This window comes from Phyllobates terribilis, unplaced genomic scaffold, assembly GCF_046119375.1.
Source record: "Phyllobates terribilis strain yellow unplaced genomic scaffold, ASM4611937v1 Scaffold_1__5_contigs__length_1240528914, whole genome shotgun sequence".
Lineage (NCBI taxonomy): Eukaryota > Metazoa > Chordata > Amphibia > Anura > Dendrobatidae > Phyllobates > Phyllobates terribilis.
The window spans coordinates 295,999,395-296,071,483 of NW_027362761.1; the positions used below are offsets into that span (position 1 = coordinate 295,999,395).

Below are 72,089 nucleotides of genomic sequence, written 5' to 3' on the forward strand. Positions count from 1 at the left end.
CAGTATCCAAACAAGGTTTGCTGAGTCTGGCGTACAAGGGCGGTCAGCTTTTTGGTTCAGACCTCACGGAGCTGATTGCCAAGGCAAAGGCCAAGGATTCGGCTTTGCCGCAGGGGAAGGTAGCGGCTTCTACGTCTGGCAAGTCAATTGCAGGTAGTGGTCGCCGGTCCTTTCGGCCCAGGGGGCGGTTCCGTCAGCCCTCTTGGAGATCGGGTCGTCCCTCGTCTTCCGGGAAAAAGACCACCCAGAAATCCCGTACTCCCTGGAAACAACACTTCCGTCAGGACAAACGGGAGGTTGACAAAAAGACCGATAAGGCGGACTGACGCCAGGAACCCACCCGAGGGCTCTCGGGTGGGAGGTCGTCTGCTACAATTCGGGTCGTTTTGGGCGTCCCACGTATCGGACGCCTGGGTGACGCGGGTTATGTCGGCAGGCTATTTCATAGAGTTTCATTCTCGACTCCCGGACAGGTTTCGCCAGTCACGCATCCCGTCCGAGCCTAAGCTGGCTGCCGCACTGCTGCGGGAGATCGACACTCTTCTGCAGCAGGGTGTGGTGGTTCCGGTTCCTCCGGAGGACCGGGAAAGGGGGTTTTACTCCAACCTTTTTGTGGTCCCCAAAAAGGAGGAAAAGTTTCGCCCCATTCTGGACCTCAAGTATTTGAATTTTTATGTCCGGACCCGGAAATTCCGTAGGGAGTCTCTTCGCTCTGTCGTGGCGGCCCTGTCGCAGTACGATGTCTTGGTGTCGATCGACATCTGCGATGCCTATTTGCATGTCCCTATCGGCAGGGCTCACCAGCGTTTCCTGCGTTTCGCCATAGGTCAGGCCCATTACCAGTTTGTGGCCCTACCATTCGGGTTGGCCTCGGCACCCAGGGTTTTTACAAAGATTCTGGCGCCGCTTTTGGCGCTCCTTCGAAGGCAAGGAGTTGCAATTCTCCCCTACCTGGTCGACCTGTTAATTGTGTCGCCCACAGCGGAGGAGGCGGTGACAGCCCCCGATCTCTCCCTTCAGCACCTGGAGGACTTCGGCTGGCTGGTCAATTGGAAGAAGTCATCTTTGGAGCCTTCGCAGTCAATCCTGTTCTTGGGGATGCATTTCGACACGGTACGGGCAGCGGTGTCCCTACCTCCGGACAAACAAGCGAACCTTCGTCACCATGTCCAGGCTATGAGGTCGGCGATGACGATGTCCCTTCGGGAGTGTATGCGCCTTATGGGTCAGATGGTGGCGGCAATGGAAGCAGTACCGTTTGCACAATTTTATTCCCGGGGTCTCCAAGTTCTTATTCAGACCCGTTGGGATCGATCGCCAGCTTCGCTGGATCGCTGTGTCGGTATCTCCCGCAGGGTGCGAGAGTCTCTTGGATGGTGGTTACGTTCGGAGGCCTTATCCCTGGGGAAATCCTTCCTCCTCCCACGGTGGTCGGTCTTTACCACCGATGCCAGCCTGTCTGGCTGGGGGGGGGGGGGGGGGTTGGAACGATCTCTGGGTTCATGGGGTCTGGTCGTCAGAGGAGTCGTCTCTGCCGATCAACATCCTGGAGTTGAGAGAATTTTTTCTCTGTCTCCGACATTGGACGGTCCCTTTGAGCGGTCTGCCGGTCCGGATTCAGACGGACAATGCGACAGCTGTTGCGTATATCAACCATCAGGGCGGGACGAGGAGTTCCAGACTCATGATGGAGGTCTCTCGGATCCTGGTTTGGGCCGAGTCCAGGGTTCCAGCCATATCTGCGATTCACATCCCAGGAGCGCTGAATATCACGGCGGACTTCCTCAGTCGGGAGCAGGTGGATTCCGAAGAATGGAGCCTTCATCCGGAAGTTTTTGCACTGCTGTGCTCCCGTTGGCGGACTCCCCAAGTGGACTTTATGGCATCCAGGTTGAACGCCAGGATCCCGACCTTCATGTCCAGGTACAGGGACACGGAAGCTGTGGCGGTAGATGCTCTAGTGGCCCCATGGGACCAGTTCGAGCTGATCTACGTGTTTCTGCCGGTATGCTTACTCCCTCTAGTGCTCCGGCGGATCAAACTCGAACAGATCTCGGCAATTTTGGTGGCGCCGGATTGGCCGAGGAGAGCGTGGTATTCAACGCTGGTGTCTCTTCTGGCGGCGCCTCCGTTTCCACTGCCTCTTCGTCCGGACCTGTTAACCCAGGGGCCCTTTCGCCATCCGGACTTGAAGTCTCTTCGTTTGGCTCTTGAGACCGAGATCTTGACCCGTCGTGGGTTTTCAGCCGATGTCATTGCCACCTTGCTGGCGGCCAGAGGTCCAGCTACGGCTAGGATTTATCACAGAACTGGGGAGGCCTTCAATTCATGGTGTTCTGGTTCATCAAGAAACCCGAGAGTTTTTTCCATTCCCAACTTCTTAAGCCTTTCTGCAATGTGGTTTGGTCAAGGGGTCTGGCAGTTAGTACCTTGCGGGGTCAGGTATCTGCACTGTCTGTGCTTTTTCGGAAGGCTATTGCCTCGCGCAGAGATGTGCGTTCGTTTTTTCGTGGGATTGCACATCAGTTTCCGCCTCGGAGGGCGTTTGTGGCTCCTTGGCGGCTCAATCTAGTCTTGGAGGCTCTTCAACATGGGCCGTTTGAGCCTTTGGATTCAGCTGCGCTTTACTTGCCTTCTTGGAAGGTGGCCTTGCTGGTGGCGGTCACCTCCTTGAGAAGGGTTTCTGAGTTGGCGGCACTGTCTTGCTCGCCCCCTTTCCTGGAATTCCACTCTCATCGTGTGGTGCTTCGCACCCGATTTTTTGCCTAAGTTGGTATCGAGGTTCCACGTCAATCAGGATATCGTGTTGCCCTCCCTCTGTCCGAAACCGAAGAGTCCAAAGGAGCGGGACTTGCACTCGTTGGATTTGGTGTGAGCATTGAAGTTCTATCTTTCAATCACCCAAGGGTTTCGGAAGTCGGACTCTCTTTTTGTGATTCCTGCTGGTTGTCGGCGTGGTCAGCGGGCTTCCAAGGACACTATAGCTCGGTGGTTACGTTCGTCTATCCTGGAGGCGTACCGGCTCAAGGGCGAGCCTTGTCCGGTTAAGGTTCGAGCTCATTCCACGAGAGCTGTTGGTTCGTCGTGGGCTTTTCGTCAGGGGGCCTCGGCAGCGCAGCTCTGCCGGGCGGCTACCTGGCCCTCCGTCCACACTTTTACTAAATTTTATAAAGTGGACGTGAGTGCTTCCGCTGATGCGGCCTTGGGACGCAGGGTCCTGCAGGCGGCGGTGGTTTAGGTTATCTCTATCTCCTTTTCGGCGCTTGTTGCGCACTTGACTAAGTTGTTGGGGTGTTGGCGATTCTGCCACTGTTTCCCACCCTTGAGTTCTGGACTGCTTTGGGACGTCCCACTAGTAATGGATCTGTGTCTCCCTTCTTTCCCTTCTGCTGCTGAAAGACGGATTTTGGTAAGACCTTACCTGTAAAATCCTTTTCAGCGAAGGAAGGAAGGGAGACAGCACCCTCCCAGGGCAGAAGTGTATTATTGTTTTCCAGATGCGGCGCGACTCCTCTCTGATGGCAGTCATCGGGACTGGGGTCGGCGCGCTAGGGCTCTGTTCCAGCATTGCCAGCTCATTGCAGTTGTCAGCTCCAGTGAGTAGTGCCTGGTACTGTGTGTTCTTTCTGTTATATGCATAACCTGTTCTCTTGCATTTCTGATTTTTCAGAAGGGGTTGCGTTGTTCTGCTGGTGTTGTCTGCTCTTCCTTAGCTTGTGTACGGACTGAGGAACATGGGAGTAGGAGGAGCCTAAACTGGAGGGGCCGGTCGTCACTTTTTCTAATCTGAGGTGAACTATCCTGTGGGGCTCCGCCTACCCACTAGTAATGGATCTGTGTCTCCCCCTTCCTTCCTTCGCTGAAAAGGATTTTACAGGTAAGGTCTTACCAAAATCCGTCTTTTTCCCTGCTGCAAATCTGCTAACTTTTCTCTGGCAGGTAAACAGCTGCATTAAAAACGCAGGTTTTGGTGCGTTTTTTTGACCACCCATTAATTCCTAAGGGTGAAAAAAACGCTACAAAAACTGTGAAAGAAGTGACGTGCTCTATTTTCCAAATACGCAAGCAAGGCAGAAAATACGCAAACAAAAAGCAACATGTGTGAACAGATAATTCTGGTTTCTCATAGGCTTTGCTGGTACTGCTAGACTCCGCTGAAAATTTGCATAAAAATCTGCTGCAAAATACGCAGCAAAACACAACGTGTGTGAACATAGCCTTAGGGTAGGTTCACAAGAGAGTATAAAGAAAAAAAAAAAGAAAAGAAGCAAGGTCAGTGTTTTATCCAGCAGAAAGTGGGCCAATTTTTTTTTTTTTCACTTGTCCTTCGTGTGTGGTCCATATACATTCCGTTTATTACAGCCGCAGCTATTAATCTTTACAAGACCAGTTAAAGTTTCCTGTCTTACAGAACTGCAATGTATCCGTAAAAGTCAGATGCTGTACTGTGTCTCTATAATGGCATCCGATTTTTTTTACTCACCTATAGACTTGAATGGGTGAGTCTCATCCGATTTATGGAACAAACTAGTGCAAACTGTGATATTTTTCACATGTTCAGTGAAAAAATTGTTTATCAGCACTGCCCTATTGAATAATATTGGTCTGAGTGCTATTTCAAGGACAGCACTCGGAATGAAAATACGGTTGTGTGAATAAGCCCTTAGGGTTGATTTATAGGGGAGACCCCTATATAGGGGCTCTTACTGATAGCTATAAGGCTTTCTGTGTCTACAGCTGTATGCATAATCTATGTTCTATAAACCACTATACAAGTATCTGCAATTTATATGCCACAGTGCTTTTTCCTTGCAAAATATGTCAAAAATGATACACAGACATTTAGAGAAATGATATATGAATTATTAATTTGACTCTTCTGCAGAAATTTCAATAGAAGGTATTTTAATGTTTTATATCCAGTCTAAAGTGTTCTAGATATATGTTAACAGAACAAAAAAAAGTCATTAGGAATACAATATTTGCAGCGTTACAAATTCATAGAATTTATATGAAACACAGAAGATGATGATCTGTGACAGCACGTGGCAAAAAAAAAAAAAAGTATAAAACTTGCACATTAAGAATACTGAAAAATACATCATGTAATACAAGTTTCTGACTACAGCCAACAGAAAAGAGAAAAACTGAGGGAACTTGGGCAAAGAAAAACAGTACACTCAAGTTTATGCCTAAATTTATGAACCATTATAATCTTGAGTGTTGTGAAATGAAGATTTACATCAGTTTTGTAAGGTAGGATTTTCAGACATTGTCACCCCCCCCTCTTCTGTCATCTGTGACCCAATGAAAGAATATGGTCTAATTCATGCAGGAAATTAGGACTATGTTTTGCTTGTCGATGACTCCTTCTGCTGTAATTTGCGAATCAGTTCCAGTAAATTCATCTGTATCGTTATCTCCTAGAAGGAAACAAGAACAAGTTATTCACATTTGTAAGGTGCATTTTTATATAATTTCATCAGCTTTATTATTAGTTCGCTAATACTTCGTTCTGTAAACGACTAATCTTAATGTACGACTGTGTCCAGCTCCGTACCCGGGTCATGAGATCATATGAACTTCTGATGTCCGCCCAGTATAAGTGGATTATGGCCAGGAGGCCGGTTATTACTTGCACGAACAAGTCACAGAGTACACAACTGACAACAATGAGTAACTTTCATGAAATATACATAAGCGGCACATAAAACCCTGGGCAACAGCAAAATCAGAATCATTAGTATGAGAGTCAGAAAATAAGGAAACGTCATGGCGTAAAAGCATTTCCCTGATCTTTGATTAACATTCTGAATTGGATCTCTGATCATACAGTGGAGAAAATAATTATTTGATACATTGCCAATTTTGTACGTTTTCCCACCTAAAAAGAATGGAGAGGTCTGTAATTTTTATCGTAGGTACCTGTGAGAGACAGAATCTAAAAAAAAAAAAATCCAGAAAATCACAATGTATGATTTTTAACCCCTTTCTAGCCCATGACTTAAGAGCCAGATACGTATTAGTACGTCATGGCAATTTTGCCCGCACAGAGGCTGTGCGGGCGAGATTGCCACCGGAAGTCAGCTGACAACCGGTACTATGTGCAAGGAGCGGTCCCGCACTGCTCCCTGCACATTAACCCCTGAAATGCTGCGATCGATGTCTGAGGCCGGGTCCCATAGTTGTCATGGTGACCCGGATGTCATCATCACAACATCCAGGTCACCAGACAGATACCTTGATCATTCGCAGTGCACGATCAAAGTAGCTTTTGCTTGCAGCGCTGACAGGCTGCATATAGCATACGGATGCTGCTGCATGCCTATGCTATACAGCCAATCACACTGTAAAAAGTGAAAGTCCCATAGTGGGACAAAGTGTAAAAGTAGTAAAACTGTCAAAAAGTGAAATTTAAAAAAAAAAAAAATAAATAATAATAATCCCCAAAAAATAAAATATAATTTACCCATCAATAAATATTATGGAAAAATAACACATATTTGGTATCACCGCTTCTGTAAAAACCTATAAAAGTATCCCACTAGTTAACCCATTTAGTGAACACGGTAAAACAAATAAAAAACGAAGCAAAAAACAATGCTTTATCATCATACTGGCAAGCAAAAAATGGAGTAAAACGCGATCAAAAAGACGAATGTAAATAAAAATGGTACCGCTGAAAACGTCATCTTGTCCCGCATAAAAGTTTTTATTGTATAAAAGCACCAAAACATAAAAAAACTATATAAATGTGGTAGCGCTGTAAACGTACTGACCTGAAGAATAAAGCTACCTTATCAATTTTACCACATGCGGAACGGCATAAAAAAAAAAAAAAAAAAAATTCCAGAATGTTGGTTTGTTTATTCTGCCTCCCAAAAATCGTAATAGAAGGCAATCAAAAAATGTCACGTGCCTGAAAATGGTACCAATAAAAACGTCAACTCGTCCCACAAAAAACAAGCCGTCACATGACTCCGTCGGCCGAAATATGGAAAAATTATAGTTCTCAAAATATGGTGATGCAAAAAACTAGTTTTTGCAAAAAAAAAAAAAAAAAAAAAAAAGAGTCTTTTATTGTGTGACAGCTGTCAATCATAAAAACCTGATATGATTCTGGTATCTCTGTAATCACAACGACCCGAAGAATAAAGTCGTCTAATCACTTATATCACACGAGGAAAGGAGTAAAAAATAAACTCTAGGGTTAGGGTTGTGGTTGGGATTTTTTCAAAAGTAAAGAAAAAAAAAAAATGATGACATACGATGACTAGTGTTGAGCGCAAGTGCTCGCTACTTGAGTTTGCATCGAGAGCTTGGATATGCACCATGTATCACGGGTGCTCGAGTGATATGCTCGAGTCTCCGCCCCATATGCTTTGCGGCCAAAAAACCTTGCGGGGATTGCCTGCCATGCATGAGTGATCCCCCGCATGTTTTATTTTGGGTGTCTAACAACAGTAAAATATGCGGGGCGGGGACTCGAGTACCCGCGATACATGGTGCATATCCGAGTACCTGATACAAATTCAAGTAGTAAGCACTTGCGCTCAAGACTAATGACAACTTATTCAATATGATGACCTAATGTTATCAATTCTGTGTCGTACCTCTGGGTTCAAAATGTTCACTATACCCCTTGATAAAATCCCTGAGGGGTGTAGTTTCCAAAATGGGGTCACTTGTGGGTGGGTTTCACTATTTAGGTGCATCAGGAGCTCTCAAAAAGCGACATGGCGTCCGCTCTCAATTCCAGCCAATTTTGCGTTCAAAAAGTCACACAGTGCTCCTTCCCTTCTGAACCCTGCCGTGTGCCCAAACAGTGTATTTTCCCTACATATAGGGTATCGGCGTACTCAGAAGAAATTGCACAAAAGTTTTTGGGGTCCATTTTCTCATCTTACTGTTGTGAAAATAAAAAAATTGGGGCGAAAACATAATTTTTATGGAAAAAGTTTGATTTTTTTTTTATTTTCACGCTCCATGTTATAAACGTCTGTGAAGCACCTGGGGGTGCAAGGTGCTCACCACACATCTAGATAAGTTACCTGAGAGGTCTAGTTTCCAAAATGGTGTCACTTGTGGGAGGTTTCCACTGTTTAGGCACATCAGGGGCTCTCCAAACGTGGCATGGCGTCCGCTAATTATTCAAGCAAATTTTGCATTCAAAAAGTCAAAAGGCACTCCTTCCCTTCAGAGCCCTGCTGTGCGCCCAAATAGTGGTTTTCCCCCACATATGGGATATTGGCATCGTTAGGAGAATTTACACAACACATTTTTAGGTCCATTGTTTCCTGTTACCCTTGTGAAAATAAAAAAAATTGGGGTCTAAAGTAACATTTTTGTGAAAAAAGTTAAATGTTCATTTTTTTTCCACATTCCAAAAATTCCTGTGAAGCACCTGAAGGGTTAATAACCTTCTTAAATGTGGTTTTGAGCACCTTGAGGGGATGCAGTTTTTAGAATGGTGTCACTTTTGGGTATTTTCAGTCATAAAGGCCCCTCAAAAAATGTTTTTGTAAATTTTGTTGGAAAAATGAGAAATCGCTGGTCAACTTTTAACCCTTAACAAAAAAAAATTTTGGTTCCAAAATTGTGCTGATGTAAAGTAGACATGTGGGAAATGTTATTTATTAACTATTTTGTGTGACATATTTCTCTGATTTAAGGGCATGGAAATGCAAAGTTTGGAAATTGCAAAATGTTAAAATTTTTTGCCAAATTTCCGTTTTTTTCATAAATAAACGCAAGCGATATTGAACAAATTTTACCACTATACAGTACAATATGTCAGGAAAAAACCGCTCTCAGAATCAGGGGGATCCGTTGAAGCGTTCCAGAGTAATTACCTCATAAGGTGACAGTGGTCAGAATTGTAAAAATTGGCCTGGTCATTAACGTGCAAACCACCCTCAGGGGTAAATACTGTATTTTTCGGACTATAAGACGCACATAGGTTTTAGAGGAGGATAATAGAAAAAAAAATTGAAGCAAAAAATGTGGTCATGATGCACTGTTATGGAGGAGGGGTTCTGCTGGCGACATTGTAAAAGGGGTAATGTCCCCCAATTCTGTACTAATATCCCCCATCCTGGTATATATGGCCCCCCATCCTGATATACGTGGCCCCTATCCCCATCCTGGTATACATGGCCCCCCATTCTGGAATATATGGCCCCCTCATCCCCTCCCTTCCAGGTATGCATGGCCCCCTCATCCCCTCCCTTCAAGGTATGCATGGCCCTCTCATCCCCTCCCTTCAAGGCATGCATGGCCCCTCATCCCTTCCCTTCAAGGTATGCATGGCCCCGTCATCCCTTCCCTTCAAGGCATGCATGGCCCCCTCATCCCCTCCCATCAAGGCACGCATGGCCCCCTCATCCCCTCCCATCAAGGTACGCATGGCCCCCTCATCCCCATCATGGTATGCAAGCCCCCCCATCCCCATCATGGTATGCACGGCCCCCTCATCCCCTCCCTTCAAGGCATGCATGGCCCCCTCATCCCCTCCCTTCAAGGCATGCATGGCCCCCTCATCCCCTCCCTTCAAGGCATGCATGGCCCCCTCATCCCCTCCCTTCAAGGCATGCATGGCCCCCTCATCCCCTCCCTTCAAGGCATGCATGGCCTCCTCATCCCCATCACGGTATGCAAGGCCCCCTCATCCCCATCATGGTATGCACGGCCCCCTCATCCCCTCCCTTCAAGGCATGCATGGCCCCCTCATCCCCTCCCTTCAAGGCATGCATGGCCCCCTCATCCCCTCCCTTCAAGGCATGCATGGCCCCCTCATCCCCTCCCTTCAAGGCATGCATGGCCCCCTCATCCCCTCCCTTCAAGGCATGCATGGCCCCCTCATCCCCTCCCTTCAAGGCATGCATGGCCTCCTCATCCCCATCATGGTATGCAAGGCCCCCTCATCCCCATCATGGTATGCAAGGCCCCCCATCCTGGTATTCATGGCCCCCCCATCCTGATATGCATTGCCTCCGCCATCCCCATCCTGGTATGCATGGCTTCCCCATCCCAGTATGCATGGCCCCCCATCCTGATATGCATTGCCTCCGCCATCCCCATCCTGGTATGCATGGCCCTCCCACCCTGATATGCATGCCACCCCCATCCCCATCCTGCTGCACACATAAATTTAAAAAAAAAAAAAAAAAAAAAAAAAAAAAAGATTCTACTCATCTTCCTTCCCTCTTCTCCAAGGCTCTGATGGTCTCCAAGGTTCTGCTCTGATGCCAACAGCTGATCACAGTGTGTGAGTAGCGCATGACGTCACTGCCATGAATATTCATTTTCCTTAATAGCACGCACAGTGTTAGCTGGCTCCTGCAGTGGCTGGGCGATCACGTGTGCTCGTTATTAAAGAGAATGAATATCCCATGGGTGTGGGGAGCAGTGAATATTCATTCTGTTTAATAGGGGGCACAAGTGATTGCGCAGGAAGCCGGCGGCTGCGGCTAACACTGTGCGCTCTATTAAGGAAAATTAATATTCACTGTCTCTCACAGTTGAAGTGTACCTACGATAAAAGTTACAGACCTCTCCATTCTTTGTAGGTGGGAAAACTTGCAAAATCGGCAGTGTATCAAATACTTATTTTCCCCACAGCAATATATTAGATCAAAGGCATGATCACACTTGGCTCTCTGGATGGTTCTCAAAAAGAGAAGAAAAGCAGCCACATACACACAATATTAAGTGAACTATTCCCCATGGTAGACTTGTGTGTGCCAAGCATGTAACATGCAAGGTTGGAACATTTTGGCCGTAGTTTAAAATACGTGTATGACATGACTGCCTAAATTTCGACCATCATTTGCCATTTTAAAAACAAAAAAAACAAGGGTTTCATCTGTCAGATGGGTCTAGAATTCGGGCAGATCAAAAAATATCCAAGGTAGATTTTAACATACCCAATTCTTTGCTCTAACAGAATATGAACCAATGTAATGCACATTTATGGGGGAGGTGAAAAAGGTAACCGATAGGCCCCTGCTACCTAATATTTAGAGCCACCGTTACCTATATGGTATATTTTATCCTGGCAGGCAGTTTTCTAGTAGATTGTGGATAAATGATTGAAACAAGTATGGCGAGTTTCTCCGCTGTCTGGTAAGTGATTTTGATGGATTACTGACCATGTGTATGATGAGGGTAGAATGCGAAAATCAGAAGAATATCCTAGCATTCTACCTCACTGATTTCAATGGGCAACATGCAATGCATCTTTTCTCCTGTGGTGGCAGTGTAGGGAAATTAGAGACTTACTGCTAAGTTATACCAAAGATTACTGGAGAATGGCATAACTTGTGAGCAGATGATTTTCAAAGGGACCATTTAACAAAAAATAATTGTCTCATGAATGTCTGTGATACAAACAAACCACAAGAAGGTCAAAGCAGAAAAGTTACCTTACTAGGTTTAAGTAGTTCAAAGAAAAACATTATAGCTAAAATGTGAAAGGGAAGGCATTGCAAAGTTACTTAACCCATTAACTGCAACCGATATTCATTAAAACGTCGGCCTTATTCCCTCATTGCCGTTTTAAAAATGGCGATCGGGAAAAAGGCTGTAGTGCCCCTCCATGTCAGAGAAGACAAAACCAATGCCCCCCCCCCCCCCCCCGAGCCCAACCGAAATCTCAGTCGTACCTCAGATCTCCTGATCCGTCCTGCCGTCATATATATATATATATATATATACACACATACACATACATACATACATACATACATATATACACACATACATACATACACATACATACATACATACATACACTACCGTTCAAAAGTTTGGGGTCATTTAGAAATTTCATTATTTTTTAAAGAAAAGCACATTTTTTTTTCAATGAAACTAACATTAAATGAATCAGAAATACACTCTATACATTGTTAATGTGGTAAATTACTATTCTAGCTGCAAACATCATGTTTCTAGTGCAATATCTACATAGGTGTATAGAGGCCCATTTCCAACAACCACCACTCCAGTGTTTTAATGGCACATTGTGTTTGCTAACTGTGTAAGAAGGCTAATGGATGTTTAGAAAACCCTAGAAAACCCTTGCACAAGTATGTTAGCCCAGCTGAAAACGGTTTGGCTGATTTGAGAAGCTATAAAATTGACCTTCCTTTGAGCTAGTTGAGAATCTGGAGCATTACATTTGTTTGTTCTATGAAACTCTCAAAATGGTCAGAAAAAGAGAACTTTTATGTGAAACTCGACAGTCTATTCTTATTCTTAGAAATGAAGGCTATTCCATGCGAGAAATTGCCAAGAAACTGAAGTTTTCGTACAACTGTGTCTACTACTCCCTTCAGAGCAGAGCACAAACAGGCTCTAACCAGAGTAGAAAGAGAAGTGGGAGGCCCCGCTGCACAACTGAGCAACAAGACAAGTACATTAGAGTCTCTAGTTTGAGAAATCGACACAGCTCCTCAACTAGCAGCTTAGCTTCATTAAATAGTACACGCAAAATGCCAGTGTCAACGTCTACAGTGAAGAGGCGATTCCGGGATGCTGGCCTTCAGGGCAAAGTGGCAAAGGAAAAGCCATATCTGAGACTGGCTAATAAAAGGAAAAGATTAATATGGGCAAAAGAACACAGACATTGGATAGAGGAAGACAGGAAAAAAGTTTTTTGGACAGACGAATCAAAGTTTGAGGTGTTTGGATCACAAAGAAGAACATTTGTGAGATGCAGAACTGAAAATATGCTGGAAGAGTGCCTGACGCCATCTGTCAAGCATGGTGGAGGTAATGAGATGGTCTGGGGTTGCTTTGGTGCTGGTAAAGTGGGATTTTTGTACAAGGTAAATGGGATTTTGAATAAGGAAGGCTATCACTCCATTTTGCAACGGCATGCCATACCCTGTGGACAGCACTTGATTGGAGCCAATTTCATCCTGCAACAGGACAATGACCCTAAGCACACCTCCAAATTATGCATGAACTATTTAGGGAAGAAGCAGGCAGCTGGAATTCTATCGGTAATGGAGTGGCCAGTGCAGTCACCAGATCTCAACCCCGTTGAGAGGGAACAGCTTGACCGTCTGGTACGCAAAAAGTGCCCATCAAGCCAATCCAAGTTGTGGAAGGGGCTTCAGAAAGCATGAGGTGAAATTTCTCAAGATTACCTCAGCAAATTAACAGCTAGAATCCCAAAGGTCTGCAATGCTGTAATTGCTGCAAAGGGAGCATTCTTTGACGACAGCAAAGTTTGAAGGAGAAAATTATTCTTTCTAATAAAAATCATTATTTCTACCCTTGTCAATGTCTGGACTATTTTTTCTAATCATTTTGCAACTGATTTGATAAATAAAAGTATGAGTTTTCATGGAAAACACAAAAATTGTCTGGGTGACCCCAAACTTTTGAACGGTAGTGTATATCTATATTATAATATAAATATATATATATATATATATATATATATATATATATATATATATATATATATATATATACATACAGTACAGACCAAAAGTTTGGACACACCTTCTCATTTAAAGATTTTTCTGTATTTTCATGACTATGAAAATTGTACATTCACACTGAAGGCATCAAAACTATGAATTAATACATGTGGAATTATATACTTAACAAAAAAGTGTGAAACAACTGAAAATATGTCTTATATTCTAGGTTCTTCAGAGTAGCCACCTTTTGCTTTGATGACTGCTTTGCACACTCTTGGCATTCTCTTGATGAGCTTCAGGAGGTAGTCACCGGAAATGGTCTTCCAACAATCTTGAAGGAGTTCCCAGAGATGCTTAGCACTTGTTGGCCCTTTTGCCTTCACTCTACGGTCCAGCTCACCCCAAACCATCTCGATTGGGGTCAGGTCTGGTGACTGTGGAGGCCAGGTCATCTGGCGTAGCCCCCCATCACTCTCCTCCTTGGTCAAATAGCCCTTACACAGCCTGGAGGTTGTTTGGGGTCATTTCCCTGTTGAAAAATAAATGATGGTCCAACTAAACGCAAACCGGATGGAATAGCATGCCGCTGCAAGATGCTGTGGTAGCCATGCTGGTTCAGTATGCCTTCAATTTAGAATAAATCCCCAACAGTGTCACCAGCAAAGCACCCCCACACCATCACACCTCCTCCTCCATGCTTCACGGTGGGAACCAGGCATGTAGAAGCCATCCGTTCACCTTTCCTGCGTCGCACAAAGACACGGTGGTTGGAACCAAAGATCTCAAATTTGGACTCATCAGACCAAAGCACAGATTTCCATTGGTCTAATGTCCGTTCATTGTGTTCTTTAGCCCAAACAAGTCTCTTCTGCTTGTTGCCTGTCCTTAGCAGTGGTTTCCTAGCAGCTATTTTACCATGAAGGCCTGCTGCACAAAGTCTCCACTTAACAGTTGTTGTAGAGATGTGTCTGCTGCTAGAACTCTGTGTGGCATTGACCTGGTCTCTAATCTGAGCTGCTGTTAACCTGCGATTTCTGAGGCTGGTGACTCGGATAAACTTATCCTCAGAAGCAGAGGTGACTCTTGGTCTTCCTTTCCTGGGGCGGTCCTCATGTGAGCCAGTTTCTTTGTAGCGATTTTTGGTTTTTGCAACTGCACTTGGGGACACTTTTAAAGTTTGCCCAATTTTTCGCACTGACTGACCTTCATTTCTTAAAGTAATGATGGCCACTCGTTTTTCTTTACTTAGCTGCTATTTTCTTGCCATAATACAAATTCTAACAGTCTATTCAGTACGACTATCAGCTGTGTATCCACCAGACTTCTGCACAACACAACTGATGGTCCCAACCCCATTTATAAGGCAAGAAATCCCACTTATTAAACCTGACAGGGCACACCTGTGAAGTGAAGACCATTTCCGGTGACTATCTCTAGAAGCTCATCAAGAGAATGCCAAGAGTGTGCAAAGCAGCCATCAAAGCAAAAGGTGGCTACTGTGAAGAACCTAGAATATAAGACATATTTTCAGTTGTTTCACACTTTTTTGTTAAGTATATAATTCCACATGTGGTAATTCATAGTTTTGATGCCTTCAGTGTGAATGTACAATATTCATAGTCATGAAAATACAGAAAAATCTTTAAATGAGAAGGTGTGTCCAAACTTTTGGTCTGTACTGTATATATATATCTATATATATCTCTATCTACTATATAATCGGCTTATCCCGTCTGTCTGTCCGTCCAGGAAATCCCGCGTCGCTGATTGGTCCAGCTGCGGCCAATCAGCGACGCGGGATTTCAGAACAAGATGGCGGCCGTTAGCGGCTCATCTGCCGCACGGAGGTCAGCAGCGATGCAGCCGGGAGATGACCGGCGCCGGCCGCGACCAATCAGCGATATTGGCGCGAAATTTAACACACCGCTGTCCTGATTGGTCGCGGTCGGCACCAATCAGCGATATTGGCGCGAAATTTAAAACACCGCTGTCCTGATTGGTCGCGGTCGGCACCAATCAGCAACGAGCGCAGTTTGGCCGCGAATTGGCGCCGGATTTGAAACACGCAGGCCACCATCGGGAGATCAGCGGCGACGCAGCCGGGAGATGCTGCTCGCAGCAGAAGTACCCCTACCGGCGGCCTCGCTCCCCGGTCCTCCCTTCACACTTGCCGCGTGGTCAGCGATGTTGTCACGAGCAGTATTGACAACATGACGTAATTACAAAATTCATTAGGGGCCCCGGGGGGATACATTGGGGGGTTAATTTAAAGTAGTGCACAACCTATTTAAACTCTGCTTCGCTGATTAGTCGCGCCCGGTCGGCCGCATACATATTCTAGAATACCCGATTACCCGATGCGTTAGAATCGGACCACCATCTAATATACATATATATATATATACGCGCACACACACACACACACACACACACACACACACACACACAGTACAGACCAAAAGTTTGGACACACCTTCTCATTTAAAGATTTTTCTGTATTTTCATGACTATGAAAATTGTACATTCACACTGAAGGCATCAAAACTATGAATTAACACATGTGGAATTATATACTTAACAAAAAAGTGTGAAACAACTGAAAATATGTCTTATATTCTAGGTTCTTCAAAGTAGCCACCTTTTGCTTTGATGACTGCTTTGCACACTCTTGGCATTCTCTTGATGAGCTTCAAGAGGTAGTCACCGGAAATGGTTTTCACTTCACAGGTGTGCCCTGTCAGGTTTAATAAGTGGGATTTCTTGCCTTGTAAATGGGGTTGGGACCATCAGTTGTGTTGTGCAGAAGTCAGGTGGATATACAGCTGATAGTCCTACTGAATAGACTGTTAGAATTTGTATTATGGCAAGAAAAAAACAGCTAAGTAAAGAAAAATGAGTGGCCATCATTACTTTAAGAAATGAAGGTCAGTCAGTCCAAAAAATTGGGAAAACTTTGAAAGTGTCCCCAAGTGCAGTTGCAAAAACCATCAAGCGCTACAAAGAAACTGGCTCACATGAGGACCGCCCCAGGAAAGGAAGACCAAGAGTCACCTCGGCTTCTGAGGATAAGTTTATCACCAGCCTCAGAAATCGTAGGTTAACAGCAGCTCAGATTAGAGATCAGGTCAGTGCCACACTGAGTTCTAGCATCAGACACATCTCTCAACAACTGTTAAAAGGAGACTTTGTGCAGCAGGCCTTCATGGTAAAATAGCTGCTAGGAAACCACTGCTAAGGACAGGCAACAAGCAGAAGAGACTTGTTTGGGCTAAAGAACACAAGGAATGGACATTAGACCAGTGGAAATCTGTGCTTTGGTCTGATGAGTCCAACCACCGTGTCTTTGTGCGATGCAGAAAAGGTGAACGGATGGACTCTACATGCCTGGTTCCCACTGTGAAGCATGGAGGAGGAGGTGTGATGGTGTGGGGGTGCTTTGCTGGTGACACTGTTGGGGATTTATTCAAAATTGAAGGCATACTGAACCAGCATGGCTACCACAGCATCTTGCAGCGGAATGCTATTCCATCCGGTTTGCGTTTAGTTGGACCATCATTTATTTTTCAACAGGACAATGACCCCAAACACACCTCCAGGCTGTGTAAGGGCTATTTGACCAAGAAGGAGAGTGATGGGGTGCTACGCCAGATGACCTGGCCTCCACAGTCACCAGACCTGAACCCAATCGAGATGGTTTGGGGTGAGCTGGACCGCAGAGTGAAGGCAAAAGGGCCAACAAGTGCTAAGCATCTCTGGGAACTCCTTCAAGATTGTTGGGAGACCATTTCCGGTGACTACCTCTGGAAGCTCATCAAGAGAATGCCAAGAGAGTGCAAAGCACTCATCAAAGCAAAAGGTGGCTACTTTGAAGAACCTAGAATGTAAGACATATTTTCAGTTGTTTCACACTTTTTTGTTAAGTATATAATTCCACATGTGTTAATTCATAGTTTTGATGCCTTCAGTGTGAATGTACAATTTTCATAGTCATGAAAATACAGAAAAATCTTTAAATGAGAAGGTGTGTCCAAACAACTCCTATTGGTTCCTTTTGATCACTGTGAAAGTAAATCAATTCCCCCTTTGTCAGACCCTTACTTAGATAAAAAATTATAAAATAAAAAACTAATATTTTTTTCCATTCTTTGCCGTTAGGGTTGGGGTTAGGATTTGGGTTGTGCTGGGGTTGGGATTTTTTCAAAAGTAAAGAAAAAAAAAATGACGACGATACGATGACTAGTGTTGAGCGCAAGTGCTCGCTACTTGAGTTTGCATCGGGTGCTCGGGTATATACAGAGTGTCGCGGCTGCTCGAGTAAAATGCTTAAGTCCCCACATCACACATTTTGCGGCTGTTATACATCCAAAATAACACGCGAGGATTGCCTGCCATGCACTGGCAATTCCAGCATGTTTTTTTTGAGTGTCTAACAGTCGCAAAACATGTGAGGCGGGGACTCGAGTATGTCACTTGAGCACTCGCAATACTCAGTGCATACCCAAGCAACAAATTCAAACTCAAGTAGTGAGCACTTGCGCTCAACACTAATGACAACATATTCAATATGACGACCTAATGTTATCAAATTCTGTGTTGTGCCTCTGGGTTCAAAAGGCTCACTATACCCTTTAATAAAATCCATGAGGGTAGTAGTTTCCAAAATAGGGTCACATATGGGGGGGTGGTTTCTACTGTTTAGGCACATCAGGGGCTCTCCAAACGAGACATGGCGTCCGATTTCAATTCCAGCCAATTTTGCGTTCAAAAAGTTACACGGTGCTCCTTCCCTTCTGAGCCCTGCCGTGCGCCCAAACAGTGTTTTTTTTCCCCACATATGGGGTATCGGCGTACTCCGAAGAAATTGCACAATAATTTTTGGTGTCCATTTTCTCCTATTACCCTTGTGAAAATAAAAACTTTGGGGCTAAAATATCATTTTGTGGAAAAAGTTTGATTTTTTATTTTCACGGGTCTACGTTATAAACTTCTGTGAAGCACCTGGGGGATCAAGGTGCTCACTACACATCTAGATAAGTTCCTTGAGAGGTCTAGTTTCCAAATGGGGTCACTTGTGGGGGGTTTCCACTGTTTAGGCAAATCAGAGGCTCTCCAAAAGAGACATGGCGCCCGCTCTAGATTCTAGACAATTTTGCGTTCAAAAAGTCAATTGGTGCTCCTTCCCTTCCGAGCCCTACAGTGTGCCCAAACAGTGGTTTTCCCCCACAGATGGCGTTTCGACAAACTCAGAAATTGCACAACACATTGGGTGGTCCATTTTCTCTCATTACTCTTGTGAAAATAAAACAATTGGGTCTGAAGTAAAATTTTTGTGAAATAAAAAAAAGTTAAATGTTCATTTTTTTCCTTCCACATTGCTTCAGTTCCTGTGAAACACATTAAGAGTTAATAAACTTGAGCACCTTGATGGGTGCAGTTTTTAGAATGGTGTCACTTTTGCGTATTTTCTGTCATATAGACCCCTCAAAGTCACTTAAAATGTGATGTGATCCCTAAAAAAAATGGTTACATTTTGTTGGAAAAATGAGAAGTCGCTGGTCAACTTTTAACCCTTATAACTTCCTAACCCCAAAAAATTTTTGTTGCAAAAATTGTGCTGATGTAAAGTAGACAAGAATTCAAAGTTTGAAAATTGCAAAATTTCCGCCAAGTTTCAGTTTTTTTTCACAAATAAACTTAGTCATATCGAAAAATTTGTGTATGTGAAAATCAATAATTATCAGCTTTGTTAACGGTTCCTGAAAATATATCACACATACTAAGAAGTGAGGTGATGCCAGTGTAAAGAGCTTTAGAATCATCATTCTCATCTTAGTATGCACTGCAACTGAGAAGAAAAGCTGTACATCTCAAGAGTCTCTTTCCTTTCGTACATATCAATTATTTAAACCCAGACAGCCATCAGATGAACAACCGCCCTGGCATGACGTTCCCATTATTGTGCGCTCATCAGCATTTACTTGTAAGCTGGAGAAAGTCTGGCAGCAAATCTTTGATGTTATCTCATGAGTTCCTAATAAATGGTCTTTTTTGTGTTCTTTACAGGTCAAAGAGTGGGTTTCTTAAAGGAGCCAGAACACACAACTGGGGTTTCCCCATCATTACAAAAGATGGAAGACCACTAGGACATCCCATAACTTCCTAATCCCAATAGACACGACATTCATCATTTCTCATAATACCACAGCTCTTTCATAGTTTGCTCTGCACAGTGATGCCCATATCCACCCAGTGAACAGAGAAACACAGCCCTTTTCTAAAGAAACTGAGCTATGTTTGAAGGTGCACCGGAGCATCACTGCAAAAGGAAGGTAAAATATGAGATGTTGGACTTCACTGATCAGGAGGATATGGCGTAACCTACCAATATGCCTGATATTTTAAAACTGGAATACCCCTTTAAATATTTTCAGTTCCAGTACGTATCCAGTGTGAACATAATTTTATTTCGCCTGGTATTAGTGCCTAGTCCCATTCAGTTGACAAATCTGTAATAAATGAACTAGTGCATGTGCCCCCAAGTTCTTGGCGGCGGTAGTTTAGGCTGGTCCCAACAGAAAGCTCACTGGTGCAAAATTGACCAGATGTATTACTAATAAAATCTGAAGCATTGCTTTCTATGTGACCGAAAAACAAAATACATAAATAAAAATTCAAATCTACACCAGCCAAAGGCTCAAGTAGATTGGCATTATGATGATGCAGCTTTGTGGCATAAATCATAATAAATGTGTAGCACCCTGCATGGACCCTCCTCTTCAGCAAAGGTTTGCCCACTTTTTATGCAAATGATGGCATACATATGACATGCGCCATAATTCAGGCTTTTTTTTTTTTTAAAGGCAAAAAGTGTTGTAAATACAATAATAAATATACCCACTGTATCATTCACCGTTCATAAAACTGAATCAGATGTGCAGATTCCTGTTTACATCTGTGAAATCAAATTTGTGGTTTACATTAGTTACTGTCTACCTTCACAATAATCTGCTTTCCACGACAGCATTTGCACCGCTTTCCGAATGCTAACACTTTGTAAAATACACAGTTAGAATTTTGCTATGCTAGTCAGTTTGAGTTGTCATTACATGAACGCAAGTATGATATTTGCATACTAGCAGTCACATATCGACTAGTTTCTCATCTGCTTCTCTGACTAGAACATTAGAGAGGCGGATGAAAATATAGTCAGCAAGTCACCCCTAGTATGCACTTTTAGAATTCGGCAAGCTGCACTGCTTACCGTGTCAGCCTTTGGGTGGAAAAACCCTTTAAGGTCTTTAAAAAAGGTTCTTAAGAAAATATCAGGTTAGTAGTGGGTTAGCGAATGTAGATGGTGACACTGCTCAGGAATCTAAATAACGCCCCCATCCCCACCAGTTTCATTTTTGGAACCATGTTGTTCAACCTTACCATCTCTATGATCAACTAGCATATTGATTCTCTTTCGTTATCCCCAAACGCCAGCACTCTCCAAAACAAATAATTATTTAGCCTTCCTGCTTACCCCCCCCCCACCTAACCTCATCTGCTCACATGCTCCTAAACCTCATATACCTCCTACTAAAACACAAAACAAGTGGGCACTATCCTCCAACTTGTTTGCGCTCTCGTTATTTTTCCTTAGGCTGTGTGCCCACGATGCGTTTTTAATGCGTTTCTGAAACGCTGTGGAAACGCATTAAAAACGCATGGTAGAAGGCCTGCCATGTTCCCCAATGATAATCTGCATGTGCTATGCACATGCTGCGGAAATTTCCGCTGCGGATTATCGTTGCAGAAAAAAACGCAGCACTACCAATTATTTTGCGGAAATGCTGCGTTTTCGCCGCCATTGACTTGCATTAGAACGCGCCAATTCCGCAAGACTGCATCTGCACTTGCGTAATTGGCGCGTTCTAATGTGCGGACGGTACCCGGGTGTAGAGGAGAGGAGAGTCTCATCCACACCCAGGTACCATTAAAAAATCTGTAAAAAAAGAATAAAATAAAAAATAAATGTATATTTACCTTCCGGCGGCCCGCGCACCGCTCCTACTTGCTTCCTGGCACTTTGCAGTGGATTGAAAGAACTGCGCTGACGTCAGAGTCATGTGACGGGTCACGCGACGCTGATGTCGGCAGGTCTTTCAATCCATCGCTGCCGGCACCGAGCGAAGCAAGACAGCGCGGGCCATCGGAGGGTAAGTATATATTTATTTTTTTATTTTTAACCACTCTCTCGGGTCACACTATATAAATCCATGCAGTTTGCATGGATTTATATAGTGTGACCTAGTTGTCACAAGCACTTTCCAAGTGATGCTAATCGCTTGGAAAGCGCTTGTCAATCCGCATGCGGAAATGTCAGTGAATAACGCTCCATTTCTGCATGTCCCTGGCAGGAAAACGCATGTACAATCCGCATGTACAATCCGCATGCGTTTTTTTCTGCCAGGGAGATGCAGAAACGCTCAGGAAAAAATCCTGAGCATTTCTGCATCGTGGGCACATAGCCTTACTGCTGGTGATATATCTCCCAATCCTGGACCTCCACAGCTGATAACCCCCCATTATTTCACCCTCCTATCCATCCCACCTACTAGAAACTACCACAATCTCTGCAACATAAAACCCATTCCCTTGACCCCCACTCCCTTGCTCTGAAGAGCTTGGGAACACCTGTTTCCTCTGCAATAAGCTCCACATCTTTCACGACCTCTTTACTTCTTACACTCGATCCTACCTGGGCCTCACCGAACCATGGCTCAGTATGTAACGGTGGAGGAGAGGGTCTTTATTTTTTTTTTTATTTTTTTTTTTAAACAACTGCACCTTCAACCTAATCCAACCTCTACTCTCTTCTTTTGAAGTGCACACTCTCCATATCTGCTATCCCTCCAACCTCCAAGTGGCCATTGTATCCTATACAGACCCCTGGGCCCTGCAACTGTCTTTATGGACTACTTCTCTACCTGGGTTCTACACTTTCTCTCTGCTCACATTCCCACCATCATCATGGGCGACTTCCAGTAGCGTAGCTACCGGGGGGCAGTCGCCCCAAGCTCAGGGGGGCCCACCGCGGGGAGCCCACCCGGAGCTACGCTACACCAATATACTGAAGGAAAGGGGGGATTGTTCCTCTGTGAAGCAGAGAAACAAAAAGATGGCCACACAAGTTCAAAATTGTAAAGAAGTAAGAAAATTCCTTTATTAACACATGTAGTAAACACAAATTACAAAGATAAATGCGGACGACAGAGTAGACACAGAGTGCTGGATCCACATGAATAAAACAATGTTAAAAACTGTGACACAGCGCCCGAAAGGTCAGCCTATATAGCTCCCATCTTTACATACTGTTCCCCCACTTCTCCTTACTGTACCCTCACTTCTCCATATTGTCCCCCACGTTCTCACCTCTCTATACTGTCCTCTCATGCTCCCATCTCTACATACGGTTTCCCTTTTTTCCATACAATCCCCTCACACTCCCACTTCTCCATATAGCCCCCACTCGCTCCAAATTCTGCATCCTGTTCCCCCATTTCTCAATATTGTCCACTACGCTCCCACCTCACCATACTGTCCCCCTACTTCTTCATATTGTACACCCACTTCTCCATACAGTCTACTCGTGCTCCCATTTCGCCATACGATCCCCCCACTTCTCCATATTGTCCCCCACTTCTCCATACAATTCCCTCACAGTCCCACTTCAACATATGGTCATCAGACGCTCCCAATTCTCCATCCTGTTCCCCCATATTGTGCCCTACGCTCCCACCTCTCCACTGTCCCCCCACTTCTTCATATTGAACACCCATTTCTCCATAATGTCCCTTACTTCTCCAAATGCCCCCCCCCCCCCACTCCTCCATATTGTCCCCCATGCTCTCTCCTCTCCATGGTGTCCCAACACTTCTCCATCTAGTCCTCCCATCCCCACGCTGCTCTCTATCACAATTTTCCACACTGCCCCATATGCAGGCAGGCATATCCCACTCAGGGATCACAGCAGCAGACAGTGTGCGACCTCTTCACTCCACTGCATGTCGGGGAGGGGAGATTTAAAAAGAGAAAACACAGTAGTTTGACAATAAATGGCTTCACCCAACCAATAACCATGAGTGGAGAAAGTTTTTTTGTTATTATTCATATTCTCTGAAACAAGGCCAAGAAAGGAATGTAAACTTTTGAGCACAACTGTATAAGATTATCTCAGCACAAGAACATTTTTTTAACACATCCATTGTGAAACTTATTTTTATCCATAAAAATATGTATTAATTAAAATGTACTTTGTTTCTGGGAAAACCCCTTTAAAGGCGTTTTCCGGTTTCAATACACTATTTTCCCTAAGGACGAGCTAAGTGATTGGCTGCAGCGCTGTTTTACGTAACATCACTGCTGCAGTGAAACAACACAGGTTGGAGCAGCGGCAGAGACTCAGCAATGGACCAGAGGAGAGTAAGTAAATCAAAGTTAGTTTTTTCACACTGAACTGCACCTGGTGGCAATAATTACTGAAGCCAGAAAACCCTTTAACACTAGAACTACTGATGGAGTCATTTTGACTCCTTTCGTTTTTTATTTCTCTTCTGTGACTACATTTTTCAGAATTCCGGCTTGAAACTCTGTGACTTTTCCTCAAATATGATGTGAAAAAAGATTTTGTGAGAATAAATAATTTTGGTGAAAAATTTGCGCGTTTTTTTCAAAATTTACCAAGAACTACTGAAGTATATTTTGAGGTCCTTTTGTCACTAAATGTTGCTATAAAGTTTTGTGCATAATTTTTTCACTCTGTCTTATTTACCCTGATGTTCATATAGATGTAGTTCAATTTACATGTCAACTTTTCACATTTTCCTTGTGTTTTACCTGCTTGTATTACTGTGTAATGCTGAACAAAATAGCTTGTTTACTCTAGGCTCTTATCTTATGCTAATGAAGGGTGGTGTTTTTCTAAGGTCCTAGCAGGAGACAGTATTCTGGATAGTAACTTTACTTTCAGTTCAGCTGAAGAGACAAAGAGAACAGACGCAGACATACGAGCTCTGAAGACTCATACAGGTATGAATTGTTATGAAATAGTTTAGCTGTCTGTCAACTGATTCAGCCCACCTACTTTTGAAGGTGGCAGAACAGTTATTATTTCTTTTAGTTTTCATTTCATTTCTATTTTTCAGCAGGGAACTATATAGAATTATGGAATTTATGAGGAATATGGAGAGAAGACGTTTGATAAAGCCTCAGGATATTCTGGCTACTTTGCAATCCATACCGGAGGATGAATCGGAATCCGAATTGCAGGAACATGTATTTGATTCTGACAGTGATGAAGATTTCATTCCTCAGAACATATCAAGTGAATCTGAAGACTCAGAAGGAACAAATCCAGAAGGTAAGTAGTTATGTGTATTTATTTGTTCTTCCACACACTGAGTTAGGGCCTGTGCACACTAGCAGAATTCTGGCTGAATAGCCATCTGGATATTCTTGCCGCAATACAGGCCGTACCTGCCTGCTCATGCCTGAAGCTCCGCTCCGAACCCCGGGCTGGAGCCGCTGTCAGGGACAGAGCAGCGCTTGCTTATGCGCGAGCACGGCTCCGTCCCAGACAGCGGCTCCAGCCCGGGGTTCGGAGCGGAGCTTCAGGTATGAAACTCCGCTCTGTACCTGAGCGGGCAGGTACGGGCCGGATTGTGGTGAGAATATCCGGTCGGATATTCCGCCGCTAATCCAGCCAGTGTGCACGGACCCTTACAAAACAAAAATTCTAAATATTCATCAACTTTTTTACAGATATTCCAAGCACATCAACTGGGTATCGGGCTCATGCAGTTATGTTGCCTCGTGACCATCCTCCTGGTCGTGGACAGAAAAAATCAGCAAAACGTCCCAGAAATGAAAGAACAACAGATAACGATGGCGGCGAAGGTAATGCAACAACAAACACCAGAGAAGGCGAATCTGAAGGAATACTAGTTTCAGCGGATGGTATTCAATGGAAACCTGTTGAAATTGGAGAACACTTGCCTGGTAGGCGTGACAGCCAAAATATTCTTCGAGAAGCACCTGGCCCTACAGGATACGCCAGAAGAAATATCATTATCGATAGTCCTTTGAGCGCATGGCGTTTATTTTTTGATTCATATATATTGACACATATAAAGAACTGTACGCTTGCAGAAGCATGCAGGAACAATAATTTACAGTTTACTCTATCTGATGAGGAGCTAGATGCATTCATTGCGATATTCTATGCTCGTGGAATATCTGGCACGAACCGTCACTCGATTAGCAGTATTTGGTGTAATGACTGGGGAATACCGTTTTGCAAAGCGACAATGTCTAGGGACCGCTTTGTTGAAATTATGAGGTTTCTCAGATTTGATGAGAAATCTACTCGATCGGAGAGACTGCAAACGGACAAGTTTGCTCTATTTTCTACTGTGTGGGACAGGTTTATTGAAAATTGTATTGCGTGTTACAAACCTGGCCCATACATAATGGTGGATGAGCAACTTTTCAAAAGCAAAACTAGGTGTCCATTCACGCAGTACATGCCTTCCAAACCAGATAAATATGGCCACAAATATTGGCTAGCTGTTGATAAGAGGAGCAAATATCTGGCAAATGGCTTCCCTTATCTAGGCAAAGATGACACACGCCGTGCTGAGGACCGTTTAGCTGACCATGTGGTAATGAAGTTATTGGACCCGTTTTTGAAAAAAGGTCGCAATGTTACAACCGATAATTATTTTACTTCAGTAAAATTAGCTAAACAGCTAAAAAGCAAAGGAACAACCATCGTGGGAACACTGAACAAGATAAGGCGAGAAGTGCCTAAAGAAATAAAATCCATGAAAGAGGAATTGTACAACACTAAAGTGTTTAGAAATGAAGACAATTTTACACTTACAGTATATCAAGGAAAGCCCAACAAAAATGTTGTCATTTTGAGTTCCGTCCATCCAGATGTTGTTGTTGCGTCTGATTCCGCTAAAAAAACTCCAGAAACGGTAAAGTTTTACAATGAAACAAAATATGGAGTAGATGTAGTGGATCAGATGGCACGAAAATATACCACACGAACATGCACAAGGAGATGGCCTGTTCATGCATTTGAAAATGCCTTAGACTTTGCGGGTATAAATGCATGGATAATATTCAAGGAGATTACCCACCAAAAAATGTCACGCAAGGCATTTTTGCAAACGCTTGTGAGAGAGTTGAGTGGTCCTTATGTCACAGATAGGGAAAAGGGTTCCACGTCCCAAGTTTCTACATGCTCAGAAGTGATGGTTCAAACAAAATTTTGCCAGATCAAAGAAAAGTGCAAGAAAAATAGATCTGTCGGAAATTGTAAGACTTGTGGTAAGTCTTTGTGTGGGCAATGTACTGCCATAAATCAAAGGCAATGCCTAAAATGCGAAACACCAAATGTTTAGAAGGTGAATTCTGCGCCATATTTTCATTTTTATGCTCCTCCACCTACATTTTCTCTGCTTTTTGTTCTTCAGTTGTTGTTTATATGTGTGCACTTGAATAAAAAAAAATGTTTGAAAAACGTCTATTATAATTATTGTTATTTTCTGTAGAAAAATAAGAAAAGCAGAAAAAAAACAATCAAAAGCATTACTGTTGGATCTCACAATAATAATACATTACAAAAAATATAATTATTAATAAATAACCACAAATGAAACTCTAAAAATAAACGAAAACAAGCAAGGAGTCAAAATGACTCCTTTCAGTAGTTCTAGGCGGGGTCACGAGTCCAGTAGTCCTAGTGTTAAGGAATACTTAGAAATATACGCCAAATCTGACCTCCATAGCAATATTTTTAAACATATCTATACCATTAGACATGCACTTCAACACAGCTATGTAGACCATGTCTTTCACAATATTTTTCCAACCACACTTGTACTAGTGGTATTTAAGTGTTTATGACCCCCTTTAACTTCTATCTCATCTGATGAATATTTTCTTCTAAATGGGAATCAGAGTTAAATCGTTTCTTCAAGACTCTATGTTGGCATAAGGCCATTCAATTTACTAAATCTGTTTCCAAAAGGTGTCAGGCACTGGGAAGTGTCTCACAAGATTCTCCTTTTCTGGTATTTAACCCCTGTGCACTAGGCAAAAATCATCAGTAATTACGCTGATATATGCTGGAGATGATGTGTGGCAGAGGCAATTATTGTATTTTGCGGACTAAGACGTACCCGATATTTTGGGGCGAATATAGGATTTTTTTTTTTTTTTTTATAAAATGGTGGTACGTCTTAGAGTCTGATTTTACAGTAGCTTATTGAGGGAGAGGGTGTGGGGGTTGGCTGCAGTGGAGCGGGGTCACAGGAGGCAGGGTCGCTGCTGCAGGAAGCTGGAGGGATTTCCCTACAGTGGGCTTCGGGAAAATGGCCACCAGAGGCGGCACATGCGCAGATTGAGATCTCGGCTCATAAGCTACATTTGGATTATAAGAGACACCCACATTTTCCTTACAAATTTTTGGGAAAAAAGTGCATCTTATAATTCGAAAAATATGGTATATTCAGGAAACACATTGTTCCTGCAGCTCACCTTTGTATCATCATATAATTAAAATTACCTTCCTCTCCTTCCAACAAGAAAACCAACAATGTATTTGATATTTTTCAAAAATTAGTATGTGCTTACACCAAGGAATCATTGAAAGGTCCTCTAGCAGACGCAAAGTGGATCCCCTGGAAGCTCTTCCCTAAGGCCACGGCCCCGCTATCAGTAGTTCGTCAGTATTTTTTCTCAGGAGTTGGGACCGAAACCAGGAGTGGGTGATAAATGCAGAATTGGTGACTTGTTTCTATTATACCTTTTCTCTGATTGTTTCTCAATTAGTTTTGGCTCCCACTCCTGAAAAAAAATACTGACCGAATACTGACCAAATACTGATAGTGGGGCCATGGACTAAGTTTTTGAGGAATTATTCGGAGTGGGTGCACCTAACAATTTGCCTCAAAACGCTTAAAAGGCGCTTCCTTTTAATTTCTATTGTAAGGCTGTGTGCCCACGATGAGTTTTTTTAAGCGTTTCCGCAGCGGCAAAAAACGCTGCAGAAACTCTTAAACGCTTGGTAGAAGGCCTGCCATGTTCCCCAATGATAATCCGCATGTGCTGTGCACATGCTGCGGAAATTTCCGCTGCGGATTATCATTGCGGGAAAAAACAAAGCACTACCAATTATTTTGCGGAAGTGCTGCGTTTTCGCTGCCATTGACTTGCATTGAAACGCATGGATTACGCATCACTGTATATGCAGATGCGCATTCCACGCGTTTCAATGTACGGATGGTACCCGGGTCTAGAGGACAGGAGACTCCTCCGGACCCGGGTACCATAGAACCTGTGAAAAAAAGAATAAAATAAAAAATAAATGTTATATTTACCTTCTGATGGCCCCCCTTGCGATCGTCCTCCCTTGCCGGCAGATCGCGGTGGACTGAAAGACCTGTGCTGACGTCATAGTCATGTGACTGCAGGTCCTTCAGTGCAGTGTAAAGCGTTCTGCCAGCAAGCCAGGACGGAGCGAAGCAAGACTGCGGGGGCCATCAGAAGGCAAGTATATATTCATTTTTTTATTTTTTTGACGTTCTTTAAGGTCACAGTATATAAATCCATGCCGTTTGCATGGATTTATATAGTGTGACCAAGTTGTCAAGCACTTTCCAAGTGATACTAAAATCGCTTGGAAAGCGCTTGTGGAAATGCATGTGAAGAACGCTTCACATCCGCATGTCCCTGGCGGGGAGATGTAGAAACGCTCAGGAAAAATCCAGAGCATTTCTGCATCGTGGGCACATAGCCTAAAACCACTTTCTTGTCCATATGTTCAGTGTTTTGAGTAGTTTTCTTCTGGTTCATGTGTAGAAAAATGTCTGGTGGGGAAAAAAAGAGTGCATATCACTTCTTTGAAGCGGCTCCTGATGGAATACGCTCCAATCTGGTATTGTACTTTCGGAAGCCTGCAAAAAAAAAACCTTCAGGAAAGTAAAAACTAAAAAGAAGCGTTTTTTCTAGTGAAGTGGTTGACACTAGAAAACGTGTTTAGGGCCACTTAAAAAAAAAAAATCCCTCATGTGCCCTTAAACTCACTGGGTAACTTCTCTGCCTAGGCCCTTGCACCACATACAGATCCTAACTTGGACATCCAGATGCCATTTAGTTCATAGTAAACCCTTCCTATTTATGCTTCTTGTTCCTGATCCCTTGTCTTTTAGGTTTCTCCCCCTGACACTCAAGTTGGAAATCTACTTTATTAGATTAATTGATCGCCTATGCTTGGCAGATTCATCTTTAAGGGAACTTGTCACCTTCAGAAACGTTATTTACCTCTAGATACAGTGACAATCTAAAAAGAAATACCGATAAATGATCTTTAGCAAGCTTAGTGGAGCAACAGCTACACACTGCAAAGTTTTTGCTTGAAGATTGTGGACGTGAAGGGACATTATATACTGTACATTTAGAAATAAAAGTAGATTGCCATTTTACTTTTCAACCTCTTAAAAACATTGAAAATGTTAGAACTTGCCCCCTGAGGAGGACAATTAATGCGAAACACAAATTGGGTTATGTAATTTGGTGGGTATTATAGGAGTTTTACAACATGTGTATGACAACTGTACTTTCTTTGGTTACACTTTGTACTACCCAAATGGGAGTATAATGTGGGTAGATATATCTGCACTTGCACTTTAGTTATAGATTATACCGCTCTACAGTTGTGAGCTCACAACTGACCTCTGACTTCTTTTGTGTATGTGGCAAAGTGATCCGGTTTCAACTATACATAATTAATAAAGTGTTACTTTTATCCCATATTTAGGGCAGATATGGCTTTTGTGTAATGGTGAGTAAATATTTTTTTGAGTTATGGGTAATACTCCACTAGTGATAGGAAAGGCACTACATGATATATTTGCATTAAAAAGTGTCCAGCTCCTTTGTTCTAAGGGGTAACATTTCTCCTTATGGAGAGTGACACACCAGCTCTGGCACGTCAAGGTGAGGAGGCTTATTCGCCATGCAATGCTCCTCTGTGAAATTTAATATGCAAATTGCCTCTTCAGAGAAAAAGAGGACTTGTACTCTATAGTGCCACCTATTGGAAGCAGCAATCCTACAAGTCACAATCAACCCATTAACGAGTCATGCAATATGACTTAGGATAAAAGCCAAATCAGAATCTCAATTTGCACTGACGAGGGCCAACAGCCCGAAACACCGTGTCTGCAAATTGAGATTCTGATTTGGCTTTTATCCTAAGTCATATTGCATGACTCGTTAACGGGCTGATTGTGACTTATAGGATTGCTGCTTCCAATAGGTGGCGCTATAGAGTACAAGTCCTCTTTTTCTCTGAAGAGGCAGCTCCTTTCTGAAACATGCTATCCTACCATGCTAGAACCTTTGCATTTACTCTTCTTTTTACCATACACATTGTAGATGGAGGATCACTCAGAATTGTGTGGAACTAAACACTTACCTGGGGGTTAGTTGTAACATAAAAACCAGACACACCGGCTTTCTCTAAGGTATTTTGCTGGTCTATAACTTTTTGGTCTAATTCTAGAACTATCTTTTCATCCATCATTCGTTGTTCCTCTCGGATTCTCTGTTCAAGAGCCTAAGGGCATAACATAAATAGTAATAATCATGAAATACAGATAAAAAGGCATCTTAATAAAGACGTTTTCCAAGCTTCTCTTAATTAAGTGCACAGGCATACATTATGTAAGAAAGTCAGTCTGGCATTCCAGTGTTGACTCTCCGCCACAGCTCACAGTCTTTGTACCATTTGACTATTGCAGCCATTCACTGGGCTCTCAGGTCTTGTATCATCTACATCAGCATGACAAGTCCTCAGACTGGGCCATTACTACTGCAGTCATGTCAGTAAAGACCACAGACAGCAATGGCATGCCGGGGAGGGTAAGGCTGACTAAGATGCTTGTATAGTGAAAAGTGAAACCTGGAAAACCCCTTTAACTCAGATTAAATGAGTCATGGTGGTAGAAATGACATTTTTGGCATTAAATTAATAACTTTCTTTTTTTTTTTTTTCTCCAAGATAACGCTACTTTAATCCATGGACTGTGTATGATTCTGCATCAGTGCAGTAATCAAGTGAGTGGGGATGACTTGGAATATTTCACAGCTCATAGACAAAGGATGATGATATTTTGTGGAAAACCATCCTCAGCAAATCAGTGCAGGCACAACGCTCAGCACCACTTCATTGTTCACCAGACCCTGCTTTTAGCAGCAGATGAGCCTGATATTAAGGGGATGTGCACACATTGAGTATTTTGTGTGCAAAAATTTCTGCACCATTTCTGCATCTCTTGGCAGGAAAATGCAGCCTCAAAAACATTGCGCTTTTGCCATGTTTTTTACCTGCATTTTTTTCAGTGCATTCAATGGGTGAAAAACACAGGCAAAACTCACAGAGAATTGAAATGCTGCAGATTATTTTATGCACCAAATCTTCAAGTCAAAAATACTCAACGTGTGCATGACATTTCAGGTTTCTCATTCACTTTTCTGGAATCATGTTTTGCTAGCAAATCAGCATGGCAAATCTGGACCAAATCTGCAACGTGTGCACACAGCCTAACTCTCATTTATTTGGATCTGGACTTAGTCGCCCTACGCTGTACTGCCAGGTGTAACTGCTACTGAAAGCATGGGGCTGTGTCTGCTAAACAATGAAGGAAAGTGGCACTTACAAGCTAAACCACCAGCAGAATAGCAGGAATGAAGAGTCAGACCCCCTCCAATCTAATACCTAAGGCTGATTCTAGGCCTAGGCCATCAACTAACTCACTGAAGTACAACAGATCCGGTTGTGGGCACAGATTTAAAATACAGAATGTTAAAAACTACTTCCTGGTTTAGAGTCTAGCTATGGCACTAAAACAGCATCATAGACCAATGATCATACCGTATACCCAGAGACTGACATGAAATGGGGATGGGCTTACTATTCTACATTATATAATGACTATATATACACGCATTAAGAAAATATCAAAGACTGCAAGGAATAGCGACTCTCAATTACAAGAATGCCAGACATTAAATATCCTGACTCCATGACCAGCTGTAATCTCGCCCTTCTAAGTGAGGATCAGCTGTCTCTTCTTGAGATTTCTTTATTCTTCAGTGCAGTTTACAGTTTCCTATTTAATGAATCTTGCAGGACACAGCGTGGAAAATGTAATTTTACTGCAAATTAATTTGGTTTAAGATGTGAAATGAACAGATTATGGACGGGAGCCTGTTCATCAGCACTTAATCATGTCACGTTACAGCTGCCCTCCTAAGTATGCTGTAATCTCCCTTACAGTCAATTGCTGACTGCCAGGAAACGCAGGATTAAGAACATAACATGCTGTAGGTTCCATGATTCTCTGTGTACAGTACAACTGAACACAAAGCTGGTCATCCCCGGTGTTGTGTGACTGATCAGGACAACCCATACATCCTCAATTACATTTTTAGTCATGCTCTGGAGACTCATGTTTACTTGGGATAGGCTACCAATGTGTGATTAGTGGCGATCATGGCTAACGCAGCTAAAGGTCCATTTATACTGCACGATTATCAAGAACGAGCAATTCTAGGAACATTCATTTTCAGATAATCGTGAAGTCTAAATAGGCTGCCAATCACCCGATGAGAACAATAGCAGCCTATGCACACAGAACAGTCTATTAGTAGTGATGAGCGACCATGCTCATTGCTCGAGATTTACGAGCATGCTCAGGCGAGCACCTATTATCTTCAGCTTGCGGGGGGGGGGGTTAAAGTTTTCCTTGCTCCGTGAACATGATTTGCGACTGTTTGACAGCTTTAATACATGTGAGGAATGCCTGTTTTTCCAGCATTCCTCATATGCTTCAGTGTGCGGGACTGTGCTGAGCAGCCTCTGAACACTGCTTAATTCCATCTGCCACCATAGCTGGATTGTTAGACTGCCACCCATCTGATATTGATGACCTATCCTCAGGATCATCTTTAATATGTACGTCCAAGATAACACCTTTAAGTTTATTGGTCACATTGGGTAGATACGATGGTGATTTTCTTTTAGTGAAGGTTAACAAATCTCATCCACTTGCTGCGTGAAAAAAATATAAGTGAATTTAAAATTGCGTTTTTCTCTAAGGATTTTACACTTTGCAATGCAGAGGACCCATCTGCAATGAAATCTGCATATAAAGCAGAAAATAACTGCTGATAAATCCCTAGAAACAGTCCTGTGCTCAGCACTGTACTGACCTCTAGCTCCCTCTGCTGGGTGGATTGCAGTACAGACATATTGTGCGCTTTACATGACTGCTGAGCTTCTTTATGCTTCTTGAGGAGATCCTGTTTTAACACTTTACAAAGAGAAGAAGAGCCACAATGTTATTTATGCACAGCACAAAAAAAGTATTTGTAATTTAGACTAAGGCAGTAATGGGGGTTGTATATCAGTATTTAATTTACATGGGATCTCATTAAAAGTTTGGTATGTAGTATAAAGATCATTGATACTAAAAACTAGAGGTGCTGCTCAATGCATCCAGTTTACAGCAAATGTGGTTAATAAAAACACTCCAGCCTTGGGTGCCCCAATATAAAAGAATTAGTGACATATAAGTTAGGTCATGGCTGTGAACATCATCATGCCCAGAAATCCAGAAATGTATTGTACAACTCCAAACACTGTCATCTTAGTAGTTTAAAGGGTGTTTAAGTATTCATGCAAGAGCCCATAAAATATTGAAACAACTCCGCCTTGTTCCCACACCCCATTAACTTACCAAGGAGAATACGATTTTGTGTATCTATATTTGTTACATTTTTACTTGTGCTCCATATATGACGCAATTGAAGGCATTGATAAAACATTTTATAGTGCAATCCAAATTCCTCCCAAAGCTGGTCAAAGTTCTTAAATACTCCATCTAACTGCACCTGAGACAGAAGATGAATACCTGCCAACTCCCATGGTGAAAAGCCCTCCAGCCTGAAGAACTCCGGAAGCTTCGGATTACGCCAAAGTGGAGTAAATTTAGTGACCCAAAACCCCCATAAGCCGTTTACTTTTTTCCCACACCTTGACCATTAATGAAATGGTCGGATGTTTTGCATTGGCTAAACTATGGAATCCTGCCTCCAAAGATAGCAAAAGGGCCCCATTACCCGTGTGCCAAAAGTCTAGCCACTGAACTGGTTTACAGCTCCATATTCCAGCCCCTCATATGCTGCAGCTAGGTTGCTAAAACGTAGATTCAAGGGTTAGGAGCAGCTAATCCACCTTCATCCTTCCAATTTTCCAATAAATCATAACTGAGGTACTCCTTTTTTCCACATTACCGTAGTTCTCTAAAAAGCGATTGAAATTTACAGAAATATTTCAGTGGTATCCAAACTGGGCTATTGTGAATTACATATAATAGTTGTGGCATTAAGATCATTTTCACCAAGTTAAGTTAATAGGACCAATAACTGGTATGGTGAGTTTACACCATGTATTTATTTTCTGCCAGAATTCAAGAAATAATGGGCTGATATTTAGTGAAATAAAGGAGCTCAGATCCCTGGAGATTTGAATTCCCTCAACCATTAAAGAGGGTCTGAAATACCTGAGTATCTGGAGAGAGCATCCACCTTCATTAGACTAGACTTATCCCAATTGATACGTAATCCTGAATAGTCCCCACATTCATCAACAACGGACATAGCACTAGTCAGCGATGATTCTGTATCTGCCAAAAAGATCAATAGGTCATCAGCATACAGAGCCACTTTCTCCACCACTGACCCAAGTATCAATCCCTTTATCCGATGGTTTGCCCTTATAGCCTCCGCAAGAGGTTCCATTGCCAAGGCAAAAAGCAGGGGTGACAATGGATACCCCCCATCATGTACAACAATGCCCAGCCACCCTTTTCACCAGGAGAAAGTTGTAAATTAAGGAACAACCTCCTCAAATTAATTGCTGTAGATTTCACAGGCATAAAGCCAGTCTGGTCCTTACCTACTAGCTGGGAGACAACTTTAATAAAGCGCTGTGCCAAAACCTTGGTCAAAATTTTAATGTCAGTCGTTAGTAAGGCATACCTCGTTTGCCTCGCTCATACCTCTGACATTCCACGATACCACTTGTATTTGATTAGTCATATGTACCCAGTGAATATAAGTTGAGGGCCAGGCCCTCCAGTATTGAAGAAATAAAACATACACTATTGACTAGCCAAAGGATATCCACTTAGTAATCAAGCCCCAACTTTTCTCTGCCCAGCCACCTCCCCCTTTCAGAAAAAGAGCATCAAAAATACCAGAAATTCAAACACGAGTAGGACCACCTATATCAAACAACACTATTCAACCCAGTAGAAACAATTTTTGCGTAGAGCATATACCTGACTGCTGTATCGCAGTGACTCCTACTGAACATGATCATCATCTTGAGTTTTTCACTCAAAATATTAGAACTATATATGACAACAGTGTATAAAATAACACATGGTAGTCGTCATCTGACATGTGGTCCAGCAGAGAATTGCCTTGTCCTGAAGGGGTTATGCACAAAAAATGACAAATTCTCACAGCTCCTCCATCACCAGCTACTGTTGCTAAGGCCTTCTCATTAGTGTCCAACCACGCCAACGCATCTGCTGGGAACTGGAAGAACTGGGCCTTGTCAAGTGCCACCACATGAAGCTTCGCAGGGTACATCATGGAGTACGAAATAGAAAGAGCTCTGAGACATTTCTTGATATCCAGAAGTTTTGCAGGTTTCTTCTGCACTTCCGCTGAGAAGTCTGGATAGATATTTTATTGCCATCTGTTGTTAGGGAATGATCTCTGGCATTGCGGAGTATAGAGTCTCTGTCCCCTGATGGGAATCAGTTTTATAAGCACTGGTCTAGGTGGATCGATGTGATTGGGGACTCTATGGGTCCTTTCAATAGCAAAAATGGTGACAAAAACTTATTTTGCCAAACTTATCTAGAAGTCTCTCTTTCAAGTAAGGGTACCAGCTCTAGCCCTTCTGCCTTCTCTGGAACACCCACCAAGCGGATATTACTGAAACGGGATTTACTTTCCAAATCGTCTGTCTTGCTCACTAGTAAGCTCACATCATGAGATGTTCTTTTTAACTCCTTGAGTATGGGTGAAAGTTGATTCTCCACTGTGCTTACTCTGTCTTCAACCTTTAACTCTTTCAGATACACCATTCATTTCCTCCTAAAAGTAATTCATGTCCTCAACTTTTTCACATGTATAGCAAGGGTATTAAGAGTCTTATTATTAGCCATAATGGCAGACATAATGTTTCTTACTGTAGGTTCCTGTAAATCAGTGGCATTTGTAAGTGTGAGTTTTAAAGCACATACTTCCTTCCCAGCACCTGTAGCATGAGATAACAGATTTCCATTTGACAGTCCCTGGAAAACAGGCCCAGAGATGGAATCCATAGCTCCACTTTCTCCCTCCATGACATCTCCGGCTGCTGATACTTCTAACTCCTCTATATAATCTGAGGATTTGTGCGGTGGGGACAAGGGAGCGTGAGCATACTTCACCAGCTTGACTGTAGCAGCCATCGCTATTCTCTTCCTCGCAGGAGCACGGGCTGGAGAAGCCATGTTGGAAAGGCCCTCATTCCGGAGCTGGTCTCTGACTGCCTTAGATTTGGTCAGTACGTGTAGCATTCAGATGGCTTCACAAGACCACCGATGAAGGAAGCCAAGGAGAGATACCCCAGGGCTTTATAGACTGAAAATTTGCTGTATCCACAGGATTATGCAGGATACTTTGCAGGAGCTCTGTTCTGTGTGTCCTCACGCCATGCAGCTACGGCCACAAAACCCCCATCCCACCTCCAATTTTTTAATGAAACCCAATTTCAAAAATTATTAGCCCCAAATGCATGCATGCAAAAAATATTGTCCTCAAAGGTGGACTACCCATTTATGACCTATGACGTATAGGTATATCATAGGTCGCCTCCTTCCCTTTGAAGATGCAGGCTTGGAGCCCGCATCTTTTCAGGCCCAAGACAGTTCAGCTGTCTTGTGCCTGCAAATCTGCTATGAGCGCCGCTCCGTAGCCGGTGTCCATAGCAGATAACTTCTGCTACACACAGCAGGGCTGAAGATCAGAAGATCGCAGCTTCAAGCCTCCTAAGGAGACTACTGAAGCAAGTAAAAAGTGTAAAAGTCTTAGTTACTTACCGGTAGCAAGATTTTTCAGAACCCATGACAACACCACAAGAGAGGGGATATGCCCACCGAGCACAGGAAACCTACAGGCTTAAAAGGGCGGCACCTCTCTCTTGCCTCAGTTAGTTTACAGAGTATGAGAGGACAGCCAAGGTTAGTACCACAACAATCATGTAAATTTACTAAACCATGCCCCTTTATTTCAAATTATTTATTTATTTATTTATTTTTTTTACACACACATCTCAGACACCTATAAGAGTGAGTCTATAACAACCTAAAGGAAGTTATCCCACAAACGTGAAGGGAGGGAATATAAGGGTGCTGTCATGGGTTCCAAAAAATCCCGTTACCGGTAAGGAACTAAGACTTTATTCGCTCACCCATGACAGCACCACGAGAGAATTACAGAGAATGAAGATTCTAGGGAGGGACCACAGCCTGGAGCACCCTTCTCCCACAGGTGAGATCGGTAGAGACACCCATATCTAGCCTATAATGTCGGTAAAAAGTAGAGGGAGAGGACCAGGTAGTGGCCTTACATATCTCTCGTCCATGGAGACACCTGTCTTCTCCGCTCAGGAGGTCGCCACGGCCAGAGTGGAATGGGCCCTCAGAACTTCCGGTACTTCTTCCCCACTTTAGGAGTAGGCGTGAGCGATGGCATCCCTTATCCATCTAGCAATGGTGGGTTTCGAGGCCTTACATCCTTTTCTAACCCCTTGGTGACACAAGAAATGGGGTTTATCCTTCCTAAAACCGTTAGTGACGGAAAGGTACTTAATTATACATCTCCTAACATCTAAGGAGTGTAACCTCTCCTCCTCTGGATTTTTGGATTGGGGCAAAAGGATGGTAACACTATCTCCGGAGTCCTATGAAAGCGGGTAGCCACTTTAGGGAGGTATGCCGGGTCTGGTTTAAAGATTACCCTGTTCTCTAATATTTGAGTTAAGGGTGGAGCTGAGGACAGGCTCTGGATGTCACGCACTCTTCTGGCCGAAGTTAATGCAACCAAAAGAGCAGTTTTCAAAGAAATGTTCTTTAGGGAAACCGAATCTAAGGGTTCAAAGGGCGATTTGGTCAATGCTGATAAGACCAAATTCAGGTCCCAGGGCATCAGATTTGATTTTGTAATGGGTCTAGACCTAAAAGATGCTTTAATAAACCGTGATATCCAGAAATTCCTGGCTAGATCACAGCTAAACAAGGCCCCAAGTTCTGACATCTGAACCTTTAGGGTACTGGTGGACAACCCCAATTCAAGGCCTTTTTGAAAGAATTCTAGAATTTTGCCTATAGGTGCCCCATCCTCAACATTACCCCCTGAAAAGGTCAAAAATTTTCTCCAGGTTCTTGCATAAATACGTGTAGTGATAGACTTTCTACTATGTAAGAGGGTATATATTAGATTTTAAGAAAAACCCCTTCTTTTCAATAATACCCACTCAAATTCCACGCCGTGAGGTGTAGACCCGGAGCAGGAGGATGGGAAATTGGCCCTTGTGAGAGGAGATCTGGAATCTCCGGAAGGACCCATGGGTCTGAAACTGACATCTCCCTCAGGCAAGAGAACCAAGGCCTCTTGGGCCAAAAGGGAGCTATCAGCACAATCCGAGTTCTGTCTGCTCTGATCTTTCTGATGACTATCGGAAGAAGAGACACAGGAGGAAAGGCATAACCTAGGCTGAATCACCAGGGGACCAGGAGGGAGGCTACCACCAGGGGACCAGGAGGGAGGCTACCACCAGGGGACCAGGAGGGAGGCTACCACCAGGGGACCAGGAGGGAGGCTACCACCAGGGGACCAGGAGGGAGGCTACCACCAGGGGACCAGGAGGGAGGCTACCACCAGGGGACCAGGAGGGAGGCTACCACCAGGGGACCAGGAGGGAGGCTACCACCAGGGGACCAGGAGGGAGGCTACCACCAGGGGACCAGGAGGGAGGCTACCACCAGGGGACCAGGAGGGAGGCTACCACCAGGGGACCAGGAGGGAGGCTACCACCAGGGGACCAGGAGGGAGGCTACCACCAGGGGACCAGGTGGGAGGCTACCACCAGGGGACCAGGTGGGAGGCTACCACCAGGGGACCAGGTGGGAGGCTACCACCAGGGGATTCTCCCTTGGGTATAGGGAACAGAAATCCTTCACCTTCCGATTCTGTCTGGTGGCAAATAGTCCAGAAATGGGGTCTGCCAGTGGTGGATCTATTTGGGAAAATAGTTTTTGATTTAAGACCCATTCTCCTTCTCAGAGTATTTCAACTTCCACTTTCTCCAGTATTTCGTCCATTGTTGAACCCAAGAGGTACTCTCCTTCACAGGGGATGGAGCACAGTCTTGCCCTGGCATGGAGGTCCCCCGGCCAACAGTTCATCCATAAAGCTCTGTGAGCAGCAATGGATAAGGCAGCTGACCTAACTGCTAACCTCACCGAGTCCACAGAAGCATCAGCCAAGAAGGCCGCAGCGCCCTGAATTAAAGGGAATTTGGACAGGATTTCTTTTTATAGATACTTTATCCTTTATCTGGGACTCCAGTTGTTGCAGCCAAATCATGAGGGGTCTGGAAGTGCATGTTGATGCTACTGCCGGTCTTAAAGCCTAAGCAGAAGTTTCCCAAGTACCGTTGAGGAAGGTGTCTACCTTTTTATCGAGTGGGTCTTTTAATGCCCCCATATCATCAAAGGGCAGAGAAGATGACCTGGAAGCCTTGGTTATGGCTGCATCCAACTTAGGGGCTTTATCCCAGGAGGAAGAAGATGATTCCTCAAAGGGATATTTTCGCTTAAATGAAGGTGGAAGGGAGCCCATTTTCTTTGGCCTATTCCACTCTTTTTGTACTAACCCTTGTATTTTATCGATCAAGGGAAAGAAGTCTGGTCCATACTCTTAAACATTAAGTCCTGGACTTATCTTTCTTCCCTAGTGTCCACAATGCCGATTGTGGAACAACCTGCTTTGACCAAAGCGTTCACCTCATTTAGAGGAAAGAAGGGCGACCCGAGTCATTATCCTAAGATGACACCGACCCGGAGGGATCCTCTAAGTTAACTTCACCCTCGGATACCAGGGAACTGACAGAAGGAGAGACCTCCGTGTCCCTTCCCCCTCTCGGCTTCTTTTTGTTTGAGAGGGCTTTAGTAATCTCAGTCTTAATGAGGGATTTTAACCCTGCCAAGAAGTTAGGGGTGTCTTCAGCCACAGTCTGGTCAATGCATGACTGACAGAGCCTTTTGGGGTAAGTGTCTGGTAATAGGGCCTTACACAAGGCACATTCTTTGTGCTTTGATTTAGAGGCGAACTTCTTCCCCTGAAAGATAGGAAGAAAGAAGGGAGCTCCATTACCAAGTGAACATTCACGAAGATCACTTACCCCATAGTCAATCGGGTGGTACCAGCATAGACGAAGGACCTTTCTCAGCTGAGGGATCTTCCCTAGAGGTTGCCAATCCGTCTAGTCTGCTGGAGCTACATTGGCTGGACCTACTCCAAGATCTGCACTTAGCCACGGTATGGCTGCTTCCACCGCTATTGTGAGGGCGACGTTTCACCGAACTCTCCAGGGGCTCCCCAGGCAGCAGCTGATGTTGAAGCTACTGCTACTCCTGCTCTTATTGCAGATTTTCCATCATGAAAATACAGATGGCTGGGAAGCACATGCTCAGTTGAACCAGTTCATTATATACTGACCACTAAGCCCGGCACCTGAAACTTCCAGCTCACATGACCCCATGTGACTCCCGGTATCACTGTCAGCGTTACCCAGCAGGGAACGCCCCTTACATCAATCACAGCACTATCCCTGGTGCGACCGCCCCCCCTGGACGTGTCACCAGCTATGCCTCCGGATCTTGGCCGACCTTCGATCCCGTCACTGGCCCTCCCTCTATATCGCTGCCAGCGTCACCAGCCGCGTCATCGCTCTTCTGAGTTACCGAGCAACACGCATCGCTGGTCCGTTGGCCACGCCCCCCGCAGCCTCCACAAGATGCCGGGGCACTTCAGCACGCGGGGAGGACAGGAGCAGGAGGCAATCTGGGCCGCGCTGGAGTTGCTCATCCCCAGGCATGGGGAGCTGCTCAGACAGCGTTCGGTCATGGAGCCCACCGTGGTGCCACCAGGAGCCCTGCACTGACCAAGGTGGAGAAGGCATCCCCACCTAACTCGGTCAGCTTCGGTCTTCAATACAGGTAAGCCTGCACTAGGTTCCCCTCAAGGACAGGAAACCAAACTGATGCGGGAGAGAGGTGCGGCCCTTTTAAGCCTGTAGATTTCCTGTCCTTGGTGGGCGGATCCCCTCTCTCGTGGTGCTGTCATGGGTGAACGAATAAAAAAAGTTTTTAAAAATATTTTAAAAAAACTAAAAAAAATAAATGTTTCAATCACCCCTCCTTTGCCCCATTCAAAATAAAAAAATTCAAAAATACACATATTTGGTATTGCTGCCTTCAGAAACGCCCGATCTATCAAAATATAGAAAAAATTAATCCGATCTTTTGTCACCGCAACATTGCAATAATATGCAATAGCAGGCGATCAAAACATCGTATTTACCCCAAAATGATATCAATAAAAACGCAAGCTCGGCATGCAAAAAATAAGCCCTCGCCAAGCCCCATATTCCGAAAAATGGAGATGCTACGGGTCTTGGAAAATGGTGCTTTTTGAATTGTTTTTTTATACAAACTTTGGATTTTTTTTCACCACTTAAATAAAAAAAGAACCTATACATGTTTGGTATCTGCAAACTCCTAATGACCTGGAGAATCATAATGGCAGGTCAGTTATAGCATTTAGTGAACATGGTAAAAAAAAAACCACACAATTGTGGAGTTGCACTTTTTTGCAATTTCACTGCTCTTGGAATTTTTCCCGTTTTCCAGTACACGATATGGTAAAATCAATGGTGTCATTCAAAAGTACAACTTGTCCTGCAAAAGTAAGCCCTCACATTGCCATATTGACTGAAAAATAAAGGTTATGGTTTGGGGAGCAAAAAACAAAAACGGAAAATCCCAAGGTCATGAACGAGTTTAAGAAATCAACGAACAATGAATATTTAAGCAGGACCACAGGACATTATATAAGTGTCTGGTAGGTAAATGCTAGGCCTTTTCCTGTAACTCTACAGTCATGGCCAAAAGTATTGAGAATGACACCAAAATTATATTTTCACATGATCTGCTGGCCTCTGGTTTTTATTAGTGTTTGTCTGATGTTTATATCACATACAGAAATATAATTGCAATCATATTATGAGTACCAATAGGTTATATTGACAGTTAGAATGAGTTAATGCAGCAAGTCAATATTTGCAGTGTTGCCCCTTCTTCTTCAAGACCTCTGTAATTCTCCCTGGCATGCTCTCAATCAACTTTTGGACCAAATCCTGACTGATAGCAGTCCATTCTTGCATTTTGCCAGAATTTGTTGGTTTTTGTTTGTCCACCCGTCTCTTGATGATTGACCACAAGTTCTCAATGGGATTAAGATCTGGGGAGTTTCCAGGCCATGGACCCAAAATCTCTATGTTTTGTTCCATGAGCCATTTAGTTATCACCTTTGCTTTATGGCAAGGTGCTCCATCGTGCTGGAAAAGGCATTGTTGGGCGCCAAACTGCTCTTGGACGGTTGGGAGAAGTTGCTCTTGGAGGACATTCTGGTACCATTCTTTATTCATGGCTGTGTTTTTAGGCAAGACTGAGTGAGCCGATTCCCTTGGCTGAGAAGCAACCCCACACATGACTGGTTTCAGGATGCTTTACAGTTGGCATGAGACAAGACTGGTGGTAGCGCTCACCTCTTCTTCTCCGAATAAGCTGTTTTCCAGATGTCCCAAACAATCGAAAAGGGGATTCATCAGAGAAAATGACTGTGCCCCAGTCCTCAGCAGTCCACTCCCTGTACCTTTTGCAGAATATCAGTCGGTCCCTGATGTTTTTTCTGGAGAGAAGTGGCTTCTTTGCTGCCCTCCTTGAAACCAGCCCTTGCTCAAAGAGTCTCCGCCTCACAGTGTGTGCAGAAGCACTCACACCAGCGTGCTGCCATTCCTGAGCAAGCTCAGCACTGCTGGTAGTCCGATCCCGCAGCTGAAACAGTTTTAAGATACGGTCCTGGAGCTTGCTGGTCTTTCTTGGGCGCCCTGGAGCCTTTTTGACAACAATGGAAGCTCTCTCCTTGAAGTTCTTGATGATGCGATAGATTGTTGACTGAGGTGCAATCTTTGTAGCTGCGATACTCTTCCCTGTTAGGCCATTTTTGTGCATTGCAATGATGGCTGCACGTGTTTCTTTAGAGATAACCATGGTTAACTGAAGAGAAACAATGATACCAAGAACCAGCCTCCTTTTAAAGTGTCCAGTGATGTCATTCTTACTTAATCATGACTGATTGATCGCCAGCCCTGTCCTCATCAACACCCACACCTGTGTTAATGGATCAATCACTAAAACGATGTTTGCAGTCCTGCCTTAAAAGGAGCAGCTATGATGTTGAAATGTGTTTTGGGGGTTAAAGTTCATTTTCTGGGCAAATATTGACTTTGCAAGTACAGTAATTGCTGTTAAGCTGATCACTCTTTGACATTCAGGAGTATATGCAAATTGCCATTACAAAAAATGAAGCAGTAAACTTTGGAAAAATTACTATTTGTCTCATTCTCAATACTTTTGGCCATGACTGTATAGAGGCACTGATGTCTATGGAGAATGCAGCACTATCCAAATGTTAAAAAATACTTTGCAGCAGATATCGAGGGATGGTTAGGATTTGATCAATCTACACTAAATTATTAGAGGGGTTCTCTGCTTCTGAATTAGAAAATGTACGTTTTAAGACTGTGGAGGAGACAGGATGTGGACATGATCTCGGAGTAACTTGACGCCTTTAGAGAGCACAATGGGACAAAAGTCAGAATGGTCAGAGTCATAGAGCAGAGCGACAGGAGGTTTGCGCCTCTCTCTTCCCTCTACATTCGGATGAGCTGCGGGCACATAATGCTCATACTGCTGTGTCCAGAATCACAATTATGTATTGGCTGCCGTCTGTCCATAGATGATTTTATGACTTTATTGATTTCTGATCATTATCAAGAAGTAGAATAATAAAAAAACAAAAAACTATAGAAGATGTAGATATGGCATAAGTATATGGATGAGGACAGACCTTATTATACAATAGCTCTTCTATAAACTGCTTATGTAAAATGGATGGATGAAGGGAACTTATTTAAAACAAATGATAAATTATCCTTAGGATAGGTGACACCTTACTGATCATGTACCCATCAGCTGAACGGGGAATTTTTATCCTCCAACAGGACACTTTATCCCCACTGCAAAATGGCACAGCAGGTTGGATGCCAGACTACCCTGGATGCTGTAGAAAGCAGCGAGCAGCACTGGACAGCCCCGTAGGGAATGAATGGAGCAGCAGTGAAGTGTCAGCACTGCTACACCATTCTAATGGGAATAAAAGTTCTGCTGATAAGTGAAGGTCGGACCCCCACCAAACAACAAGGTAAGTTATTGTATTCACTGGAAACTAACCTATAACAAGCACAGAGCATCAGCCATAATGTGTGTGATAGGATTTCTACATCACAGATTTGGCAACCATGAACTTCGCTGTAAGGCAATGCGAAACGTGTCAGTGACAATGAATAGTGAAATGAAGTGCTGACGACCTGGACTTGTTCCTTACCTCTGTGTTCTGCATGTAACTTTATACGCTGGTTATACAGGTTTTTTTCTGTCAAATGCTGGATCTCCAACAAGCCTTGGACAATCTCAAAGACGGTGCCATCAATAAGTGCCAAGGCCAAATCACTGAGAGTGGTGTAAGACAAGCGCTGCTGAAAAGAGCTGCAAGAAAGATCATTCAGTGTAAGAACACACAATATTATCAGATCGGTAGAAGTCACTACTAATTTATATCTTAGTTGTGCGCTAATGGATCAGCACTACAAAGCAGAGATGATCTGTAGCTTTAAAGGTGTTTTCCAAGATGTTGAATTTGAGGGCCGCTATGTTCCAGTGAGTGCTGGAGAATGCTTTACACTGCAGCTCTGCTTGTCCATAAATCTAACAGATAGTCACTGGATTATTATTTTAATGGACCAATAATTTCAGAAAACTGGACATATTAAAAAAACAGTTTCAGTAAATAAAAAAAAAAATGTACAATGAAAATAAAACTGTCCACCAAGATGCAACTTTTGGATGCACACAAATTAGCCTAATGCAGATCCACTTTATGTTTTTGGGTTATAAGGATTAATAATAATAATTTTTATTTATATAGTGCCAACATATTCCGCAGCACTTTACAAGGATTGACCCTATTAGACAACCAGAGCTCCTTAATGGAAGCATGACAGACCCCATTACAAATCATTGGGGTCTATCATTTGATAGATCCATCCTTGGTAGGAGTTCTGCTACTCTGATCCTTTGAGAATTGGGTTGGGCTAGCAGAATGAAATCCAAACAATAAAAACACTATTAGCATACAGGTGGCATATATATATATATATATACATATACATACATACACACATATACATACATACACACGCACACACACACACACACAGGTGAGAGTGCAAGGAGGAGTTTAGAAGAGCCACTGTGTGGGTATGTGCAGATGGACTTTTTGTGGTGGGGAAAAAAAAAAAAAGAGGATTAGATCGATAGTGGTAACTGCCTCAGAAGATGCTCCTTTTGAGCATCCATTTCAGGCGGATTTCGTTTGAAACCCATCTGAGAAAACGCCGCAAAACTGCAGCAAAAAATGAATATAATGAACTGAAATAAAAAAAAAAAGACACCGGGAGTGGAGCAGCCACAAGAAAAACGGCAAGACTGAAAGCAAAGCCACAGCTGAAAAAGGCTGCCGTCTTCTATCTGAAGTGGCTTAACCTAGGAAAACCTACATCTTAAAGACGTTGCATGCACATATCCTTAGGCTGGGGTCCCACTAGTGTATAACATCCGATGCGAGCGGGAGCAGAGTGTCAGTGCTCTGATCCTCTCTGCGGGAATTGCACTGCACTCGGGTGATAGCCGAGTGCAATGCGATGTTTCACACGCAGCCATAGACTTATATGGGAGCATGCCATAAGGTTTGTAGAGGCAATCACAGCATGCCGATTCGGCATGAGAAAATAATCGCAGATGTGAGCTGCACCATAGGATAACATTGGGGCGAGTGAAATCAGATTTTTTATCGGATTGCACTCGTCTGATTGCATTGCAAGTGGGAGCGAGCCCTTCGGGAGTTTTTGGAGGAGTTTTTCATTTCATGAAGCACTTGGGAAGATTTTTTGTTCCCCAATGCATTTTTTTTTAACCTGATTGCACAGTGCCTAGTTTGAGCCGATCCCATCAACAGGCACTTCAAAGACAAGACAGGCACTTTATTTTCTCCCACTAGGAGTTATTCAAAGTGTGAAGCAAAAAGAATCTCAAAAGACTGAAAAATCACTGTAGCTGATAAAATCACTTTGCTGTGATAAAATCACTTACCTGGTATGAACCAGGACATAGATTTTATCATAGAAATTAATAGGAAAAAAACTTTCAGGTACTCAAACGAATTTTTGGGTGTTCCTTTTTTAAGAGGATCCGCTTTAAAAATCTCATAAAAAAAAAACCCCGCTGTGTGCACAAAGCCTTATAAATCCTTCCCTGAAAACAAGCAATCTATCTTCAGAAGGTGCCGCTAAGTAAAATTAAAATCCTTAGTCTGGTCTTTGCTTGTATGTAGTCTTCCTTTTCGCTGATTAATGGATGTAGTTTCTCGTCCCTCCAGTGTTATAACATTATAGCCTCACAAGATGAGTAAGGACTGGTCTATCCCATCACACAAAAAGAAATAGAAAACCAAAAGGGGGAATTAATCTGACACTAACCTTTGGCACCTTCATGTTTGCTCCGCTAACCTTTTGGAAAAATGGGCAGGGATTAGAGGGAGGGGCGTGGCCAGATTAACTATAATTTACGTCACAAAAAAAATTATTTCAGAAATGTCCACAACTAGAGAACCTTAATGACTTTGAGGCATGCACTGCAGTGAACTCTGATCTAGACTGGTGTACAAATTTCCAGTCTTGGTGAATCCGCCCTTTAAAGTGCACCTCCAGTTATAGAGGGGGCACTCATTACAGGTGGAAGAAAGGCAATTCCGGCAGCTATATTGGAAAGGGTTCTTTACAGTCAGACTGTGGAATGCCGACCACAAGAGGTAGTGATGGCAGACACTATAACAGCATTTAAAGAAGGGCTGGATGATTTCCTCTGTACACATAATATCGTGGGTTATAATTTAGAGACAAAAAAAAAATGTATAATTGGTGGAGAAAGGTTGAACTTGATGGACCTAAGGCTTTTTTCAACCTATGTAATAACAATTAAAGCGAGGTAGCACAATATTCATTTTCTATGTCATTTTCATTCCCAATTTTGTCCTCATTATCAGCCCAGACTGGCTGTGGTCTATTATGTTTCTGTGTCCGGTGCTGTAGTCTGACGGCAGAGCTGAAGCCGGCGCACACCATGGCCGGTCCGTGCTGCTATGGAGAGAAGAGTCAGGAATGAAGTGATTTAGAAGAAGTACAGTATATTAGTGCAGCCTCCCGCACTAGCTCCACTGTACAGTATAACTGGAGGTACAGGTCAGGCTACAGTCACACATCTGTGAAAATCTGACTTCTATCCATTTTTTGGAATCACTGAAGCAGATAGATTATAATAAAATTATGTGAATGCAGATAGTTGCATTATGAATACAATGTGAAATATTAAACATATAAAAAATATAGAGTATTGTGTGTGTAAAGTTAATGACAAAACAATAGGAATCATTTCATACTTAATGAGTATTTATTCTTTTGTGTGTATATAGATAGATATAGGATATTGTTGAAACTAGTAGTCCACTGTTTTATACATGTGATATTTAAATGGGATTGGATGATTATATTATATATGCAAAGATAATTTGGATTTTTTTTCCTTTTTTTTCGAAATTTGAAATATCTAAATGTAAGGATGTATAATAAATACATGTATACATTTTTTTGTTATGGAATAATATGATTGTAATGTATTTGTTTTTTTTCTGCATTACTTCAGGGGATGTACCCTATATATTCATGTTGTAACTATTAGTCCACAATTGACAAAAGCCCGGGATGGGCTGAAACATTTTTTCTGTGGCTCTTCATTAAAGAGCATGACCATACACTGAGTGCCGGGATTTGATTCTATGAACGGTGGCTTACCATGCGCACCACGGTCTACAACGGAGTGCTGGCCATCTTTCTGAATCATTGGTTTTTATCCAGTGACTCTCAGCAATGGATCCTTATAAAACGGATAGTAAACTTAAGTGACAAATGTCGTCTGTTTTACACAGATCACCATAGACCATAATTAGCCGCGTCTGAGCCGCAAAACAAATGAGAATTGGACCTACTGTGAATCTCTCGGGCAGGAGACATGGATCAATGAAACTCTATGGGTTTATGTGCTGTCGGAAGAAAAAAAATGGAAGGACTAGGACATGTCCCAGTGATGTGCGAACGCAGGTTAAATAGTATTGTATTCTTCTTAAAGGTGCTGTCCAATCTAATAAGAAAATTCAATCTTCCCCTGGCGGTTAAGTAGTCACATGACCATCTGCATACTCGCCGACAAGTCTCTCTTCCAGGAGTCTAGTCTGCATGCGACTGTGCAAACTGTATAAATACGACATGTGACCACCAACAGCACAGGGACCGCAGCCAGGACAAGTCGCCAGTCTGTGACTGTAGGAGTGTGGTTCAGGATACAGTCTACACCGTACACTGGGCGATGACAATGCATACAGCACTCTAGACTATGCTGGCGATATACAAGCGTGTGGGGTAAATGGGAGACCACTGACGACCTGTGTGTGGGGTAAAGGACGCTATGTAGGGGCAGCAGACTGCCAGGAGGGGCGCTATCCCCATCTGTTTCACTACAATGAGGCAGGTTAGCCGTGCAGCGGCCGCCATGTTTCTACCTCGGTAAATCTTTGACGAGACTCTGCAGCTCGGACAGGAGGTAATAGTGCCGCTCCTGCTGCTGCGTTATGTCGCTCGGGTCCCCGTACGTCCCCAGGTAACCTGCCATGGCGGAGCATCTACACAGCCAGAGACGATAGGGTCATGTGACGCGTCCGCGTAGTCACGTGAGTGTTTGAGCTGAGAGATCCGGAAGTAGAATGACGTCACTTTCCCAGTTCCGGTGTCGTGCTGTGTTATTTCCTGGTTGGTACCGTGTACGTTGGGGTTTCTCTGAGGCCTCCGCACTGCAGCTCTACTGCGCAGACTCCGATGCAGCAGGACTCCCCGGGGTAGCGCCCATATAGACAGTGCTGAGGTGACCAGAATGGAGGTGGTTTCAGGAGCTCCTCACAGAGAACAGGCAGCCTAGGAACAGGCAGCCTAGGAGTGTGCGCAGTGACGAGCCTGTGCTCATATTGATGTAGCCAGGGACATGTAAACAACCATCTTCTGACGAGCCTGTGCTCTTATTGATGTAGCCAAGGACAAGTAAACAATCATCTTCTGACGAGCCTGTGCTCATATTGATGTAGCCAGGGACATGTAAACAATCATCTTCTGACGAGCCTGTGCTCTTATTGATGTAGCCAGGGACAAGTAAACAACCATCTTCTGACGAGCCTGTGCTCTTATTGATGTAGCCAAGGACAAGTAAACAATCATCTTCTGACGAGCCTGTGCTCATATTGATGTAGCCAAGGACAAGTAAACAATCATCTTCTGACGAGCCTGTGCTCTTATTGATGTAGCCAAGGACAAGTAAACAATCATCTTCTGACGTGCCTGTGCTCATATTGATGTAGCCAAGGACAAGTAAACAATCATCTTCTGACGAGCCTGTGCTCATATTGATGTAGCCAGGGACATGTAAACAACCATCTTCTGACGAGCCTGTGCTCTTATTGATGTAGCCAAGGACATGTAAACAATCATCTTCTGACGAGCCTGTGCTCATATTGATGTAGCCAAGGACAAGTAAACAATCATCTTCTGACGAGCCTGTGCTCTTATTGATGTAGCCAAGGACAAGTAAACAATCATCTTCTGACGAGCCTGTGCTCATATTGATGTAGCCAGGGACATGTAAACAACCATCTTCTGATGAGCCTGTGCTCATATTGATGTAGCCAAGGACATGTAAACAATCATCTTCTGACGAGCCTGTGCTCTTATTGATGTAGCCAAGGACAAGTAAACAATCATCTTCTGACGAGCCTGTGCTCTTATTGATGTAGCCAAGGACATGTAAACAATCATCTTCTGACGAGCCTGTGCTCATATTGATGTAGCCAGGGACAAGTAAACAATCATCTTCTGACGAGCCTGTGCTCTTATTGATGTAGCCAAGGACAAGTAAACAATCATCTTCTGACGAGCCTGTGCTCATATTGATGTAGCCAGGGACATGTAAACAACCATCTTCTGACGAGCCTGTGCTCATATTGATGTAGCCAAGGACATGTAAACAATCATCTTCTGACGAGCCTGTGCTCTTATTGATGTAGCCAAGGACAAGTAAACAATCATCTTCTGACGAGCCTGTGCTCTTATTGATGTAGCCAAGGACATGTAAACAATCATCTTCTGACGAGCCTGTGCTCATATTGATGTAACCAGGGACATGTGAACAATCATCTTCTGACGAGCCTGTGCTCATATCGATGTAGCCACGGACATGTAAACAATCATCTTCTGACGAGCCTGTGCTCATATTGATGTAGCCAAGGACATGTAAACAATCATCTTCTGACGAGCCTGTGCTCATATTGATGTAGCCAAGGACATGTAAACAATCATCTTCTGACGAGCCTGTGCTCATATTGATGTAACCAGGGACATGTGAACAATCATCTTCTGACGAGCCTGTGCTCATATTGATGTAACCAGGGACATGTGAACAATCATCTTCTGACGAGCCTGTGCTCATATTGATGTAACCAGGGACATGTGAACAATCATCTTCTGACGAGCCTGTGCTCATATTGATGTAACCAGGGACATGTGAACAATCATCTTCTGACGAGCCTGTGCTCATATTGATGTAGTCAGGGACATGTAAACAATCATCTTCTGACAAGCCTGTGCTCCTATCGATGTAGCCAGGGACATGTAAACAATCATCTTCTGACGAGCCTGTGCTCATATCGATGTAGTCAGGGACATGTAAACAATCATCTTCTGACGAGCCTGTGCTCATATTGATGTAGTCAGGGACATGTAAACAATCATGTTCTGACGAGCCTGTGCTCATATTGATGTAGCCAGGGACATGTAAACAATCATCTTCTGACGAGCCTGTGCTCATATTGATGTAGCCAGGGACATGTAAACAACCATCTTCTGACGAGCCTGTGCTCATATTGATGTAGCCAGGGACATGTGAACAATCATCTTCTGACGAGCCTGTGCTCTTATCAGGGTGGATTTGATTTAAATCTAACTGATTTAAATCATGATTTAAATCACTAGTCAGTAAAGCTTTATTTAAATCAGTGATTTAAATCAAAGTTTCTACCTAAACTAGTTCTTGCTACTTTACTTTAACCCCTTAAGCCCCGCGGGTGGTTTGCACGTTAATGACCGGGCCAATTTTTACAATTCTGACCACTGTCACTTTATGAGGTAATTACTCTGGAACGCTTCAACGGATCCCCCTGATTCTGAGATTGTTTTTTCGTGACATATTGTACTTCATGATTGTGGAAAAATTTCTTCGATATCACTTCCGTTTATTTGTGAAAAAAATGGAAATTTGGCGAAAATTTTGAAAATTTTGCAATTTTCAAAATTTGAATTTTTAAGCCCTGAAATCAGAGCGATATGTCACACAAAAGAGTTAATAAATAACATTTCCCACATGTCTACTTTACATCAGCACAATTTTGGAACCAAAATTTTTTTTTGTTAGGGAGCTATAAGGGTTAAAAGTTGACCAGCGATTTCTCATTTTTCCAACAAAATTTACAAAACCATTTTTTTAGGGACCACATCACATTTGAAGTCACTTTGAGAGGTCTTTATGACAGAAAATACCCAAAAGTGACACCATTCTAAAAACTGCACCCCTCAAGGTGCTCAAAACCACATTCAAGAACTTTATTAACCCTTCAGGTGCTTCACAGGAATTTTTTGAATGTGGAAGAAAAAAATGAACATTTAACTTTTTTCACAAAAATGTTACTTTAGACCCAATTTTTTTTATTTTCACAGGGGTAACAAGAAAAAATGGACCCCAAAATTTGTTGTGCAATTTCCCCTGGGCACGCAGATACCCAATATTTGGGGAAAATATACTGTTTGGGCGCACGGCAGGGCTCGGAAGGGAAGGAGCGCCATTTGACTTTTTGATTGTAAAATTTGCTTGAATAATTAGCGGACGCCATGTTGTGTTTGGAGAGCCCATGTGTGCCCAAACTTTGGAGCTCCCCCACAAGTGACCCCATTTTGGAAACTAGACCCCCCAAGGCACCTTTCTAGATGCATAGTGAGCACTTGGAACCCCCAGGTGCTTCACAAATTGATTCGTAACAATGAAAAAGTGAAAAAAAAAAACACTTTTTCATTTTTATGAATCAATTTGTGAAGCACCTGAGGGTTCCAAGTGCTCACAATGCATCTAGATAGGTGCCTTGGGGGGTCTAGTTTCCAAAATGGGGTCACTTGTGGGGGAGCTCCAATGTTTGGGCACACAGCGGCTCTCCAAACGCAACATGGTGTCGCTAACAATTTGAGCCGATTTTCCGTTAAATTTGTTAGAGGACACCATGTTGCATTTAGAGAGTCCCTGTGTGCCCAAACATTGGAGCTCCCCCACAAGTGACCCCATTTTGGAAACTAGACCCCCCAAGGCACCTATCTAGATGCATAGTGAGCACTTGGAACCCCCAGGTGCTTCACAAATTGATTCGTAACAATGAAAAAGTGAAAAAAAAAACACTTTTTCATTTGTATGAATCAATTTGTGAAGCACCTGAGGGTTCCAAGTGCTCACTATGCATCTAGATAGGTGCCTTGGGTGGTCTAGTTTCCAAAATGGGGTCACTTGTGGGGGAGCTCCAATATTTGGGCACACAGCGGCTCTCTAAATGCAACATGGTGTCCGCTAACAAATTTAACGCAAAATTGGCTCAAATTGTTAGCGACACCATGTTGCGTTTGGAGAGCTGCTGTGTGCCCAAACATTGGAGCTCCCCCACAAGTGACCCCATTTTGGAAACTAGACCCCCCAAGGCACCTATCTAGATGCATAGTGAGCACTTGGAACCCCCAGGTGCTTCACAAATTGATTCGTAACAATGAAAAAGTGAAAAAAAAAACACTTTTTCATTTTTATGAATCAATTTGTGAAGCACCTGGGGGTTCCAACTGCTCACTATGCATCTAGATAGGTGCCTTGGGGGGTCTAGTTTCCAAAATGGGGTCACTTGTGGGAGAGCTCCAATGTTTGGGCACACAGGGACTCTCTAAATGCAACATGGTATCCGCTAACAAATTGAATGGAAAATCGGCTCAAATTGTTAGCGGACGCCACATTGCGTTTGCAGAGCCCCTCTGTGCCCAAACTTTGGAGCTCCCCCACAAGTGACCCCATTTTGGAAACTAGACCCCCCAAGGCACCTTTCTAGATGCATAGTGAGCACTTGGAACCCCCAGGTGCTTCACAAATTGATTCGTAATAATGAAAAAGTGAAAAAAAAAACACTTTCATTTTTACGAATTAATTTGTGAAGCACCTCGGGGTTCCAAGTGCTCACTATGCATCTAGATAGGTGCCTTGGGGGGTCTAGTTTCCAAAATGGGGTCACTTGTGGAGGAGCTCCAATGTTTGGGCACACAGGGACTCTCCAAATGCAACATGATATCCGCTAACAATTTGAGCCGACAATTTGTTAGCGGATATCATGTTGCATTTGGAGAGTCCCTGTGTGCCCAAACATTGGAGCTCCCCCACAAGTGACCCCATTTTGGAAACTAGACCCCCCAAGGCACCTATCTAGATTCATAGTGAGCACTTGGAACCCCAGGTGCTTCACAAATTGATTCATAAAAATGAAAAAGTGTTTTTTTTTTCACTTTTTCATTTTTACGAATCAATTTGTGAAGCACCTGGGGGTTCCAAGTGCTCACTATGCATCTAGAAAGGTGCCTTGGGGGGTCTAGTTTCCAAAATGGGGTCACTTGTGGGGGAGCTCCAAAGTTTGGGCACAGAGGGGCTCTCCAAACGCAATGTGGTGTCCGCTAACAATTTGAGCCGATTTTCCATTCAATTTGTTAGCGGATACCATGTTGCATTTAGAGAGTCCCTGTGTGCCCAAACATTGGAGCTCCCCCACAAGTGACCCCATTTTGGAAACTAGACCCCCAAGGCACCTATCTAGATTCATAGTGAGCACTTGGAACCCCAGGTGCTTCACAAATTGATTCATAAAAATGAAAAAGTGTTTTATTTTCACTTTTTCATTTTTACGAATCAATTTGTGAAGCACCTGGGGGTTCCAAGTGCTCACCATGCATCTAGATAGGTGCCTTGGGGGGTCTAGTTTCCAAAATGGGGTCACTTGTGGGGGAGCTCCAATGTTTGGACACACAGGGACTCTTCAAATGCAACATGGTATCCGCTAACAAATTGTCGGCTCAAATTGTTAGCGGACACCATGTTGAGTTTGGAGAGCACCTGATGTGCCTAAACAGTGGAGCTCCCCCACAAATGACCCCATTTTGGAAACTAGACCCCCCAAGGCACCTATCTAGATGCATAGTGAGCACTTGGAACCCCCAGGTGCTTCACAAATTGATTCGTAAAAATGAAAAAGTGAAAAAAAAAACACTTTTTCATTTTTATGAATCAATTTGTGAAGCACCTGGGGGTTCCAAGTGCTCACTATGCATCTGGATAGGTGCCTTGGGGGGTCTAGTTTCCAAAATGGGGTCACTTGTGGGGGAGCTCCAAAGTTTGGGCACGCAGGGGCTCTCCAAACGCAACATGGCGTCCGCTAACAATTTGAGCCGATTTTCCATTCAATTTGTTAGCGGACACCATGTCGCGTTTGGAGAGCCCGTGATGTGCCTAAACAGTGGAGCTCCCCCACAAGTGTCCCCATTTTGGAAACTATACCCCTCAAAGATTTTATTAAGGTGTATAGTGAACATTTTGAACCCAGAGGTACGGCACATTATTTGTTTACATTAGGTCATCATATTGAATAAGTTGTCATTATTCTTGAGCGCAAGTGCTCGCTACTTGAGTTTGCATCGGGTACTCAGGTATGCACCATGTACAGCGTGTGCTCGAGTGACATGCTCGAGTCCCTGCTCCGCATGTTTCACGGTTATTATACACCCAAAAAAAAACATGCGGGGATCGCTCGTGCATGGCAGGCAATCCCCGTAAAGTTTTTTGGCCGCGAAGCATATGGGGCAGAGACTCGAGCATGTCACTCAAATACCCACGATACTAAATGCATACCAGAGCACCCGATGCAAACTCAAGTAGCGAGCACTTGCTCTCAACACTAGTCGCCATATCGTCATCTTTTTTTCTTACTTTTGAAAAAAATCCCAACCCCAGCCCTAACCCTAGCACAACCCTAGCCCCAGCACAACCCTAGCCCCAGCACAACCCTAGCCCCAGCACAACCCTAGCCCCAAACCCAGCCCTAACCCTAGCCCAATCCTAACTCAAGAGTTTATTTTTGACGCCGTTCCTTGTGCGGTATAAGTGATTAGACGACTTTATTCTTCGGGTCGGTGTGATTACAGCAATGCCAGAATCATATGGGGTTTTTATGACTGACAGCTGTCACACACTAAAAGACGCATTTTTTGTAAAATCTAGTTTTTGCATCGCCATATTTTGAGAGCTATAATTTTTCCAGATTTTGGCAGACAGTCATGTGACGGCTCGTTTTTTGCGGGATGACTTGACGTTGTTATTGGTGCCATTTTCAGGCACGTGACATTTTTTGATCGCTTTCTATTCCGATTTTTGGGAGGCAGAATAAACAAAAAACAATTCAGGAATTGTTTTTTTTTTTTTTTTTTTATTCTGTTCCGTGTGTGGTAAAATTGATGAGGCAGCTTTACTCTTCGGGTCAGTACGTTTACAGCGGTACCACATTTGTATCATTTTTCTATGTTTTGGCGCTTATACACAATAAAAGCTATTTTATAGAAAAAAATATTTTTTAGTATCGCTTTATTCTGAGAGCTATAACTTTTTTTTTTTTCGGCTGATTGAGCTATATGGCGGCTTGTTTTTTGCGGGACGAGATGACGTTTTCAGCGGTATCATTTTTATTTATATGCGTCTTTTTGATCGCGTGTTATTCCACTTTTTGTTTGGCGGTATGGTGATAAAGCATTGTTTTTTGCTTGTTTTTTTTTTTTTTTTTTTTTACCGTGTTCACTGAAGGGGTTAACTAGTGGGACAGTTTTATAGGTCAGGTTGTTCCGGACGCGGCGATACCAAATATGTGTACTTTTATTGTTTTTTTTTTATTTTTTTTATAATAATATTTATTGATGGGTACATTATATTTTTATTTTTGGTGTATTATTTTTTTTATTTTTTTATAATATTTTTGCACATTTTTTTTTTTTTTTTTTTTCCACTTTCACACAGTTTATACACTTTATTACTTTGTCCCACTCTGGGACTTTCACTTTTTTTTTTCTGATCGCCTGCATGGCACAGGAATGGAGCACCATCCCTATGCCATGAAGGCTGTCAGAAGTGCACAGTGTGAAGATTGCTTGGAGATGCACTGCGCATGTCCAAGCAATCTTCCTGCTCTCTGGTGACCCGGATGTTGTCATGACGACATCGGGTCGTCATGGCAACACCCGGGAAGCCTTTGCAGACTGCGCTGGAAGCCGGAAGAGGAGGTGAGTATCGCCGATCACCTCCCCTTGCCCCCGCAATGCCGCGATCGACTTCGATCGACTTCGATCGCAGCATCGCGGGGGTTAATGTGCTGGGAGCGGTGCGTGACCGCTCCCTGCACATAGTACCGGGTGTCAGCTGTGACAATCAGCTGACACCCGGCGGCGATCGCGCCCGCACAGCCTGTGTGCGCGCGCGATCGCGATGACGTACTAATACGGGTCTGGCTCTTAAGTCCCAGGGCACAGACGCGTATTAGTACGTCAGATGTTATTAAGGGGTTAACATGCAAGTAGATGAAGATTTTTAGAATCACTTTTTATATTACTTTTTTCTCCCCAGTTTAATGGGTTAATCATTCATATTTGGACACCACTGTTCTGTTGTACTTAGGAAGGAGAAAAATAATCCTGACCTTAATAACAATTTAAATAGATTTATTCAACTGAAACAATAACAACATTACAGCATAAGTTATTTGCTTAAACAAACATCCATGTTTGTTAACTAATTTGGCTAAACAAAATATATATATATATTTTAAGAAACTTAGACTGTCAGCCCAGCCGACACATGAAAAACTTAAATACTACTGTCCCTGCTGTCCTCTGTAGCTCACTCGTCGTCATCTTCATCATCATCATCTTCTTTGTTCCTATTCATAATCTGGAAAAGAAAAACAAGCTTTCCTGCTTTATTGGGTCCCAACCGATTTCTCAATTTAGAATGAATGAGTCCAAAGGAAGAGAATATTCTTTCAACGCCTGCAGAAGAAGCTACTGCTGTTAAAAGTGAAATCATTACTTGAACAGTCTCTAAATCCAAGCGCTTAAGTGACTTCCACCAGTTTACTGGTGTGACCTTCCTTAAAATATCTTCAGCAAACATATATTTCTTGAATGGTTCCCCCTTAGCTCTGAAGTTTATTATAGTTGGCATTAAAGATGGATGATTGCTGGATACCCATGTCATAGCTAACTCCTCTTCCTCAGCACTTAGGTTTTGACCCTGATATTGGATATTGACAATATTTGCCAAAAAATGAGCTGGAGTCAGTGCTTGTCCCATTCGTTTGTTTACTGCTTGTAATTTAATTCTGTCCATGTGTAGTTCTGTTTTTAAGTGTTCACTCAGTTCCTTCCAAATTTCAACAGCATCCGCAATAAAACAGCTATTTTTCTGTATTTTGTTTAAAGCTTGAGAGATGGGTTTCAGGAAGCTCAGCATATGTTCAACATTTCTCTTAAGCCCAATGTTGAGGATTTTGGCCGTGACAGTGCCACCTATTTTATCTCGATTTTCTTCACAAAGTGTCATCAGAATAGGCCAGTTTTTGATATACTGCTCAAAACAGTCCACCACAGAGTTCCATCTAACATCTTGTGGGAGCGTTAGCTTGGTTCCACCCATCCTTTTCAGAGCTGCTGCAGCAAAATGATTATTACGGAAGTATTTAGCAATTTCAACAACATTAGCCTTTATTTCTGGAACACTTAAGTCTTTGGCTAAGAGGTGCAGCAAATGAGCACTGCAGCCATATGTTATTTGCAGCTTTGTATTCTCTCCCTGCTCTTCTAAATTTCTTCTCATCTTGGATACGTTTGCAGCATTGTCAGTGACCAAACTGCGTACTAGACATTTGAATTTTTGTTCACATGTTATAGCTTTTACTGCCACTTCTTGTAAGTATTCTGCTGTGTGTGCATTTCCTGACGTATCAGTTGTTTGTGCAAGGAAGACTTTACCTTCTTCTGTTGTTATACAAGCACATACAATAGGATCATTGTGGACATTACTCCACCCATCAATACTTAGGTTAACAATTTTACCCTCCAGAGCTGTTGCACATTGCTCTATTTCTCTGTCATACACTTGATCCAGCAGTTTCCCTGCAACATCAGCTCTGCTGGGTCGACTGTATCCTGGTCTCAGTGACTGAACCATATTAATGAAATGTGGGTTCTCAGTCAGACGGAAAGAAGAGTTCGTTGCATAAATAAACTGGGCAATTTTTTCATCAATCAACTCTTTTTCTAATCTGCTAGTTCTTATCACAAACCTATCTATGGTGGTTCCAGGAGGTAAAGGTTTTTTCTTCCTTTAGGGTGATGGTGATATGTGGCTGTGGGTGTCTGATGATGATGCTGCTGCTAATGAAGCACTATCCTGGATGGATAACTCTGAAACTGTAGAACAGGATGATGGTGATCTTGGAGGTGGATAGTTTCCAGAATCCATGAATTCCCCTAAACAAAAAAAGTCAATGCTGTTATTTTATTGTTTATACAATTTCTGCTTATTGTACACAACACATCACTGCCCCTGCCCCAAAAGGAATATTTGTTTTTCTTCATAACTGTACCAAATGACAGTAACATGCAGTAATAATAAGAAATATAATTTTTCTCACACATGACAGTTCAGTCTTTAGAAATAGGATTCAATAAAAATGTTTAGCAACAGATCCGGCCTGTTCAGAAGTGTTTCTTTGGTCATCTTCATCACCGCACTTCTCATGATGTTGCCTCATTCGCGCCACCAGGCCTTGCATCTCTTTGTTGCATCGTTTGCATTTTGCACGCATGCCTGCCTTACCGATAGGCGAAGGAGCTTCATTAAAATATTCCCAAACTGGGTCTCTTTTACGGCCTGCTACCATTATAAGGAAAGAATGTAATAAACCTCAGATCGTACACACAAACAGATCCAGACTTGTCTGTCAGTGGCTATGCTGCTGTATTGTGCTCAAAGTTTCACTTTCATTTTCTTGTCTGCTTGCCCTTCCTCCTCCTCACACTTAGATTCACATTCTTCTTGTGTTGTGCAGATCTATTCCACTCCAAACAATCAGAAACATATTGTCTAACTTCTTGGACTTGGCACTGAAGGGGTTGATTCTGTATTCATAGGTTTGTAGAACAATAGGATTAAGGTCTTTTTCTCAACTCTGTTCATGTTGTAACATTTTTGCCGTGAAGAAGAGGCTGGGACCTCTGCGGAGTCAAATTCAGTTTTGAGAACTGCGTAAGTAAAGCGAGCGTCTGTGATAATATAGGAGAGAAACTGCCCACTAATCCTACAGAAACCTCTGGAAGAGCATGGCATTGTGAATGTTACACATATACAGCCTTTATTCTACTGAGTTAAGCAACTCAGCTTTATCTCATGATGGAAGAACCTTTGGATGGTAAAATATTTTCCTCAAAAAGCAGTTTATTGAAAAAAATCCGATTTAAATAAAAAAAAATCCGATTTTTTTGATTTTTTTTTAAAAAAACATTGATTTTTATCCACCCTGGCTCTTATTGATGTAGCCAGGGACATGTAAACAATCATCTTCTGACGAGCCTGTGCTCTTATTGATGTAGCCAGGGACATGTAAACAATCATCTTCTGACGAGCCTGTGCTCATATTGATGTAGTCAGGGACATGTAAACAATCATCTTCTGACGAGCCTGTGCTCATATTGATGTTGCCAGGGACATGTAAACAATCATCTTCTGACGAGCCTGTGCTCTTATTGATGTAGCCAGGGACATGTAAACAATCATCTTCTGATGAGCCTGTGCTCATAGTGATGTAGCCAGGGACATGTAAACAATCATCTTCTGACGAGCCTGTGCTCTTATTGATGTAGCCAGGGACATGTAAACAATCATCTTCTGCTCATTGTACATGACATTTTTACACTTTTATATATTTTATTCATTTCTATTGGGTCAATAGATTCTGCCTTTGTTTGCAAACACTACAAGTTGCATACAGCTTCTCATCACTTTTTATAATAAACTATTACCTGGATTCACCAGACTCAGCTTCTGCCGTATATCCGTCACTGCGGCCAGCACCTCCAGCATTGTGAAGAGTGGGTGGAGTTTTATTTGGAGGGGCCATCGTAATTTACAAATCAAAAGTAACGTAAATGATGACAGAAATGTACTGGCAAGGACGGACACACCATTGGTGCAAACTGGGCAGCCGCACAGGGCCCAAGAGGTAAAAGGGCCCAATTCTACCTCCTAAGCTGGTGGGATTGTGGAGTATGAGGAACTATTGGACTTCAAAGGACCCATATATTGTTCTTGCACAGGGACCTCTTCTGTCTGAGTCTGCTCCTGTGTACGGGAGTATGGTTTACATATGGCATAAGTGATGTATTGGGGCTGCATGTAACTATTTTATGTTAATAAAAGTGATAATAAACTGAATGCAAGTTTTATTAAGTAAGTGCAAAGAAAAATAAATTGCACAAAGTGGCACACCTTTCTCAAGCAGGACCTTCATCAAGACGGGCAAGGAAAATGCATGTCTGTATGAATCAGGGCTGTAATCTTTTGTAACTGCCCTGAAATCATGAACCTCCGTGCAGCAACTCCACTGTAGGCTTGAATGAGGACTGCCTGGAGTTGGAGGGTTAAGAGGACTTTGTCATCTGGAAGAGGATCGAAACCTCTGGGAGCGCTTATTTGGCTGAGAGTGTCTATGGTTCTGGAAGACAAAAAAGGGGGTGGGGTGGAAAAGCGCAGTGCTTGTGTGAACCTGTATGGAAGTAGAATATACGTGCAGATACAGTAGTCTGCTCACCTGAGTGGGTTGTGCAGACCGCACGACCCAGGTTACACAGCTACTGGCGCTGATAGCGCTGCCACGATGCCTTCAGTGTCTCCTCTGGATTAGCAGATGGAGCTTCCAATCATGTGATTCCGGGTGGGGTCACATGGGTGATGACATCATCGCAGGTCCTGCAGCTGAAATTGTATCCAGTTCTCTGCAGCCTCCAGCCACAACTCCCAAGGGAAAAGTGAACACTGTGCAAATTGAAGTGGTCAGTGGGGCGCTAGAAACTGGATAAGGCGCTGGAAAAGGATAAAACAAACCTCTTTATTGAAGTTCTAATGCCCACAACGTGTTTCTGCAGCGGTCTGCTGCCTTCATCAGGTGATGAAGGCAGCAGACCGCTGCAGAAACGCGTTGTGGGCATTAGAACTTCAATAAAGAGGTTTGTTTTATCCTTTTCCAGCGCCTTATCCAGTTTCTATCGCGCCACTGACCACTTCGATTTGCACACTGTCTATGGTTCTGGGGCAGTAAAGCACCCTTTCCTTCTGGGCACTTTACAAGAAGTCTATTCTCTGTGAAGGGGAGCCTAGTAAGGACCTTTTTGGATGGTGGGTCAGAGCACCAAGATCTAAGCCAAATAGAGCACCGAAGAGCCACAGAATTGGCTGCAGCGGGCCCTGAAGCTGTGCTGACACGAGAAGCCTCACAAAGGAATTTTGAGGCATGCAGTAATCGAGTCTTGAGAAGCCTCAAAAGACAAATCCTGGTGAAGGTGCTTAGCCAAGGCCATACAGGCTTTTCTGTCTTAGCACACTACTGAACCTGGATGTGAGGCAAAGCCTGCTGCCGAAAAAGCAGCTTTTGAGGGGAAGTCAATCTTATTATCTAGTAGGTCACTAAGGGATGCCGCATCAGAAACGAGCAATGTAGCTGTACAAACGCAAAATACCTGGAGGTCCACTGAGGGAGATATGGATCATTTGGTAACCAATTCTTACACAATACGATAGGGCCTCACACGTCCTTTAGGAAGGTGAGCTCCTGTCCAGGTGTATACATTCTTTGGCAAAAAGATCGTGAAAGTCTTCACAGTGAGGAAAGGCAGCTCGTTGCCTGCAGTTCCACCGAAAGAAGACCGCTTTCTAGGATTGGGAGGCTTGCTCGTCATTGACCTGGAGGGTGTTTCTCAGTGCCTGGATAAGGTCCTGCGTGTCCGAAACCAGTTTAGAATCCTGCTCAGACTCAGAGTTTCAGATAATAATTTATTTCTATAGTGCCAAAATATTCCGCAGCACTTTACATTACAGAGGGGACTTGTACCAATAATCAAGACATTACAGAGTAACACATAATTCAACAGCTACCAAGAGGAATGAGGGCCCTGCTCGCAAGGTTACAATCAATGAGGAAATAGGGGAAACACGAAAGGTAAATGGTAAAAAGTGCTTGTAATGTATGGTCCAGCCATCAATATAATAAATAGGGTATTCACATAATGCTTCATGAACTTGTAACTAGCCAGTATCTGTACAGACACAGAGGGCTGTTAAGTGCAGGGAGAGTGTGTAAATAGATGCTACGAGGGTCCTGATTTGGAGAAAATTTTGTAATTGCAAAACGGGAATACTTACATAAGTGAGTTCAGGCGATAGGCCAGTCTAAAGAAATGCGTTTTTAGGCCACGCTTAAAACTGTTGGTATTGTGAATTAATCATATTGTCCTGGGTAGTGCATTTCAGAAATGATTCTAGAGATGATTTTGAGGTGTAGGTAACATGAGTGAGCAAGTGATCAGATGTGGGAGTGAAGGAAAGGTCTGAATCAAATATGACCCCAAGACAGTGGGCATGCTGCTGGGAAATAAAGGCAGAAAAACACACGGAGATGACAATATTGGGTATAAATAGGTTAATAGAGGGAGGAAACACAAGGAGTTCAGTTTTTGACATTCAGTTTTAGATAGAGGGAGGACATGATGTTAGAGACAGCAGAAATACAATCACTGGTATTTTGTAGTAATGTCAGGGTGAAGTCAGGAGACGATGTGTATAATTGGGTGTCATCAGCATAGAGATGGTTCTGAAAACCGAATCTACTGATGGTTTTTCCAATAAGGGTGGTGTATAAAGAGAAGAGGAGGGGAGCTAGAACTGAACCATGAGGTACCCCGACAGTAAGGGGAAGAGGGGCCAGCAAAAGATACAGTGAACAGCAGTCGGAGAGATAGGAGAACCAGGTGAGAGCGGTATCCTTGAGCCCAATAGAGCGGAGCATAGTGAGGTGTAGCTGGTGATTCACAAAGCCGAATGCTGCAGAGAGATCCAGGAGAATCAGCAGGGAGTAGTGATCATTAGATTTAGCTGTTAGTAGATCAGTAGAGACTTTAGTAAGGGCAGTTTCAGTAGAGTGTAAGGAGCAGAAACCAGATTGTGAAGAAGAGAGTGATCTGAGAGCTGATTAGACGAGTGGACCAAGCGTTCCAGCAGTTTAGAGATGAAGGGAAGATTAGAGACAGGTCTGCAGTACAGTACTGGTCGAGGGATGGCTTTTTAAGTATTGAGTGTATGCTGGCGTGTTTAAAGGAGGAGGGAAAGATACTAGATGAGAAAGAGAAGTTAAATATTTTAGTTAGGTGAGTGGTGACAGCCAGGGAGAGGGACTGAAGGAGACATGGGCGTACCCGCCGTGGGGCAGGGGGGGGACATCTGCCCCCCCCTAGAAGCAGGGACGCACGCTGCACACCAGGGTCGGCGTCAACACCCGGGCAAATGCTGGGGCCCTGAGCAGGCGGGGGGGGCCCTCACCGTCGGGCATCCCGCGCGCTATGGGACCTCTGAGCGGAGGAGAGCGGCATCAGCGCCCCCCCCCCCCCCGCTTGCTCAGGGCCCCGGCACAATACTTACCTCTCCCCGTGCCTCCGCAGCAGCTCCTGCATCCTCCGCGGCTGCTGCACTGTGACGTCTCAGGTCAGAGGTGTCGGTGATATCTTTACACCGCGCTCTCTCCTGAGCAGTCACAGCGCAGAGCGGGATAAGGCCGGTGACGCTGAGGAGTCCGGAGCAGCTGCAGCAGGTGAGGAGAACTGAGGTATTTGATTTTTTTTTTAATTGTATGGAGGCCTGTGGCAGTATAAGGGAGGGGGGTGAAGTGGGGGTGTGTGACATCCTGCATGGGGCATTATATGGGGGGGGGTGACACCCTGCATGGGGCATTATAAGGGAGGGGGGGTGGGGGTGTGTGACATCCTGCATGGGGCATTATATGGGGTGGTTGTGTGGCATCCTGTATGGGGCAGTATAAGGGGGGGGGTGACATCCTGTATGGGGCATTATATGGGGTGGTTGTGTGACATCCTGCATGGGGCAGTATAAGGGAGGGGAGGCGACATCCTGCATGGGGCATTATAAGGGGAGGGGTGACATCCTCCATGGGGCATTATAAGGGGGGGGTGACATCTTGCATGGGGTATTATAAGGGGGGGTGACATCCTACATGCGGCATTATAAGGGGGGGGTGTGACATCCTGCATGGGGCATTATAAGGGAGGGGGGTGTGTGTGGCATCCTGCATGGGGCATTATAAGGGAGGGTGTGTGTGTGTGACATCCTGCATTGGGCATTATAAGGGAGGGGGGGTGACATCCTGCATGGGGCATTATAAGGGAGGGGGGGTGTGACATCCTGCATGGGGCATTATAAGGGAGGGGGGGTGACATCCTGCATGGGGCATTATAAAGGAGGGGGTGTGTGTGACATCCTGCATGGGGCATTAGAAGGGAGGGGGGGGTGTGACATCCTGCATGGGGCATTATAAGGGGGGTGTGTGTGACATCCTGCATGGGGCATTATAAGGGAGGGGGGGTGACACCTGCATGGGGCATTATAAGGGAGGGGGGGTGTGTGTGACATCGTGCATGCGGCATTATAAGGAAGGGAGGGTGTGTGTCATCCTGCATGGGGCATTATAAGGGGGGTGACATCCTACATGGGGCATTATATGGGGGGGAACAACCTGCATGGGGCATTATGGGGGGGGGAACAGCCTGCATGAGGCATTATGTGTGGGGAACAGCCTGCATGGAGCGCTATATGGGGGCCAGTATTCTGTATGGAGCGTTATATGGGGGCCAGTATCCTGCATGGAGCGTTATATGGGGGCCAGTATCCCGTATGGAGCGTTATATGGGGGCCAGTATCCCGTATGGAGCGTTATATGGGGGCCAGTATTCTGTATGGAGTGTTATATGGGGGCTAGTATCCTGTATGGAGTGTTATATGGGGGCCAGTATTCCGTATGGAGCGTTATATAGGGGCCAGTATTCTGTATGGAGCATTTTATGGGGGCCAGTATTCTGTATGGAGCGTTATATGGGGGCCAGTATCCTGTATGGAGCGTTATATGGGAGCCAGTATTCTGTATGAAGTGTTATATGGGGGTCAGTATCCTGTATGGAGCGTTATATGGGGACCAGTATCCTGTACGGAGCATTTTATGGAGGCCAGTATACTATGTGGAGCGATTCGCTGGTTTCTGAGCTATTGTGGAATTTACAATAGATATCACTAATGCAATGTAAGAAGTGAAATCTTTGCATTGTACTATATATATATTTCTCTTTGGTATCTGTGACCATGGCTTGCCCCCCCCCTAGTTTTGATCCTGGGTATGCCCATGGAAGGAGATGTGAGGAAATAGGGTCACTGGTGCAGGTAGTAGGGCGAGAAGATACTAGTAGCCTGCTAACTTCTTCCGTGACTGGTTCAAAGATAGAAAGTGAGCTGGATGAAGTGCAAGAGGGAAGATAATGCATGATATTAGGGGATTGGGAGAAAATTTCCTGTCGTAGATGATACATTTTTTTTTAATAATTGGCTAGATTGTCAGCATTGAGATCGGTAGTGGGGGCCTGCACTCTTAGATTGAGAAGGGAATGAAGTGTCAAAAAGTTGTTTAGGATTGTTGGATAGTGAGGTGATGAGTGCGGTGAAGTAGGTTTGTTTGGACAGGTGAAGGGCAGAGTTGTTATAATGGATGAAATGTCTTATGAGATGTCTCACAGTGATTCAGACACGACAGGGAGAGGACTGGTGTGATCTCCTGTTGCTTGGTTTCGGTAGTGTTCCAGGGAGGCCAAAGAAGATGTGTGTGAAGCGAGCCTACATCTTTTGGGATCTGCATCAGAGGAGCTGTGGGCACCATTTGGAAAAGTGAACACTGACAGGCAGGCTGGGCAGGCAAGCACCCCAAAGAATCAACCACAGATTGGGGAGTTAGGCTCCAGGAGAGCACAGCTCTGGACTATAACAAAATGGTGCCTGGCTCCCCCACAGCTGTGAACTGGACAACCAAGGGAACATGCCCAGTTCACAGCTGAGGTAGCCACAGTGTAGTAGATAGGATCAGACACTGATCACAGTCTCCTATGTCCAGGGGCTTCCACATTTGCAGTGTGTAAGGCTATGTGCCCACGATGCAGAAATGAAGCAGAAAATTTCTGAAGCATTTCTGCATCTCCCTGGCAGAAAAAAAGCATGCAGATTGTGCATGCGTTTTTCCTGCAGAATACATGCGGATCCACATGCGGATTCACATGCGTTTCCGCATGCAGATTGACAAGCGCTTTCCAGGCGATAGCGTCACTTGGAAAGTGCTTGACAACTAGGTCACACTGTATAAATCCATGCAAACAGCATGGATTTATACAGTGTGAACCGTAAAAATTAAAACAAATAAAGCTATACTCACCCTCGAGGCCCCGGTGTGTGCAGCAGCGCTCGTTCCTGTCTGGTTCCTGGCTGCCGGCATATCGCGAAACAGAGCGGTGAAGGGCCTGCGGTCACATGACTGTGACGTCACTGCAGGTCCTCAAGCGATGCCGGCATTCAGAGAAAAGCCTTCGGAAAGGTGAGTATAAACTTTATTTGTTATTTTATTCTTTTTTTACAGGTACAATGGTACCCAGGTCTGGATGAGAGTCTCCTCTCCTCCAGAACTGGGTACCATCCGCACATAGAGACGCATAGAAGCCGCTTGTACAAATGTACAGTCGCGGTTTCTATGCGTTTCAATGCAAGTCAATGGCGGGAGTTCCGCTGCGCTTCCGCAAAATTAAATGACATGCTGCGGATTTTTGTATGCAGCATAAACGCTGCGGAAAAATCCGCAGCATGTGCATAGAACATGCGGAATCCCCTTGGGGACCATGGGGTGCGGATTACCTAGCGTTTAACAAGCGTTTCCGCTGCGGAAATTCCGCAGCATAAACGCTTGAAAAACGCTACGTGGGCACCCAGCCTAAGTGACATGCTCAGACACTTACAAATCAGCAAATAAGAATGGCAGCCCCCATTACCCCTGCAACTCTTTTTTTTAGCACTTAAAGGAAATATTTACCTACAGCTATAAGGTTAATCTGCAGATATAAAGCATTACAATGCTGCCTTACGGCACCACTCCAGCGTTTTTTTTTTTTTTTTTTTAATTTTACTGCTTAGTGTTACTAATGTAAGTCCCCTGCCCCCAGTGTTATTTTCACCAGCCACCATCTTCATCTGTTAGTGGATCTGTTAGTGGCTTTGCTCCAGTCAGTTTTCTGTAGGCTGTGACCTGACAAATAAGAATGGCAGCCCCCTCTGGCTGCAGGATTTTTTTTATCAATAAATTTTAGCATGTCATCTAGTTTTGTATTAAAAATAATTAATTGCTTAATAATTATTATTACAAAAATAAAAATCACAACACACTCCCTAGAAGACTGCGCTCACACGCTGTGCTACTGCATAGGCACCTGCAGAGGCAAATAAGCACACAAGTTTGTAGGTAATATCTTAGTGTTGCTGCAATTCTTGTGCTCATTGGTGGACACTGGGGAGTATGATTGTAGGCTGCATGAGGCAGCTGCATCGTAGGATCCCAGCCTAGAATCCTCCAGAAATTAATGCTTCAGACCAGGCTTGCTTTACATCACTGGAGGAATGACAAGCCACACTGACATCTGTTCTCTGATCTAATCATGGAAAGCATATAACCACTTCAGCAGTCATGATAACGTATCACATGTATGGTTAAAATCCACATCTCAAGATGTGTCATCACTTTGTCATGTGGTGAATGGCTTCACGGTTTTATAGGTGTAACACATTGATTTTGCACGTTTCTCCTGTAAAAATGCTGAATCAATTACCTCTTTGCAAAATCCTGCAAATCGTTATAAAACTGCATGCATTTTACCTAGGCGGCTTTGATCAGATTTATAACCTCACCTCAATTACTATGTGTGAATTTAAACTATGTATGACACTTCAATGCTGCATGGATCAAAACATAGACTACCGGTCTCTAAAAGAGAGGCACGTGATGGTTTAAAAATATCAACTCTTTTTTAAAATCTTTTAAAAAAAAAATTAGCACTTAAATCGTCCTGTTGCCTCAGAAAATGCAATCTACCTTCAGATATAGGGTTAATCTGCAGATATATAGCATTAAAATGCAGCTGCCTTACTGCTTCATCTGTTAACTGTGCTGCTCCCGTCAGTCTTCTTCTGGTTGTGACCTGCCGGATCGCTCCAGTGTTTGCTGGATAATCCAAAAGTCACTACCCAATGTGAGTCTATGAGAGGCAGAATGAGGGTCTCATAGACTTACAATGAGAGCCTATAAATAGTATTGGCTCACAGCACTCCAGTATTGGACAATGTTAGAGGACACAGACCCCAAAAAGGGACGCACCGTCAGAAAGTCCCAAGGAGTCCACTTGGAAAGAAATTCAATAGAGAAATTACATTGAGAGCCTGTGACCGTTACCTCTTACTTTCGGTCAGTCAGACGTTACGGTCCCAAGATGGCGGCATGGGACCGGAGTGGTGCTGGAACAGCTGAAGACATCGGCTGGTAAGTATATTAAATGGGGCAGGGAACTTACGTTAGTGGCACCACTCCAGCGCTGAAATTAAAAAAACAACACTGGAGTGGTGCTTTAACTTGTTACTCCCGTGAGCCGCAAGCTTTTAAGCAAGGGTGGAGTGGATGGAGCAGCTACAGTCACCGTTCACAGCACTGTACTGTGAGCAGCAGCTGTAAGCAAGCCCGGCACATTGATTGAAACTAAAATTGACAGTTTGATGTCAATCAAAGTCCTGGGAAATAGTTAAAGCCACCGCTCAGAGTATAGAGAGTGATGACTGTAATCACTTTGTGCCTGCCACCATGACTGAAATCTGAAATCTTTCTCCCAGCAATCACACTTTTAATAAGGCACCAGGCATCATTGTAACACTATTTGCCTGCAGATTAACCCTATATCTGCAAGTAAATAGCATTTTCTGAGGTGACAGGTTCACTTTCAGGGGATAATCTCAAGTTGTCTGCTTGAGCAGTACACAGCTATCCATTCTCTCTCACTTCCTTATGGTGGAGTGGGCACTCTTGCTTGAGTGAAAGTTCTGGTGAGTAGCAGAGCTATAGCATTAGTAGTACTAAAACGCTTACTGCAAGTTTTGCTGTAACACATTCAGATATTTTCTTTGTTCTGGAGTGTACACAGCTATCACTATATTTACACATAGAGATAACAGGGCATTTGACCAAGCACATGGTGATTAGGAGACCTTCAATGCTATGAGCTGGTGATTTTGCAAGATTTATAACAGCAGCTTGTTAGAAGCGCTGAGAGTGAGGGGGGGGGGGTGAACAGCTAACTGCTGTATAGAAATTAATGGGCTGGAGAGGGGTGGCCAGTATCTTATGAGTTAACCTCTCCTGGAATGTAATTATTAATTAACCCCTTTACTCCCAAAGGCTGTTGGCACGTTAATGACAGGACCAATTTTTACAATTCTGACCAGTCACTTTATGAGGTAATAGCTCTGGAAGGGTTCAACGGATCCCCCTGATTCTGATAATGTTTTTTCGTGAAATATTGTACTTCATGACAGTGATAAAATTTCTGCGATCTGACTTGTGTTTATTAGTGAAAAAAATGGAAATTTAGCGAAAATGTAAAAAATTTAGCAATTTTCAAATTTTTAATTCTTATGACCTTAAATCAGAGAGATATGTCACACAAAATAGTTAATAAATAACATTTCCCACATGTCTACTTTACATCAGCACAATTTTTGAAACATTTTTTTTTTCGTTAGGAAGTTATAAGGGTTAAAAGCTGCACCCCTCAAGGTGCTCAAAATCACATTCAAGAAGTTTATTAACCCTTCAGGTGCTTCACACAAATTTTTGGAATGTGGAAGAAAAAAATGAACATTTAACTTTTTTTCACAAAAATTTTACTTTAGACCCATTTTTTTTTTTATTTTCACAAGGGTACCAGGAAACAATGGACCTAAAAGTGTGTTGTGTAAATTCTCCTAAGCATGCCAATATCCCATATGTGGGGGAAAACCACTATTTGGGCGCACGGCAGGACTCCGAAGGGAAGGAGCGCCTTTTGACTTCTTGAATGCAAAACTTGCTGGAATAATTGGTGGACACCATGTTGCGTTCGGAGAGCCCCTGATGTGTTTAAACAGTAGAAATCCCCAACAAGTGACACCATTTTTGAAACTAGACCCCTCAGGTAACTTATCTAGATGTGTGGTGAGCACCTTGAATCCCCAGGTGCTTCACAGAAGTTTATAACATTGAGCCGTGAGAATAAAAATTTTACATATTTACCACAAAAATGTTTTTTAGCCCCAAATTTTGCATTTTCATAAGGGAAACCAGAGAAATTGCACCGAACAATATTTCTCCTGAGTACACCGATACCCAATATGTGAAAGAAAACCACTGTTTAGGTGCACAGCAGGGCTTGGAAGGGAAGGAGCGCCATTTGACTTTTTGAATGCAAAATTTGCT

General features: G+C 43.6%; 2 protein-coding genes across 3 annotated transcripts; both read right to left on the reverse strand.

The window, feature by feature from the left end:
• Positions 1-4,916: 4,916 nt before the first annotated feature.
• On the reverse strand, positions 4,917-49,980 carry LOC141166895 (protein DGCR6-like). Of its 2 annotated transcripts, XM_073654068.1 has the most exons (6): positions 49,752-49,980; positions 45,408-45,568; positions 35,117-35,239; positions 33,765-33,865; positions 30,967-31,107; positions 4,917-5,423 (listed from the first exon to the last, which is right to left on the reverse strand). In XM_073654068.1, exons 1-6 carry the CDS (start codon positions 49,859-49,861, stop codon positions 5,346-5,348), a joined length of 714 nt encoding a protein of 237 aa, XP_073510169.1. In that variant the 5' UTR covers positions 49,862-49,980; the 3' UTR covers positions 4,917-5,345. The 2 variants fall into 2 exon arrangements, with proteins under 2 accessions (XP_073510169.1, XP_073510178.1); XM_073654077.1 differs by lacking the exon at positions 35,117-35,239 and having other exon boundaries at positions 4,920-5,423; positions 49,752-49,975.
• An 8,116-nt stretch (positions 49,981-58,096) lies between these two features.
• LOC141166908 (uncharacterized) lies at positions 58,097-62,373 on the reverse strand. Its single transcript, XM_073654088.1, has 3 exons — positions 62,262-62,373; positions 61,940-62,165; positions 58,097-59,922 (listed from the first exon to the last, which is right to left on the reverse strand). Exon 3 carries the CDS (start codon positions 59,618-59,620, stop codon positions 58,292-58,294), a length of 1,329 nt encoding a protein of 442 aa, XP_073510189.1. The 5' UTR covers positions 59,621-59,922; positions 61,940-62,165; positions 62,262-62,373; the 3' UTR covers positions 58,097-58,291.
• Between the last annotated feature and the right edge of the window lie 9,716 nt (positions 62,374-72,089).

Excerpts from the sequence above, each read along its gene's own strand:
- LOC141166895 (XM_073654068.1), bottom strand. The coding sequence starts at position 49,861 with ATGGCAGGTTACCTGGGGACGTACGGGGACCCGAGCGACATAACGCAG. Across the intron at positions 33,866-35,116 it reads TGCTCTCTCCAGATACTCAG|TGTTAAAACAGGATCTCCTC; the intron begins GTATTTCAGACC and ends CTCTTTGTAAAG. Across the intron at positions 31,108-33,764 it reads CCCAGCAGAGGGAGCTAGAG|GCTCTTGAACAGAGAATCCG; the intron begins GTCAGTACAGTG and ends TTATGCCCTTAG.
- LOC141166908 (XM_073654088.1), bottom strand. The coding sequence starts at position 59,620 with ATGGTTCAGTCACTGAGACCAGGATACAGTCGACCCAGCAGAGCTGAT.